This window comes from Jaculus jaculus, chromosome 9 (genome assembly GCF_020740685.1).
Source record: "Jaculus jaculus isolate mJacJac1 chromosome 9, mJacJac1.mat.Y.cur, whole genome shotgun sequence".
Classification (NCBI taxonomy): domain Eukaryota; kingdom Metazoa; phylum Chordata; class Mammalia; order Rodentia; family Dipodidae; genus Jaculus; species Jaculus jaculus.
Genome location: NC_059110.1, coordinates 76,991,917 through 77,064,005, shown reverse-complemented (window position 1 = coordinate 77,064,005; position 72,089 = coordinate 76,991,917). Strand labels below are relative to the sequence as shown.

The following is a 72,089-nucleotide window of genomic DNA, read 5'->3' as shown; positions in this document are numbered from 1 at the left end:
AAAATTAAAACAAAGTATATTTGGTAAGTTGATGGTATCCCTTCCTACATCAAACCCTCACTTTTCCACTCTTCTCCTTCCTGTAAGTTACCATTGGTTCTGTGAACAGTTTCTCTCCATCTTTTTATGAAGCATGCGTATATAACTTTCTGTGTCTATGTAAATTCTAGCACCTACATAGGAGTGAAGACTTGTTATCTTTCCTTCTGAGACAGACATCATATGATTGTATCTGTTTGCTTCCTTTTTTGAAAACAATACAACTCTGTCTTTGTGATTGGACACATTTCTACTGCACATATGTACAACATGTCCTTACACACTCCTCTGTTATTGACCACTATGCTGGCACCCCAATTTTCAATTGTAAATGGCATCTGTGTGATATGTTTACATGGAGATCTTTAGGTAAATATGGGCTGGATATATAGCTCAGATATTATTCTACTTAACTAGTAAGCCACAATCTGAAGGTTCAGGCTGGAGAGATAACTTAGTGTTTAAGGTGCTTGCTTACAAATCCAAAAGAACCAGGTTTTGTTGGGCAGGACCCATACAAGGAAGATGCTCAAGGTGGCATATGAATCTGCATTTGGAGTTCATTGGCAGCATCTGGAGGCCCTGGAGTGCCCATCCTCTCCTCCCCCCCTCACTCAAATAATGAAAAATAGGCATCCCAAGTTTCAATCCATATATTTGCAGAAACCATGTATATGTACAAACTCAACACTCAGCAGCTGATGCAGGAGGATCAGAAGTTGTATGTCATCCTAGGCTATGTAGCATGTTTGAGGCCATCCTCAGTCATAGGATATTTTTTCTCAAAGCACACATAGACAGACAGAGCAACTATATGGCCAAGCCATAACACCCCTACACATATATCCTAAGGCAGCATATTTCAGAGATAAGTGAACATCTTTCCATCTTTACTGAAACAACATTCACAATAGCCAAAATATGAAACTGACTTATATGTCCATCAATAATAAGATATTATACACAAGGCACACAATGAAGTTTCATTTAGCCATAATGAAGAATGAAGTCATATTTTCAGAAAAATTATACAATTGTAAATCATTAAAATAAAAATATGATGGGCTGGAGAGATGGCTTAGCGGTTAAGTGCTTGCCTGTGAAGCCTAAGGACCCCGGTTCAAGGCTCGGTTCCCCAGGTCCCACGTTAGCCAGATGCACAAGGGGGCGCACGCGTCTGGAGTTCGTTTGCAGAGGCTGGAAGCCCTGGCGCACCCATTCTCTCTCTCTCCCTCTATCTGTCTTTCTCTCTGTGTCTGTCGCTCTCAAATAAATAAATAAATAAAAATTTAAAAAAATATGTGAGGCTCAGAAATACAATCTGTTTGCCTCATTTATTGATCCTAGATTTTATGTAGGTATATAAACTCATGTCTATAGGACATAAAAGTAGAAATAAAAATATTAGGGGTAGCTGGGGTATTCCCCAGTGGTTAAAGATACTTGGTTTGCAAAGCCTACTAGCTCAGGATCAATTCCTCAGCACCCATATGAAGCCAGATAAGAAGTGGCACATGCATCTGTGATTGCAGTACAGAACAACAATGGTAGAAGGATCCAGTAGAATCCAAAGCATATGTGTCAGCTAGTCAGACATCTGTTTGCAGTGTGATATTTCATTCCCAATAGAAAGAGACCCTGTGTCAAAGAAAATAGGGCACAGATTATTTGAAGTTCTCTGGCCTCCACAATGCATGTTGTGTCACTGTCTCTCTTTCTCTCTCCCTCTCTCCCCCCCCGTCTCCCTACATTTCTTAGAAGAAGTGAGGTTGCCTGAGGAATTGAAAGAGGACAAAGGTCAAATGTCGAGAAGTGGGTGTCTATGGTCAAACAGAACACACTTGAATGAAAATGTCATTAAAAAACAGATTGCTTGGGAACTGGGGATATAGTTCAGCATGTAAAAATGCTTGCTATTAAAACCTTAGGGCTTGAGTTCAATCCCTGACACTCATATAAAAAGCCTGGCATTTCCACACATGCCTGTAACTTGAGTGTTGAACGGGAGGAGAAAGGAAAATCACTGAGGCTCACTGTTCCACATTATAAACAAAAAATACCAACTCCACATTTTGTCTGGCTCCACCTCAAGAACCATCACAGCAGAGCAACAGAGGATGACACCGAATGTTCTCCCTGGCTTCTGCACACATGTATAGGCATGTGTCATCTGCACACACATACATACCCATCCCTATGCCCCATACACAAATAAATAATGTTGCTAGGTGCAATGAATATATGCTGATAACAGATTTATAAAAAGGATTTGGGACCTACATTGGCTGGTAAAGACCTTGCTTTTCAAGTATAAGGACCTGAATCTGGTCCCCAGAACACATGTTCAATGCCAGTCTGGTTGTGTATGCTCATAATCCCAGGCCTGGGCAGGTTTAGATATGGAAAATGCCTAGGCATCATGGATAGACTGTCTCACCTAACTGATGAGCACTGGCCTAAGAAACATACAATTTTAGAAAAAGTGTTCCAGGCCAGGCATGAGGGTACACACCAAGGAGGGAGGAATGTAGTGAGTCAAGGCTAGCTTGAGACTATGTAGTGAATTGAAGATCAGCCTGGGTTGGAGGCAGATAATACCTCAACAAACCAAGCCAGGAGTCTTCCTGACAAATGACACTCAGGTTAGCCTATGGCATCCACATGCATGTGCACACAAGTACATTTGCACATTTGAAAACATGCATACACACAAAAATGTATAAATAAAAAATAAAAATACCCGAGATGATTAATGATATGAGAGAAAAGTTTTTCTTTAGATGATATTGCACACCATTATCAGGTGGCCCACTGCTTTGGTCCTCTGTTGGGTGTGCTGAATGGAAGCATGTGGCAGAGAAAATAGCTCTTCTCATGGGCTGAAACACCATAACAAAATATGAAGAGGTCAGTCTCCTACAATCCCCTTCCTTCATAGCATAACTTTTCCTCTATGGGGCTCCACAACCTCGCATTAGCACGAATCCCTGTTTACCAGTGTGCTACACAGACACACACACACACAGAGAAAAAGAGAATGTGTGACAGAGATGCACACATCCAGACATGCCACACACACACACACACAGAGGCCTTTAATACATAGGACTTTAGAAGACTTTAGTGATGCAGACCAAAATACTTGTGTAGTTCAAACTTCTCTATGCATCCTGGCCAGCTGACAAGGAACTCAGTACCCACCATCAGATCCTAAGTATTTCTCATGACTCAGGCCTAACTAGGACAAACCCACACAAAATAGCATTATGAATTGTAACAGGTCAGCAGTCAACTGAAAACGCTGCTCCCTTTGCCTTTCAGATTGTTATGACTATATTTCATACCATGGCCATCTTTCCTCTTAAAAGTTTGTTCACCTATTACATGGATTGAGAGGAAAAGGAAAAAGGGGTAGAGACTCCTGTCTTGAGTAGAAGGAGCAGAGTGTTGAGAACTGACTGACATCTCTGTGTCACTTGGGCACAGGAAGCATCAGAGAATTAGTGAGGACATTGGATATAGCATTTACACCTCTGTCTTTAAGGTCCAGTTACAAGGTGCAACATTCCCTTAACCAGGTTGCTAACATGAAATCTCCTGGAACCCCCACGTTGAGGATGTGAATGTCCTGGTTCTCTTAAAGTGAGAAACCACACAATATACCTTCCAATCAGTGTGCAGTGTGAGCACTGATGTACGAAACATTAATATCAATGATCATTAGTAAAGAGTATGGCACAGCTTTTTTTTTTTCCAGATAGGTGTATCAGATCAACCACTGGGAAATGACACTCAAAAACTGGGAAGGACCTCCTTGGCCATCAAGTGAATTCATATGTAGGCCTCATGGACCACTGGGACCACCTGGAGGGAGAGAAGGATCAGTGGTTAAAGGTACTTACTTGCTAAGACTACTGGCCTGACTTAGTAACCACATAAGGCCAGAAACACAAAGTGCCACATGCACCTGCAGTTCTGTCAGGCAGTAAGAGCTATCAGTACACCTATAGATACACAATCGCTCTCTCCTATTCTAACACCCACCTTGGTGCCTGCCCTATCACAAGTAAGTATATACTTTTTCATGAACAAAAAGCCTTCATGCACCATGAGAAATTCGCTTGTGCTCTCAGAGAACAGGAGAAGTGTAGGCATCTGCAGAAGGAAGGGAAATGGAACATATCCCAGATGAAAAGGTTGGGACACACCAAACAGCATGTGCATCTCAGACAGGCCATGCAAATTCACCCATTTCATAGATGTAGCAAGGAATGTGGGCTTTTCTTACCCACCACTCCAGTGGGCTACCCCCCTACCATGGTTTTTTGGGATCTAGTAACAATTACAAGAAATAAGTCACATATCCCTAGTTACCTACAGCTGAGATATGTCAAGCATATATAATGGCTAAACAATAATCTCTAAAGTCAAGCGTAGAATCTTTAGGGTATATGACGAGTAGTGGTGTATGTGAGTTAAATGATAGACCTCGTTTTAGACTGTTGAGGAACTTCTATATTGATTTCCATAGTGTCTGTACAAGGTTAATACTTAGGACAACAGTCCATAAGGGTTCATGTTTCCCCACCCTCAGCAACATTTGTTGCCATTTCATTTTAAATATTTTTATTTATATCTTTACTTATTGATTAGAGGGACAGGTAAGGTAAGAGAGAGAGAGAGAGACAGAGAGAGAGAGAAACAGAGATAATGGACACACCAGGGCCTCTAGCCATTGCAAATAAAGTCCAAATGCTGAACCCTATCATGAGCATCTGGCTCAAAAGGGTTCTGGTGAATCAAACCTGGGTCATTATATTATACAGGCAAGTGCCTTAACAGTTAAGCCATCTTTCCAGGCCTCTTTTGATTTTTTTTTTTTATATGATGGCCATTCTGACCAGAATGAGATGGGATGTCTAATATATATAATATATATATTTATATTCTGTGATGGCTAAACTAGTTGAACATCATTTAAGATATTTATTGGACATTTGTATTTCTTTCTTTGAAATCTCTGTTCAGTTCCCTCCCCCATTTTTTCTAATGATTTCATGAAGGCCATGGTACTTTGTTGTGATATATTCTTTTTCAACCGTTCTGGCATTAATTATGGATTTCCCTTCCTTTGGGCTATTGTGGATAAGGCTTGCTGACCTTCATTATCATTTGAAAGAACAAGATCCTTATTTCATTGTATTCTTATTTTATTTATTTATTTTTCTCAATTTTTATTAACATCTTCCATGAATTATAAAAAATATCCCATGGTAATACCCTACCTATCCCCCCTTCCCCCTTTGAAATTCCATTCTCCATCATATCCCCTCTCCAACTCAATCAATCTCTCTTTTACTTTGAGGTCATGATCTTTTCCTCCTCCTATGACGGTCTTATGTAGGTAGTGTCAGTGAGGTCATGGATAACCATGCCATTTTATGTCTGGAGGGAGCACATTGTAAGGAGTCCTACCCTTCCTTTGGCTCTTACATTTTTTTCTACCACCTCTTCTGCATTAGACCCTCAGTCCTGGAAAGTGTGATCGAGATATTATTCAGTACTCCAGACACTCCTTTCCAGCACCATGATACCTTCTGAGTCGTCCCAAGGTCACTGCCATCAGAAAAGAGAAGATTCTCTACCTAAAGTGAGTATAGCAGTAATATAAGGGTATGAATATTAAGAGAAGTGCTTACTGGGCAGTTTGATAAGCATAGTATACACATTTATCCAGACATCAGCAGACGTTACACCCCCAGGGCTCATTACTACCCCTGTTTTAAGTTTTCATTATCAGGGATGTATGCCCTCCCATGGAGCAGGCCTCCAGTCCAATTAGAGGGCAGTTGGTTTCCACCATGATAGACATGCCACTATTGCACCCACTGGCTCATTTTGCCTGGCTGGACAATTACAAGGCTTGTAGTGTCCACTGCTGAGTATCATCAGTGGTAGTATCTCTTCCACTGAACTGCATGTAGAATGGCTTCTTCCAGCTTTCTGTCAGTTGATCTACATGAGGGAGGTAATCAGCTCAGTTCCAGCAGTATTTCCCAGTGGCCTTGCAGCCCAGTATGTGGAGTCTTCAGCAATAAGGTATTACCATATATTTCTAGTGGGAAACCAAGGTCCTCGGCAATGGCCTATAATGTTTCGGTGCATCAGGGACCTCCCTGGCCAACAACACACTGGAAGGTATCCCATCAGTGGCACTGAAAATTTTCTAGCAACAATCTATGGCTCCTGAGTGTTCCATTGTCCAAAACCAGAGGATTCCATATGATTTATTTATATCCTCATAGATTTTGATTAGCCCTCCCTCCAACTTTCCTTTACTTAATCTCTTCCCCTGACCTCACTTTGAACCTTTTCATCCCCATTAATCTATTCTTCTACTTACATATATACAATGCCATCCTATTAAGTACACTCCTCTCTTCCTTTCTCTTCCCTTTATATCTCTTTTTTAGCTTACTGGCCTCTGCTACTGAGTTTCTCCTTCTCACACAGAAGCCCAATGATATGTAGATAGGATCCACATATGAGAGAACATGTGGTGCTTGGCTTTCTGGGCCTGAGTTACCTCACTTAGTATAATCCTTTCCAGATCCATCCATTTTTCTGAAAATTTATTAATTTCATTTTTCTTTACTGCTGAGTAGAACTCCATTGTATAGATGTGCCAAATCTTCATTATCCACTCACTAGTTGAGGGACATCTAGGCTGGTTTCATTCCCCATCTATTGTGAATTAAGCAACAATAAACATGGTTGAGCACATACTTATAAGGAAATGAGATGAGTTCTTAGGATATATGCCTAGAGTGCTATGGCTGGGTCATGTGGTAGATCAATTTTTATCTGTCTTAGGAACCTCCACACTGATTTCCACAATGGCTAGACCAGATTGCATTCCCACCAACAGTGTAGAAGGGTTCATCTTTTTCCACATGGCCGCCAGCATTTATGGTCATTTGTTTTCATGATCGTAGCCAATCTGACAGGAGTGAGATGGAATCTTAATGTGGTTTTAATCTTTTTTGATGCTTATATGCCATACATATTTCTTCCTTTGAGAGCTTTCTATTTAGCTCCATAGCCCATTTTTAATTGGCTTGTTTGATTTCTTATTAATTTTTTTGAGTTCTTTGTATATCCTAGATATTAATCCTCCTCTATCAGATATATAGCTGGCAAAGACTTTTTCCCATTCTGTAGGTTGTCTCTTTGTTTTATTCAGTGTTGTTTTCAGTACAAAATCTTTATAATTTCATGAGGTCCCAGTGGTTAATCTGTGGTTTTATTGCCTGAGCAACTGGGGTTATATTCAGAAAATCTTTGCCAAGACCTACATATTGATGGATTTCCCCCACCTTTTCCTCCAGCAGTTTCAGAGTTTCAGGTCTGATGTTAAGGTCTTTAATCCATTTGGACTTAATTCTTGTGCATGGGGACAGAGAAGAATCTATTTTCATCCTTCTACAGATACATATCCAGTTTTCTCAGGACCATTTGCTAAAGAGGCTATCTTTTCTCCAATGAGTATTTTAGGCATTTTTATCTAATATCATAGGGCTAAAGCTACCTGGGTTTACATCTGGGTCTTCTATTCAGTTCCATTGATCTACATGTCTACTTTTGGGCCAGCATCATGCTGTTTTTGTTACTATGGCTCTGTAGTATAGGTTAAAATCGGGTATGGTGATAAAACCAGCCTTATTTTTGTTGCTCAATATCATTTTAGATGTTCGAGGTTTCTTTTTATTTCAATGAATTTTTGGATTTTTTTTTCTATTTCTGTGAAGAATGCCATTGGAATTTTGATGGGGATTGCATTAAATGTGTAGATTGCTTTTGGTAAGATTGCCATTTTCACAATATTGATTCTTCTGATCCAGGAACAAGGGAAGGTTTTCCATTTCCTAGTGTCTTCTTCAATTTCTTGCCTGAGTGTATTATAGTTTTCATTGTAGAGAACCTTTGCTTCCTTGGTAAGGTTTATTCCAAGGTACTTTATTTTATTTGTTGCAATTGTGAATGGGAGTGATTCTCTGATTTCATCCTCTGTGTATTTGTTGTTAGCATATAGCAGGGCTACTGATTTCTGTGCATTTATTTTGTATTCTGTTACATGGTGTAGGTATTTATCAGCTCTAACAGTTTTCTGGTACAGTCTTTAGGGTCATTTATATATACAATCATGTCATCTACAAATAATGATAACTTGATCTCTTCCTTTCCAATTTGTATCCCTTTTATGTGTGTCTCTTGTCTTATTGCTATGGCTAAGACTTCCAGAATTATATTAAATAAAAGTGGGGACAGTGGACACCCTTGTCTTGTTCCTGATTTTAGTGGAAAAGCTTCCAGTTTTTCCCCATTTAGTAATATGTTGGCTGTAGGCTTGTCATAAATATCCTTTATTATATTGAGATATGTTCCTTCTATTCCCAGTCTCTGTAGGACTTTTATCATGAAGGGATGTTGGATTTTGTCAAACCTTTCTCAGCATCTAATGAGATGATCATGTGATTTTTGTCCTCCAGTCCTTTTATATAATGTATTACATTCATTAATTTGTGCATGTTGAACCATCCCTGCATCTCTGGGATAATGCCTACTTGGTTGGGGAGAATGATCTTTCTGACATAGTTTTGTATTCTCTTTGCCAATATTTTATTGAGGATTTTTGTATCTATTTTCATGAGGGAGATGGGTCTGTAATTTTCTTTTTTTTGTTCTATCCTCACCTGGTTTTGGTATCAGGGTGATGCTGGCTTCACAGAAGGAGTTTGGTAGGATTCCTTCTTTTTTATATTTTATGGAAAAGCTTAAGAAGCAATCTTCCCTGAAGGTCTGGTAAAATTCAGCAGTGAAGCCATCTGGGCCTGGGCTGTTTTTAGTTGGGAGATTTTTGATAACTGCTTGGATTGCCATACTTGTTAAGTGATTAATCTCATCTTGATTTAATTTAGGTAGGTCATATAAATCAAGGAAATCATCCATTTCTTTCAGATTTTCATACTTAGTGGAGTATATGCTTTTATAGTATGTCCCTATGACTCTTTGAATTTTCTCAGGTACCAGTTGTGATGTTATCTTTTTCATCTCCAATTTTATTAATTTGTGTCTCTTCTCTGTTTTTTTTTTTTTTTTTTTTTTGGTCAAATTTGCTAAGGGTTTATCAATCTTGTTTATCCTTTCAAAGAACCAAGTCTTTGTTTCATAGATTATTTGGATGTTTTTTTTTAAATTTCTGCCCTAATCTTTATTATTTCTTCCAGTCTAATGATTTTCGGTTTGCCTTTTTTTTTTTTCCCAAGGCTTTAACATCAAGCATTAGGTTGTTTACTTGCGACCTTTCTAATTTCTTAGTATAGGCACTTAAAGCTATAAATTTACCTCTTAAAACTGCCTTCATTGTGTCCCAGAGATTTTATGTGTTGTGTTCTCATTATCATTTGACTCTATGGAGTTTTTGATTTCCTTCTTGATTTCTTCATTGACCCATTCATCATTGAGTAGGGTATTGTTTAGTTTCCATCATTTTATGTATGTTCTATAACATTTCTTGCTATTGATTTGTAGTTTGATTCCACTGTGGTCAGATAGAATGTAAGAAGTTATTTCAATTTTCCTGTATTTGTTAAGATTTGCTTTGTGTCCTAACATATGGTCTATTTTAAAGAAAGTTCCATGTGCTGCTGAAAAAAATGTATATTCTGCAGCATCTGGATGAAATATCCTATAGATATCTGTTAGGTACATTTCTCCTATGACCTCATTTAGTCCACATGCCTCTCCATTTATTTTTTCCCAGGATGACCTGTCAATTGATGACAGTGGGGGGTTAAAGTCACCCACCACCACTGTGTTTGGTGTTATCTGTGACCTTAATTCTAATAGCATTTGTTTGATAAATTTAGGGGCCCCCATGTTAGGTGCATATATGTTTAGGATTGTAATGTCCTCCTGTTGGAGTGTGCCCTTAATCAATATAAAGTGACCTTCCTTGTCTTTCTTAGCTAATGTTGGACTGAAGTCTACTTTTTCAGATATTACGATAGAAACCCCTGTTGTTTTCTAGGTCCATTTGCTTGAAATACCAATTTCCAACCTTTCATCCTAAGACAGTGTACATCCTTTGAAGAAAGGTGGGTTTCTTGGAGGCAACAAATTAAAGGATCCTGCTTTTTAGCCCAGTCTGCAAACCTATGTCTTTTGGTTGGGGCATTGAGGCCACTGATATTAAGAGATATTATTGAAAGGTGTGTATTTATGTTTGCCTTTTTTTTTTTTTCTGTAGTTCTGGTTCTACTTGTGCTCTCTTGTGTTAACTAGTATTTGAGTATTGCTTGTTTTGTCCAGGTTCCTTATATGTGTGCTTTTCCTTCTCTTCAGCATGGAGGATTCTTTCAAGTATTTTCTGTAGATCTGGTTTTGTCTTCCAATACTCCTTTAACCTACTTTTGTCATGGAATGTCCTTATTTCTGTATTTGAATGGACAGCTTTGCAGGATAAAGTAACCTTGGTTGACAGTTGTTAACTTTCAGAACTTGGAATACATCACTCCAAGCTGTTCTGGCTTTTAAAGTTTGTGTTGAGTAATCTGCTGTAATCCTGATGGACTTGCCTTTGTAGGTAACTTGATTTTTCTCTCTAACAGCTTTCAATATTTTTTCTTTGGATTGTGTGTTTGGTAGTTTTATTATAATATGGCGAGGAGATGTTCTTTCCAGGTTTGGTCTGGCTGGTGTTCTAAGGGATTCCTGTATCTGCACTGGCACCTCTTTCCTAATTTCGGGGAAGTTTTCTTCTATGATTTTGTTGAAGATGCCTACTATGCCTTTGGAATGAAATTCTTCTCCTTCTACTATGCCCTGAATTCTTACGTCTGATCTTTTCATAGTCTCATGAATATGTTCAAATTCCCATTCATACTTTTCTATTAGTTTGTCTTTCTCTTGGTTGAACTGTATTAGATCTGCCACCTGGTCTTCTAGCTTAGATATTCTTTCCTCTCCTTCATGCATTCTACTGGTGAGATTTCTAAAGAGTTTTTTTTTTTTTTAATTTCATTGACTGTATTCTTTATTGCTAGTATTCGAACTGGTTTTTCTTTATTATTTCTATTTCCTTATTTATGTCTAGTATTGACCTTGTTATTTCATTAAATTGGTGTGCTGTGTCTTCTTTGATTTCTTCTTTTACTTCTTTGAACATATCTACAATCATTCTTTTGAAATATTTCTCAGGCATTTCCTCTAAGTCATTCTTACTAGAGGTCATTTCTGATGCATTAATACTTTTTGGTGGATTTATAGTCTTGATTTTTGGTGTTTCTTGTGTTATAATGTATATACTTTTGCATCCTGGCTTATTTAATGACTGGATTTTCTAATTAGCTGGGTATTATTAGATTTATCAATCAATCTGATGTTATATATCTTCAGGATAGGAGCTTAAGGCACTAGGTGTGGCTCTCAAGACTCTCAGAGTATCTACAAAAGTGACCATAGGTTTTGGCTTGCCTGCTATGACAGTATTCAAGTAGTCTGAGTGGAACCAAATACAGATAGTTTCTAAAATTTAACTAAAGTATGTATACTTTCAATGAAAAACAGCACAGATTATTTATCCAAGAGTAGGTATTATGACAACCAGATCATCTGTCTGCCCCTTAGCCTGTGTGTTGCCCTGCCCACTGTCTTCATCCTTACAATAAGCAGGTTAATATTTCTGGTCTGTTGAGGATTCCAAGTCAGCTTGTGACCAGGTGAGATCCTGCCTAATGTATAGCAGAAGAGGAAACAAAGCAGTGAAAAAGCAACAAATAACAAGCCCAAAATATAGCTTATTTAAGAATGGAAAATCTGACCATCCATCCAATTTAACATATAATTTATCCTGATATGGAAGGTGCAATTAGCACTTCTGGTTCAGGCCTATATGCCAGGTTTATTACATGAGTACTGAGCTGGTGTAATCCCAGTTACCTTTTGAGATGATTTTGGTCTCAGTTATGCTGTGCTCCTGTTTGGGTCCCTCTTTGGTGCATTGTGGGTTCAAGTAAGCATTCCCAGGTCGCTTGACCACTGCTCTATTCCCAGAGCTGGGCCCTGGCAGTGGGGAAGGGGAGGCGGCCAATGCTGGCTCTATTTCTCTCACAGGTCCACGTGTTCTTCTACCTTGTGATCTGCTCATCCGTTGTTCACTGCTGTTCTCCCTTCATGTTTCTTGAGTTTGCAGAGGGCTCTGTTGTGAGTGGAAAATCCCCTCACCTGGCTTTTCCTCAAGCTCAAGCTGAGCACAGACCTGCTGGAGCCACTTCTGCCGGCCTTTGTGGGCTCTGGATCTCTCCTACTTCGCTGCTGTTTCAATTTCCTATACACCTCACTTTTTAGTAACAGTGTATATTTTGCTGTTTTTTTTTTTTTGCTCCCCCGCCCCCAGGCTGCTTTGGTGTGGTACCTATGATGCCATCTTAACTGGAAGTCTCTCATTGTATTTTTATATCTGCATCATTAATGTCTGCATTGATCTTGTTTATGTCTTTCCTTCTGCTGCTATTGGAGTCTTAATTGTTCTTGATTTTCCAAGGAGCTAAAGTGATTATGTTACCTATTTAAACTTCCTCAGATTTCTTAAAGAAAGCATGCATCCCTACAAAGTTTCCCCTTAAGAATGCTATGGTTTTTGTTTTTTTTTTTTTTTACCATGGATTTTGGCATGTCCATTGTCACTCAACTCTAGGAAATGATTTCTGTCATTCTTGAATTCTTTGATGACCCACTCATCATTCAGTAGCATGCTCTTCAAGCTCCATGAGTTTGTATATGTACTTTGGTTTTCTTGATTTTTCATCTCTAGTAAGATACAAGAAATAATTTCAAATATCCTCTTTTTGTGATGGCTCATATTGTGAGCTATTATATCATCTTCTTTACATGAATGTTGTTGACCTCCTGAGAAGAATGTGTATAGTGTGGTATTTGGAAGGAATGGCCTATAAATATTTGTTGGGTTAGCTGCTTGTAAAGTCATCAAACTCAGATATTTCCACGCTTATTTCTATTTATTTACATATCTTCTTGGTCCGGCTCAACTATCCATTGGTGACAGTAGGGTACTCATATCACCTTATCTTATTTTCTGGTGGTTAACCCATGTCATTATGCTAATAGTATACTACCTAATTACTTGAGACAGAGAAGGGGAGAATGGGTATTTCAGGGCCTCTCAATAATGCAAATGAACTCCAAATATATGCACTACTTTGTGCACCTGGTATTATGTGGGTACTCTGGAATTAATCCTTGGCCAGCAGGTTTTCAAGTAAGAGCCTTTAACTGCTGAGCCATCTCCCTAGCACCCGTAATAGCAGGTATTTTTAAAAATAAAATACAATGCTCCTATGTCTGGTGTGTAGATTTTTATAACTATAATGTCTTCTGGATGGGCTGTTTCTTTAATCAGTATAAAGTAACTTTCTTTATATCCTAACAGATATTATCTCAAGTCTATGTTGTCACAGATAAGAACACTTTTTTTTTCTGTTCTGTTTCCTGAGTGTTTCTTTTCCTTTTTATCTTCTGGTTGAATTCCACTTTCATATCTGGTACTACATTTGTTACTTCATAGAGGTATCGGCATGTTTTCTTTTTTCTAAATATATTTTAAAATCTTTATTTACTTATTTGAGAGAGACAGAGAGAAAGAGGCGGAGAGGAAGAGAGAGAATGGGCACTCAAGGGCCTCTAGCCACTGCAAATGAACTCCAGTCACATGAGCCCCCTTGTGCATGTTGCTTCATGGGTCCTGGTTCATGGAGCCAGGGCCCATTGGCTTTGCAGGCAAATGCCTTAACTGCTAGGCCATCTCTCCAGCCCTTGCTTGGTTTAGTTTGGAATTTTTCAGGCATTTACTTGTGCCCTCTTTGATATTTTTTTTTTTTTAAGAGAAAGAGAGAAAGGGGATTGGCATGCCAGGTCTTCAGCCACTACAATGAAATACCAGGAGCTTGTGCAGCATTACACTTGTGTCACCTTTGTGCACTTGGTTTTGGTGGGTTCTACAGACAGATCAAACAACTCCTTAGGATTCACAGGCAAGCGCCTTAGCCACTAAGCCATCTTTCCAGGCCCTTCTTTGATTACGTTGAATATATTATGCTCATCCTTTTAAATGACCATCTAGGATTTCATTTAACACACTCTCACTTCAGTGAAATTAGGAATTATGGAGGACACGTATTGACTTGGTTTTTTAATGTTTTTAATTTTTTATATTTTATAAGTTATGTAAATAGTGTGTAAAAAGCCAGGATTGATACCATCCTTAGGCTTCGCCCTGTCATTCCCCCCATGAGGATTGTGGGTATTGCATTTTGGGGGTGGTCATAAGTTATGGGGGAGAGGCAATGTCTCTGTACATAATGACCTAATTTATGGCTCTGACAATCTTTCTGCTCCCTCTTCTGTGAATTTCCCTGAGCCATGCAATATGGAGACTCCTAAAAAGGATGACTATTGTTGTATCAACAGACACAGTTATTCTCTTACTGGGAATTTACCCTAAAAGCTCAAACCTCAGCTCAGAGATATTTGCTCAACTATGTTTATGGCTACTCATTTCCTAATAGCTAAGAGCTAGAATCAAATCAGATGTCTACCCTTAGACGAATGTATAACAAAGATGTGGCATATACACATGACAGAATTCTATGCAGAAGTAAAGAAAAATGACACAATGACATTTAAAGAAAATAGTCAAACTAAGAGTAGGACATTAAAAGCAAACTCAGCCAATCATAGAGAGATAATCACTGCATGGCCTCACTCACCTGTGGCTCCTAACCTCATTGTGCCCGTGATGCTAACATACCTAATAAACATCTTGAGGTCTGGACCATAGGGATGGTGGGGTAATAGGGGAGGGTAACAGTGTGTGGCCAGCACCAAAACCTGGACCCAAATGCCAGCATATGGGTAACACCCACAATAAGCGGTTGATCAGAGAGACCTACAAGGTTTCTTCAAAGAAGACAGAATTCTGGCACAGTAGTTGAAGAACCAACAACGGTTAATGGTAAGACCCTACTGCAGAATACACCATATAATGTTGGGACAGAACATGGAGGAACCTGGCTAGGAAGCAGAAGAGAGTCAATCACCATGTAGTTGGCTTGTCTAGTGCCAAAAGGTGCTATATGAGCCACTGTGGAAAAATGACCAACATCTATCTGTCTAGGCAATTTGTGGTCTAAGATACTCAGTAGTAATCAACCTGACGCGATGTTCACACAAGAACCATAGTGCCACATAGCCATGGTGGGTTATGAACTCCTCTTAATTTGGCTAATGGATCTGCTCAGTGGAACACAGCCTAAACCTGGAATGGGGAAGCAAGTCAGACCCATAAATAAAAATGAGCCCACTTTCCAATATCAAGCTCCCACCAATAGTGGGTTACAAAGGGGCCTATACTTATTAAATTCTCTCAAAAATAATAATGTATATCCATGTATCTTGCACTGACCCCTGTCTCTACTGGAGATTTTGCTTCTCTTTTTCAGACAGACACAGAACCTGAGGAAAGAATCAGCTCATCGCACCCCACCAGGTCACCAGCTAAAACCATAGAATTAGTGGGACAATGAGCAAGAGCTGCTTTCTTGGTGAACCTGGTATCAGCACAAGGGTAATGGAGATAAACACAGAGAACGCTCAACTCATACCAAATCAGATATCCAGAGGCACAGACACCCCCAAGACCTTGTCACTGAAAGAGGCCTAAAATTAATATTTCCATTGTTTTTGCCATGGGTTCTACAATTTTGGCATTAAATTTATTTTTTTTTATTTTTATTAACATTTTCCATGATTATAAAATACATCCCATGGTAATTCCCTCCCTCCCCACCCCCACACTTTCCCATTTGAAATTCCATTCTCCATCATATTACCTCCCCATTACAATCATTGTGATTATATATATACAATATCAACCTATTAAGTATCCTCCTCCCTTCCTTTCTCTACCCTTTATGTCTCCTTTTTACCTTACTGGCCTCTGTTACTAAGTATTTTCATTCTCACACAGAAGCCCAATCATCTGTAGCTAGGATCCACATATGAGAGAGAACATGTGGCGCTTGGCTTTCTGGGCCTGGGTTACCTCACTTAGTATAATACTTTCCAGGTCCATCCATTTTACTGCCAATTTCATAACTTCATTTTTCTTTACCGCTGAGTAGAACTCCATTGTATAAATGTGCCACATCTTCATTATCCACTCATCTGTTGAGGGACATCTAGGCTGGTTCCATTTCCCAGCTATTATAAATTGAGCAGCAATAAACATGGTTGAGCATGTACTTCTAAGGAAATGAGATGAGTCCTTTGGATATATGCCTAAGAGTGCTATAGCTGGGTCGTATGGTAGATCAATCTTTAGCTGTTTTAGGAACTTCCACACTGTTTTCCACAATGGCTGGACCAGATAGCATTACCACCAGAAGTGTAGAAGGGTTCCTCTTTTTCCACATCCCCGCCAACATTTATGATCATTTGTTTTCATGATGGTGGCCAATCTGACAGGAGTGAGATGGAATCTCAATGTAGTTTTAATCTGCATTTCCCTGATGACTAGTGACGTAGAACATTTTTTTAGATGCTTATATGCCATTCGTATTTCTTCCTTTGAGAACTCTCTATTTAGCTCCATAGCCCATTTTTTGATTGGCTTGTTTGATTCCTTATTATTTAACTTTTTGAGTTCTTTGTATATCCTAGATATTAATCCTCTATCAGATATATAGCTGGCGAAGATTTTTTCCCATTCTGTAGGTTGCCTCTTTGCTTTTTTCACTGTGTCCTTTGCGGTGCAAAATCATTGTAATTTCATTAGGTCCCAGTGGTTAATCTGTGGTTTTATTGCCTGAGCAATTTGTATTCATAAAGTCTTTGCCAAGACCAATATGTTGAAGGGTTTCCCCTACTTTTTCCTCTAGCAGTTGCAGAGTTTCAGGTCTGATGTTAAGGTCTTTAATAAATTTGGACTTAATTCTGGTGCATGGAGAGAGAAAAGAATCTATTTTCATCCTTCTGCAGATATATATCCAGTTTTCAAAGCACCATTTGCTGAAGAGGCTGTCTCTTCTCCAATGAGTATTTTTGGCATTTTTATCGAATATCAGGTGGCTATAGCTACTTGGGCTTACATCTGGGTCCTCTATTCTGTTCCACTGATCTACATGTCTGTTTTTGGGCCAGTACCATGCTGTTTTTGTTACTATGGCTCTGTAGTATAGGTTAAAATCAGGTATGGTGATACCACCAGCCTCATTTGTGTTGCTCAGCATTATTTTAGATATTCGAGGTGTTTTGTGATTCCAAATGAATTTTTGGATTGTTTTTTCTATTTCCATGAAGAAAGCCTTTGGAATTTTGATAGGGATTGCGTTAAATGTGCAGATTGCTTTAGGTAAGATTGCCATTTTCACAATATTGATTCTTCCAATCCAGGAACAAGGGATGTTTCTCCACTTTCTAGTGTCTTCTGCAATTTCTCACTTGAGTGTTTTAAAGTTCTCATTGTAGAGATTCTTTATTTCCTTGGTTAGGTTTATTCCAAGGTACTTTATTATTTTTTTTTTTTGATGCAATTGTGAATGGGAGTGATCCTCTGATTTCATCCTCTGTGTGTTTGTTGTTAGCATATATGAAGGCTACTGATTTCTGTGTATTTATTTTGTATCCTGCTACATTGCTGTAGGTTTTGATCAGCTCTAACAGTTTGCTAGTAGAGTATTTAGGGTCCTTTATGTATAGAATCATGTCATCTGCAAATAATGATAACTTGATCTCTTCCTTTCCAATTTGTATCCCTTTTATGTGTGTCTCTTGCCTTACTGCTATGGCTAAGACTTCCAAAACTATATTAAATAAAAGTGGGGACAGTGGACACCCTTGTCTTGTTCCTGATTTTAGTGGAAAAGCTTCTAGTTTTTCCCCATTTAGTAATATGTTGGCTGTAGGCTTGTCATAAATAGCCTTTATTATATGGAGATATGTTCCTTCTATTCCCAGTCTCTGTAGGACTTTTATCATGAAGGGATGTTGGATTTTGTCAAATGCTATCTCTGCGTCTAAAGAGATGATCATGTGATTTTTGTCCTTCAACCTGTTTATGTAATGCATTACATTTATAGATTTGCATATGTTGAACCATCCCTGCATCTCTGGGATAAAGCCTACTTGGTCAGGGTGAATGATCTTTTTGATATATTCTTGTATTGTTTGCCAATATTTTGTTGAGAATTTTTCATCTATGTTCATGAGGGAGATTGGTCTGTAATTTTCTTTTTTTGTTCTATCTTTGCCTGGTTTTGGTATCAGAGTGATGCTGGCCTCATAGAAGGAGTTTGGTAGAATTCCTTCTTTTCCTATTTCCTGGAAAAGCTTAAGAAGCAATGGTGTTAGCTCTTCCTTAAAAGTCTGGTAAAATTCAGCAGTGAATCCATCTGGGACTGGGGTTTTTCTTAGTTGGGAGATTATTGATAACTGTTTGGATCTCCATGTTTGTATAGGTCTATTAAAGTGATTAATCTCATTTTGATTTAATTTAGGTAGGTCATATAGATCAAGGAAATCATCCATTTCTTTCAGATTTTCATACTTTGTGGAGTATATGCTTTTATAGTATGTCCCTATGATTTTTTGAATTTCTCTGGAATCTGTTGTGATGTTACCTTGTTCATCTCTGATTTTATTAATTTGTGTCTCTTCTCTCTTTCTTTTGGTCAGATTTGCTAAGGGTTTATCAATCTTGTTTATCCTTTCAAAGAACCAACTCTTTGTTTTATTAATTCTTTGGATTGTTCTTTTTGTTTCTATTTCATTAATTTCTGCCCTAATCTTTATTTTTTCTTCCTGTCTACTGATTTTTGGTTTGCCTTGTTCTTCTTTTTCCAAGGCTTTAAGGCGAAGCATTAGGTCATTTACTTGCGACCTTTCTAATTTCATAATATAGGCACTTAAGGCTATAAATTTACCTCTTAGAACTGCCTTCATTGTGTCCCAGAGATTTTGATATGTTGTGTTCTCATTATCATTTGACTCTATAAATTTTCTGATTTCCTTTTTGATTTCTTCATTGACCCATTCATCATTTAGTAGTGTATTGTTTAGTTTCCATGATTTTGTGTATGCTCTATAGCCTTTCTTGCTACTGATTTGTAGTTTAATTCCATTGTGGTCAGAGAGAATGCAAGGAATTATTTCAATTTTCCTGAATTTGTTAAGATTTGCTTTGTGTCCTAATATATGGTCTATTTTAGAGAATGTTCCATGTGCTGCTGAAAAGAATGTATATTCTGCAGCCTTTGGATGAAATGTCCTGTGTATATTTGTTAAGTCCATTCCTTCTATGACCTCATTTAGTCCAGATACCTCTCTGTTTATTTTTTCCTGGGATGACCTGTCAATTGATGAGAATGGGGTGTTAAAGTCACCCACCACCACTGTGTTTGGTGGTATCTGTGATCTTAGTTCTAATAGTGTTTGTTTGATGAATTTGGGAGCCCCCATGTTAGGTTCATGTATGTTTAGGATTGTAATGTCCTCCTGTTGGAGTGTGCCCTTAATCAATATAAAGTGACCTTCCTTATCTTTCTTGACTAATGTTGGACTAAAGTCTACCCTGTCCGATATTAGGATAGCAACCCCTGCTTGTTTTCTAGGCCCATTTGCTTGAAACACCGTCTTCCATCCTTTCACCCTAAGGTAATGTCTATCCTTTGTAGAAAGGTGAGTTTCTTGGAGACAACAAATTGTAGGATCCTGCTTTTTAACCCAGTCTGCAAATCTATGTTTTTTCGTTGGGGCATTGAGGCCATTGATATTAAGAGGTATTATTGAAAGGTGTGTATTTATGTTTGCCAATTTTTTTTTTTTTTTTTTTTTGTGGTTCTGGTGCTACCTGTGCTCTCTTCTGTTAACTAGTATTTGAGTATTGCTTGTTTTTTCTAGGTTCCTTATATGTGTGCTTTTCCTTTTCTTCAGCATGGGGGATTCTATCAAGTATTTTCTGTAGAGCTGGTTTTGTCTTCAAATACTCCTTTAACCTGCTTTTGTCATGGAATGTCCTTATTTCTCCGTCTATTTGAATGGATAACTTTGCAGGATAAAGTAACCTTGGTTGACAGTTGTTATCTTTCAGAACTTGGAATATATCACCCCAAACCCTTCTGGCTTTAAAAGTTTGTGTTGAATAATCTGCTGTAATCCTGATGGGCTTACTTTTGTAGGTAACTTGATTTTTCTCTATAACTGCTTTCAATATTTTTTCTTTGGTGTGTGTGTTAGAAAGTTTGATTATAATATGGCGAGGAGAGGTTCTTTCCAGGTTTTGTCTGGCTGGGGTTCTAAAGCCTTCCTGTATCTGTATTGGCACCTCTTTCCCAATTTGGGGGAAATTTTCTTCTATGATTTTGTTGAAGACACCTACTATGCCTTTTGAGTGAAATTCTTCTCCTTCTACTATGCCCTGAATTCTTATATTGGATCTTTTCATAGTGTCCCGAATATCTTGAAATTCCCACTCATACTTTTCTATAAGTTTGTCTTTCTCTTTGTTGGCCTGTATTAGATCTGCCATCTGGTCTTCTAGCTTAGATATTCTGTCCTCTCCTTCATCCATTCTACTGGTGGGATTTTCTACAGTTTTTTATTTCATTAACTGTGTTCTTCATTGCTAGTAATTCTGACTGGTTTTTCTTTATTATTTCTATTTCCTTATTTATGTCTTGTATTGCCTTCTTTATTTCATGAAATTGGTGTCCTGCATCTTCTTTGATTCCTTTGATTTCCTCTTTAAGTTCCTCTTTGACTCCTTTGATTTGTTCTCTGACTTCTTTGAACATATTTACAATCATTCTTTTGAAATCTTTTTCAGGCATTTCCTCTAACTCGTTCTCACTGGAGGTCATTTCTGATGCATTAATATTTTTAGGTGGATTTATATCGTCTTGATTTTTAGTGTTTCTTGTGTTATAATGTATATATTTTTGCATCTTGGATTAAGTTAATGCTTGGATTTTCTAGCTAGCTGGGTATTCTTCACTGTATCAATTGATTTGATGTTATATATTTTCAGGGTAGGAGCTTTAGGTGTTAGATGTGGCTCTTAAGACTCTGAGAGTATCTACAAAGGTGCTCCTAGGGGTTGAGTTTTCCTGCTATGGGAGTATTTAAGTAGGCTGAGTGAAATAAAACACCGGTAGAATCTAAAAGTTAACTAAACACTGTACCCATTCAGTCCAAAACAGCCCCAAGTATGTATGCCAGAGTAGTTATTATAACAACCAGATCCTCTATCAACACAGAGGTTAAGATTTCTGGTCTGTTGAGGGATCCCAGTCAGCTTGTGACCAAGTGAGACCCTTCCCTGGTGCAAACCCAGTTACCTTGGATGATTTTGCTCTCAGTCAAGTTCCTGCCTGGGTCCTCGGGCTGCTGTTCTGATTTCTGGAGCTGGGCACGGGCTTTTCCTGTGGGGCAAACCAAGCCTGGCAACTGTGGCCCTGCAGAAAAACACCTCCGCTGCTGGAACTGCTGCTGCTTCTGGATCTGCTGTTGTTGCTGCTGGTACCGGTTCCGGAGCTGCTGATGTTGCTGCTGAACTCTGCTCCTGCTTGGGTCCTACTGTCAGCTCAAGTTGGTGTGGCCGGGTCCCAGGGCCCTGCTCTGTTCGCTGGAGCTGGGCTCAGGTGGTGGGGGAGGGGAGGGAGCCGCAGCTGCTCTGGTTCTCTCGCTGCTCCACGAGTTCTTCTACCTTGCGGTCTGCTCCTCCGCTGCTCACTGCCGCTCTCCCTTCATGTTTCCTGAGTTGCGGAGAGCTCGGTGTGAGGGGAAGCTCCCACACCTGGCTTTTCTTGTGGCTGGAGCTGAGTCTGGCAGCTTTCTGGTGCGCCCTGCCACTGCCGTGGTTGGCGGAGCTGCCGGGGCCACTTTTGCCGGCCTGTGCGGGCTCTGGATGCTCTGGGTCTCTCCTACTTCTCCGCTGCCGCTTCAGTTTCCTAAACACCTCACTTTTTAGTAAAAGTGTGTATTTTGCTGAGGTTTTTGGTCTTTTTTCCCCCAGACTGCTTTGGCGTGGTACCTATGCCGCCATCTTAACCAGAAGTGCCACTTTGGCATTAAATTTTTAATCACTTTTATTATGCCAGTGAAGGTATTTGCAGTATTCAACAAGGTTACTTTGCACATTTTTAATATTTATTTGGAAGGATAAAGAAAGATGGGGGAGTGCAGATTGAGAGAGAATGGTCTATCAAGATTTCTACCTGCTGCAAAGAAACTCCAGATACATATGCCATTTTGAACATCTGGTTTTATGTGGGCAGTACAGAAGGAGATCCAAGTTGTTAGGCTTTACATACAAGCACCTTGTCCAGTGACCCATCACTCCAGCCTATTTGTAGTGCATTTTACATGTCATTTTTTCTCTGGCATCAGGCTCAGTCCACAGTAAAACACTGATAGACCCACCAGGAACATACAGTGTGAGCCAAATATCAACCACACTTTAAATTCCAATCAATCTACTATATAGGAACACTGGTAATAGAATATCCATTAAGATATTAGTACAGTGTGAGAAGGGATAGAATTTAAACAAAGACTCATAATTACTTTTGGCTGATAGGGAAAAGAAGAGGTGGGAAAGATAGTGGAACAATAAGGAGATCAGGTAATGAGGCAGTTTTGGCTAAGGGTAGAAAGAAAACAGTGAGGTAAAGAAATTCTATTGGGCACCCTAAAATAATTTCAGGCCTCTGGAGGCTCACACATGAAGAAACCACAATATAGATGATGGTATACTGTTGTAAATAGCCAGAGACACAGAGTCATCAGAATTCAGTATATGTAGGTCACTTGGGAAAGTTTATGAATAGAAAAAAATAAACCCACCAAGCAGAAGAAAAGAGGAGGAGAGAGCTATGCTAATATTTCTAGTCATTCCTAAAGAGATGTGAGCAAATGTCTATTCACCCCAGATACAGCACCATATCAAAGGTTCTACAAAATCCCAACTTGATGTACTAGTGGTTCTATTAGGGTTTCTTACACTGTGACAAGTCACTTACACTATGACAGGTCACATACAAAAGTACAGGCCACTTACACAAAGGAAAGTCACACAGTAACAGGCCACTCTCACAGTCAAAGGTCATTTACTTATACATAGGTCACTTACATAGTCATGGGTCACTTACATAAAAGCAGGCCACTTACATAGTCGCAGGATACTTACACAGTCACAGGTCACTTACACAGTTACAGGTTGCCTACAGAGTGAAGCTACATTTACACTGGGATATTACCTGTGATGAATCAGTGTGGACACTGCCATGATGACTGCTGCTTCTGGAAGATCACCAGAAGAAACACCAAGGCACCTAAGAATGCAAACCCAAGCTTTGGCAAATACCATTTTCACAGTGTACAGCAAAAGGAATTGGGAAGAGATGTGAGTCCAAAGTTACCCAAGGCAGCCCAAGCAAGGGAAAAATCAAGGAGAAGAAATTAAAGAGAAAAGCCTTGGTCATCATCACCCCTGCAAGGCTCACGCAAGACCTTCACCGTATTCTTCAAACCAGGAAGAACTGCTCTGTATCCATCCTCTCTCCTTCTGAGCTGCCATCGCATCTCCAATAAGGTGAACTGAAATGGCTTCAGAACAACCATAAGTATGCCTTTCCTTCCTCCCTGAGGATGCCAGTAGTACCTATAATCATAGATTCTTGTTGAGGATCTACTGGAAAGTGAAATGACCCATACAAAGTACAAATAACTTTTCTCATGAGCGTTTATTAGAAACATGGGGTTGCAGTCCACAAACCAAGGGAAGAACCAAGGGAAACAATGACTATCAGGTCTGTCTTGTAGACATTCACTTGCCAAGGTCTTAGCCACCTGCAGCATTGACAAACCCCATGCCATTCTCTCCACCAAATCTTGTCTTTGAACTGACAAGCTGCCCTTCCTATTCGCTACCATCAGCCTATAACATCATTATCCTCTAGATGAATCACCATCTGGTAGAATCTTGAGGTTTCCATGGAGCTGTCTGTAAACAAATTGGGATCATCACAAGTGACCAATGACCAGTTAACTGTGTTCTTTATACTGGACACATGTGCAGCTGATTCAGGTTACCAGAAAAGTCCAAGGACTATATCCAAACTCCTTGTGACACAGGGGAATGATATAACGTCTCCTCTGACTACGTCAGATAAGAAAAGAAACTGATTAAGTTTGATTTTATTAGATGACACACACGCCTAATGAAGCATAGTCAAATAGTCTGCAATAATGGGGAAAGTACTGAACTATGGATCAGAATTACATTTTGAGTGGTGATGTTCATGAAGTCTGTGACTATAGACATATCATTTACTCTCTTTCAGTATGCGTCTTTTTGCTGCCACACCAGGAAGGGGTATGACTCAGAATGGAAGCTAGTTTGGAAAGAAGCCTATGGTGGTTTGGTTTGGTGCCTACTGACTGTGGACTGTGATCATGATGTTTGGGCTGGGGGCATTATTTAAGAAAGTACACAAGGAGCCTGTTTCCACTGCACCAACAAAGGCCCACTCATCTCCCAATGCAAACACCCAGTATCTCCTGGAAGACTTCATCCACCAGCCAATACCATGGAGGAAAGTCGATTTTCTAGGGCCAGTTGTGCCCACCCCTATCAAAGAGGAGCAGAGGCCAGAGTGTGAGACCATGAAGAGGAGAGCTCAGCGGGAGCGTGAGAACACGGCCCAGTACACTGCTCTGGGGAGAGTTCAGTATTTTGTTCTGAGGGAAAAGGATATGGAAATTTCTGAATATTACATGATATAAGAGCAGCTATACTGTTGTACACATTGGTCACCAAGTTAGTTTCCACACAGTTATAGACAGATGTACCTATGCATGCATAGATATTGATCACAGAATTGTAGAGATATGCAGATAGATAGAGTAACATGCAGGTAGACAGACATATGGATGTACCTACAATTGTTAGAAATGTAGTTGTACTGATTAACACATGAGGAGTCACGTGAGGTATTTTGCTGACCTTTAATAGTATTTATCTTAGTTTTCTAGGTAAACTATCTTCTAAAATGTACATTGTATGAAGTCTTACTTGAATATCTGTTTAATAAACAATAAAATTTGCAAAAAAATAGAACAATCCACATATCTGCACTATAATTATTAACTTTTCTTCAAATTTTTCTTTAATGCATGATAACATGCATAACAGTACATGATAGTTACATCGGGACACTTTCCAACAAGCATATTTTGGCTGGAAAGATGGCTCTGAGGTGAAAGGCACCAGTCTGCAAAGCCTGGACTTGATACCCCAGTACCCACATAGAGCCAGATGCTCCTGGGGGCATATGTACCTGGTGTTCATATGAAGTGGCATGAAGCCCTGGCTTGCCAAAACTCTCTGTCTGTTGTGGTTTGATTCATGTGTTTCCCCCTAAACTTAGGAGTTCTGAATGTTAAGTTCCCAGCTGATGGTGATCTAGGAATTTATACCTCCTGGAGGCAGTGTACTGTTGTTGGAGGGCTTATGGGAATTATAGCCAGTCTCCTCTTGCCAATGTACATTCTCCTGTACCTGTTGTCCATGTGAGTTTGTCCAGGATGCGATGTCCACCCTCTGCTCATGCCATCACTTTTCCTTGCATTCATGGAGCTTCGCTTTGAGTCTATAAGCCAAAATCAACCTTTTCTCCCCACACTCTGGTCTTTGTTGGTGTTTCCTACCAGCAATACAAACCTCACTGCAAAGGGAAACTTGCAACTGAGAAGTGGTATTACTGCTGCTAGACACCTGACTGTGTAGCTTGTGGCCTTTTGAGGCTGATTTTCGAGGAAGGAATGGGGAAGGATATGAAATGTTGGGCTAAGAGACACCTTGCAGCACTGGAAGCACAGATGGATGGGCTATTCCAGTCAGAGCTGAAAGGCCTGAATGCAAGAAGAAATATGGACTGTGAAGTTTGGCTTCCGAGGGTAAGAAAGAACTTTATAGGTTGTGGGCTAGAAGCAGTTTGAGGGAGAGGCCTGCTAGTATGTACATGTCCTGAGATCTTCTGCAGGGCTGTATTGCATACAAATGGGCTGGTTCAAGCAGAGGGATATGGCAAAGAAAAAAGTGAAAACGTTGGGCTGAATACACTGCTTGTTCACCTGCAACTGTATGAGATTACAACCACTGAGATCGGGACAGCTAAACGTGCACGGTCACGCATGTCTTTAATCCTAGCACTTAAATGGTAGAGTTAGGAGTACCATTTTAAGTTCAAGGCCACCCGAAGACTAAATAATGAATTTGGGGTTAGCCTGGGAAAATGTGAGAATTTATCTCAAAAAAGCAAATATTAAAAAAAAAAAAAGAAATCAGAAACTGGGTGTCTGACCTGCATTGGGACAACAGTAGAATGCAGATACCTTCGCGGGCATTAATGCTGCAAGAGGGTCCTGTTCTTTAAAGTCTGCTTTATTCCTCCCTGGATTCACAAACTGGCAGCCTACCTGGTATTAGGGAGTATAACAAATGCAGGAAACAGGTCACTGAATTTGCAACAGGGTTTTATATTTTGGAAATGGCCATGGGTAACATGAAGCAGCTTTGTTCAATTTCCTATCTGAGCCCAAGGGAGCCATGACAATGAATCATCAGTTGCAGTGGACACCTAAATGAGATGCTAGGACTATAAGATGGCTGTCAAGGAGAGCTTCCAGCACTGGATGAAGCTTTTTGGGACTGTGAGTAGCCTAGCTGGAGGGGCAGAAATGGAATTACAGCAACTTGTGACTGGTTAGAATTGTTGGACTTGGAGCTACAGAATTTGGTATATGCCCTGCTTAAATCTTGATTTGGTTGAATATTTCTGCCCTTGCCATCTTTTGGAGTCTGAATATTTATTCTGTGCAACTAATGTCTTTTAATTTTGGGGGGGGTATTTTTACTCAGTAAAAACATATTAGAATTTGGGGATGTTTGAAATTATTGGGATAGATTAAAAACTCTGGGTACTTTGGAAGCTGGATGGATGCATTCCATTTGACATCATGTATAGTTATCAGTTTATGAAGGTCAGGATAGAATGTGCTTGTTTCAATTCAGGTGTTCCCCATAAACTAAGGTTTTCTGAACGCTAGGTTCCAGGCTGATCTCGAGTTGGGAATTAACACAGCTGATCAGATTCATAGCACAATACGGAGGAATCTAGCTGGGCACTCAGCATTGGTGACATTCACACTGTAAAACATAGCATTGGGCAGAGTAAAGAAATATACAACCAACTCAAGATTTAAACAGGGCAAACATCAAACTCTGTAACTCCAAGTCCAACAACACCAACTAGTGGAAAGTCTCTGGAACCCAAATTCTGCCCCTTGAACTAGGCTACTCATGGTCTCAGGAAACATCACCTGGTACTTTTACCTTTTTTTGGATTTAAGTTATATATATGTTGGAGAGAGAGAGTGAAAGAGAGCAAGCACCAGAGAGAGAATATGGATGCATCAGTTTCTCTAGCCAATGGGATTGAACTCCAGATGTGTGTGCCACCCTGTACATCTGTTTTGTGTGGGTACTGCGGAATCAAAACTGGGTCTTTAGGCTTTGCAGGCAAGTGCCTTAACTACTAAACCATCTCTCCATCTCAAGGAGGGTATTTTTTATATGAGGTTAGTGGAGGGGGAACATAGCCCTCACTGTGTGTGGCACTACTTTGTGGGCTGGGGATCAGGACTGAATCACATGGAGGAAGCAGCTGAGCAGCAGCCTCCATCTCTCTCTGCTTCTTGATCTCTCACTGTTCCTGACAGTGCTACAAGAAGACCAGTTGCTTCATGTTCCTGCTTCCATGCCATCCCCATCCTAATGGACTTGTAAGGTGAGTTCATCCTCTCCCATCCTTAACTCACTTCTAGTCAGGTATTTCTTCACAATAACAAGAAACTGACTGAAACACCCCATTTCCTATCATGTAGTGCAGGAAAATGGTGATGATGTAGAAATGTTGTTTGAATTCAGAAACAGATGACATCTGCTGTCTCTGATAATCTAGCCCAATATCTGCCCTTTAACGCACTAGAATTTCAAGAAGACTCAGGATTCCTGTATGGTATGTGTATAGACAACACAAAGAGCCTCTATAGGGATGTTGACACACTGACACACAAACACGCACACACAAGCATAATACCTGATGTTTGTCCTGTTCAAATCTTGAGTTGGTTGTATATTTCCTTACTCTGCCCAATGCTATGATTTTACAGTGTGAATGTTTTTTCTTTGCAATTAGGGTATGTTTTTGGTATTTTTGCTCAAAGTATCTTAGACTTTGCAGATTTTGAAGATCTTTAGGATAGGTTAAAAACTATGGGACTTTTGAAGTTGGATGGATGCATTCCATTCTACATTATGTATGGTTAGCAGTTGATGGGGGCCAGGGCAGAATGTGGTAGTTTGATCAGGTGTCCCCGATAAACTTAGGTATTTTGGATGCTAGGTATCAGGCTGATGGCAATTTTGGAATTAACACCTTCTGGAGCAGTATATTTTTGCAGGCCAGCTTATGGGTGTTATAGCCAGATTCCTCTTGTCCATGTTTTGCAACCTCTCCCATAGCTCTTGTCCATCTGATGTTGGCCAGGAGGTGATGTCCACCCTCTGCTAAGGCCATCAACTTCCCCTGCCTTCATGCAGCTTCCCCTCAAGTCTGTAATCCAAAATAAATCCCTTTTTCCCAGAATTTGCTCTCGATCGTGTGTTTACTGCCAGAAAAGCAAAATTGTGTCTGTCTCTGCCTTTCTCTTTCTCTCAAATAAATAAACATTTTTTTTTTATAAAACCAAGTATAGAGATGTTTCAGTGCTGGACACTCCTCTGCTCCTTCTCCTCAGCACTATATTGCCTTGGTTCTTCCCAGTGGTCATTGCCATTCACAAAGAGAAGCTTCTCTAACCAGAACTGAGAGCAGCATTAATATAAGAATATGAACATTAAGTGTAGTGCTTTCAAGGAAGTTTGGTCAAGATACTATAGACATTTATCCAGACAAGAGCAGGATTTATACCGCTAAGTCTCATGATCTACCCTCCATAGGCTTTAGATAAGGTTTTTAGTACCAGGCATGTATTCCCTCCCATAGAGTGGGCCTCCTGTCCAATTAGAGAGCAGTTGTTTTCCCCCAGACCAGACATGCCACTATTGCCCTCCTTCAGTCATTTGGCCTGTCTGGCCAAACTTGAATCTTCCAGTGTCTGCTACACAAGATCCTCATAATAGGAGAAAAAGATGATAACATCAAATTTAAAAGAGACCAATGGATAGAGGGAGAGGACAGGATGGAGAGCAGAATTGTGAAGGGTAAAGTGGGAGAGGGAATTATCATGGTTTATTTTCTGAAAGATGTAAGTTGTCAATAAAAAAATTAAAATTTTTAAAAGCGTTTATTTGGTAAATTGATTCTATCCCCTCCTACACCAAACCCACCCTTTACTACTCTTATCCTTCCTGTGAATTCCCATTGGTTTTGTAAACAGTTTCTCTATGACTATTTATCAAGTATACATATATAACTTTCTGTGTCTTGGTAAATTCTAGGAACTATAAAGGTGTGAATACTTGGTGTCTTTCCTTCTGAGGCAGACTTGACTTAATTATCTCTGTTTGCTTGCTTTTTGGGCAAACAACATAACTTCATTTGTCTTTATGGTTGAAAACAATTCTATTGCACATATGTACAGCATGTCCTTACACACTCCTCTCTTATTGACAACTATGCTGGAACCCCAACTTTCAATTGTAAATGGTGCTAAAATAAACACTGAAATGAGAGTGTCTGTGTGATATGCTACCATGGAGATCTTTAGGTAAATATGGGCTGGATATATAGCTCAGATATTATAGTACTTAACTAGAAAGCAGCAATCCTAAGGTTAGGGCAAGAGAGATAAGTTAGTGGTTAAAATGCTTGCCTGCAAATCCAAAGGGAACAGGTTCGAATGGCCAGGACTTATATTAGCCAGATGCCCAAGGTGGCATGTGCATCTGCATCCTGAATTCGTTGGTAGAAGCTGGAGGCCCTGCAGTGCCCATTTTCTCTCTCTCTCTGTCTGACTCTACCTCAAGAACTATCACAGGAGAGCAACAGAGGATGACACCCAGTGTTCTTCTTGGTTTTGTACACACATGCACAGGAGTGTGTACTCTGAAGGCACACACACACACATACATCTACTATAAACCATTACACAAATAAATACTGTGGCTAGGTGCTATGCATACCTACTGATAACTGATTTAAAAAGAGGACTGAGGACATACATTGATTGTCAACTTTCTTGCTTTTCAGAAATAAAGACCTGAATTTGGACCCCAGAACACATGTTAAATGCCAGGTCAGGTTGCATATGCTTACAATGCCAGGCATGGGCAGGCATAGATATGGGAAATCCCTGGGGCTTGTGGATAGACAGTCTCAACTCACTGGTGAACTCTGGGCCAAAGAAACATCCAATTTTTCAAATACTGTTCCAGCCCAGGCGTGGTGGTACACATTTTTAATCCCAGCACTCATCACACCAAGGTAGGAGGATTGCTGTGAGTTCAAGGCTAGCCTGAGAATACATCATGAACTGAATGTCAGCCTGGGCTGGAGACAGATAATACCTTGAAACACCATGAACCAGGAGTCTTCCTGAGGAATGACACTCAGGTTAGCCTCTGTTATCCAAGTGCACATGCATACAACTACATTTGCACATTTGTGAATATGCACACACAAAAAATGTATCAATAAAAAATAAAATACCGCGATGATTAATTATATAAGAGAAATGTTTTCTTTAGATCATATTGAAGTCCAAAGTCAGGTGGACCACTGCTTTGGGCCTCTGTTGGGTGTGCTAAATGGAAAAAGGGGGAAGCACATGGCAGAGCAAATTGCTCTCCAAGTGCCAAGAAGCAATAACAAAGTCTGAAGAGACCACCCTCCTACAATCCCTTTCCTTCATAGTTTAACATTTCCTACATGAGGCTAGTAAAATCACATCTCCTGGATACCCACAGGAGTTGAGGATGTGAATGTTCTGGTTCTCCTTAAGTGAGATACCACACAGCAATATACCTTCCAATCAGTGTGCAGTGTGAAAACTGACGTACTAAACATTAATATCATTGATCATTAGCAAAGAGTATGACATAACATTTTTTTTGATAGTTGTTACAGATCAATTACCTGATTTAAAAAGTGGGAAGGACCTCCTTGACCACCAGAGTGGATTCTTCTGCACCTCTGATGGGCCACAGGGACCACCTGTAGAAAGAGAAGGATCAGTGGTTAAAGGTGCTTGCTTGCCAAGCCTCCTGGCCTAGGTTTGATTCCATAGCAACCACATAAGGCCAGATACACAAAGTGCCACATGCATCTGGGGTTTATATCAGGCAGTAAGAGCTATAAGCACACATATACACACAAAATCTTTATCTCCCTCTCTGTCTCCCAACCTCCTCCCTGCCCTATCGAAAATAAATGTTTTTTTTTTTTTTCATGAACAGCCCATTTTTGCACACCATGAGAAATTCACCTGTGCCCTCAGACTTCCAAGAGACTTACAAGAGAACATGGGAAACCAGCTTAATTAAATAAGGAGCTCATAAGAAGACATGAGTAAGGAAATAGAACTACTGAAGAAAATCCCCAGAACTCACATAATGCCAGGCCTTTCCAGGGACAAGTAGCCCTGGCATTCACATATTCATTCTTTCTCTCTGTAATAAAATAAAGAACAATGTTTGGTCAGCACTCAGACACACCTGAAGTCTGGACCAAGCCCTCCTATCACACTTGGATCTTTCCCTAGGCTGTGCTGTCTCTCATACTGACTCAAATACTCTATGGGTCTCAAGAATGCTTTCTGAGACAAGGTATGTGGCAGACGCCCCTAATCCCAGCTCTCCCACGGTACAGACAAGATGGCCACAAGTTCAAGGCCAGCACAGTCTATGGGACTGCCAGACCAGACAGGACTACATGCTGAGCCTTTGTCTCAATAAATGTGCAGAAGAGGGAAAGAAGGAGCTGAGACCCGGGGAGATGGCTGAGTGGGAGAAGAGCTTGCTGTGCAGGCATGAGCACCTGAGCTCAGACCGCAGCACCCACCTAAAGCGCCTGTGAGGTGGAGGCTGCGACCTCAGCGCTGGGTAAGCGCAGACGGCCAATTCCTGGGTGAACCCAGTCCCCCGAATAGGTGACTTCGAGGTTCAGCGAGAGCCCTTGAGCAGAGTCAAGAGGAGAAAGATCGGGGAGGACGCCTGACAGGGGACCCTGGCTTGCACACGCACGCGCACACGAGCACGCACGCGCACACGAGCACGCACGCAAGATGGGGGAGTGTCGCGAAGGCCTCAGCACGCCTTCATCCACAGGGTCTCTGTCCCACTTCGGGCCTCCCCGTCCCAACCGTCCTCATGTCCTCACCTTGCCACGGTCCGTACAGCTGACCCAGAGCGACTGCTCGGCCCTCAGTGAACAGACGGCGGCAGGCTGACGACGAGCGAACACGCGGCCTCAGCCGGCGCCTCAAGAGCCCGGCCTCGTGTCCAAGGGCAGTTGGCACCGAGGCGCATGCGCAGTGCGACTTTGCGGTGTTGATGACGTCACACACGATGACATCATGGGATGGAGTCTACAATGCCTGCTGCCCCTGGGGCTGAGTCACTTTGGTGCTGTCGTTTCTTTGTTTTGTCGGGGAGGGGCAAAAGAAACTTTTCTAACAGGAACTTGGTAGAGAGACTCCTGCTGTTTGAAATCGGCTGAACAAAGTGAAGATCAACTGCTGAGAGTCACCAGAGTCCTTAGTGGTGGACAGGGAACGTCAAAAGAGGTTGGGCAGTGGGATGCGGGAGGGAGGGAGATCTAAAAGTTTCAAGCTTGACAGTTATGGGCAAAGTGAGTCAGGGCTCCCTGTTCCTGCAGAGCCTAGCAGAACTGTTGGGAATTGTTCCACCTTGCGTAATAGCAATCAAAGCCCAGAGTGTGGGTTTACATGATGTCAGGGCCAAATGAAGGTTTTGTGGACCTCACTAGTGCTAGAGGAACCTGCTCCTAGCCCTTGTCACTCCTTAACCTTAAGTTACTTTAGGATGATGCAGTATGCATACAAATATTAGATACTTTGTGCATAAGTGGAAAGGAGAACAGACAAGTGAGAATCATGATTAGTTAGAATCATGACAGAGAAAATGAGGGGGGGAGTGAATAGAAAGCAGGAAGAATGAGTTACATGGAAAGAGAGTTTGGGCTAAGGATAGAGAGAAAAGAGTGGGGCAAAGAAATATGATCAGATAACTCAAAATAAGCACAGGCTTCACAGTGTTATGATAGAGAGACTCCACAAAAAAGACTAACTAATGCAAAACCTGAAAATCCACCTATCCTGTGTTCTCTAGGAAAGTCTATCAAAGTTAAATGAGAAATAAAACAATGGAGATAGAAAGAAAACAGATGAGGAAGAGGGGAAGGGAGAGGGAGTTGTGTTAATTTTTCTTAGGAGACTTTAGTAAATTTCTTACCGCCCTGCATAAGGCACCAACAGATCAAAGTTAGGATTTCACCAAAGTCCAACTTGATGAATGAGTGACTTCATTGGGCTAACTTACACAGCATGGGTGACAGGTCACTTACAAGAATGTGGGTGGTCCCAAAACAAGCCCCACCGCAATCTGCGATGCCCTTATGATGGCAACTTCATGAAAGCTGCATCAGGAGTGCATAGTTATGCATCCTCATGAAAGCTGCATCACAGTTCCACAGTCATGTGACAGGACTCCCTACATAATCCAGCACCTACAAAATTCACATGCATCTTGGGGGGCAGGAAGGAGGAATTCTGGCATCGCAGGTGAAGGTCCATGACAAGCCAGCCATGGACAGTTGTAAATGATGCTGTTTGCCTGAAGAACAGAAGGGAATCTAGCCTTTGTTGGAAGAAAGGAAGGAGAAGAGGAAGGGGAAAAGAGAGGAAGAAAGGAAGAGAGAAGGGAAGGGAAGGACGCAATGGAGGGAGGGAGAGAGGGAGACAGAAGAAAGAATACAATTGCTATTTTTGGCACTTTCATACAGTTATACAATGCACTGTGACCGTATTCCTGCCCACTGATCCTCTCTCTCTTCTCCCACTAACATTCTCCTTTCCACTAGATTTACATCTGATTTAATATATACTATTTGCTTTTTTTATGGATACTGACTTAAATTAGGGTCACTTTTATGATCATGGTTGAGAGGTTACTAACTGGAGAAATGGAAATTCACTACTAAGGAACATAAATAGCCCTCTTTCTGATATCATCAGTTGCCAGAATTTTTATGGGAGATCTAGGAAGCTTCAGACCTCATTCATCCTGTTTTTTGTTTGTTTGTTTGTTTGTTTTTTTCCACCTGAGGCAGGTTCTCACTCTAGCTCAGGCTGACCTGGAATTCACTATATAGTCTCAGGGTGGCCTTGAACTCACCACCATGCCTGGCTCTGTGTTTTTCTTTATTTCTTTTTCCATCCTACAAACAATGCCTGTGTTGTATTCAGCAATGGTGATCTGCTGTCCAGTTTGGGTGGGTATACAAGAACAATGGCAATAGCCCATATAGATGTAAGTAGCCTTGATGGTCTCTCTGACAAGCAGCTCATTAGGAAATATCCTATCCCTTGCACTGGAATTTTCAAATAATACCCTATGATTTGTGGGAGCAAATTTTGCACCCATATAGGGAAACTTCATTATAAACCTTTTTTTAAAAGAAAAAAATTAGAAGTTAGATTACAAGTGGGCAATTTCCAAATGGCCTACTCCCAAGTCTAATTTTCATTTATCTTTTGAATACCCACTCCCTCTTTCATGTCCTACTTCTATCCTTATTAAACTTTCCCTCTCAATATTATTCCCCTCTACATTTGTGACCCATGTGTTCTGCTACCCTCTTGCATAATCACTGCCCAAGTCCTCTTTCTTTCTTCCTTGCTTCTAAAGATACTGGTTCTGACATATATCCACTAATCTAGAAGTTCAAAAGTGGCATATGCTTATAACAGAGAACATTCAGCATTTCTGATACTGAGTTCCTCAGTATGATTCCTTCCAACTCCATCTGTTTTCGTGGAAATTTCACAACTTTATTTTTTATAGCTGCATAAACTCCGTTGTTCATATGTACCAAATTTTCAACATCCATTCATCAGGTGATAGGCACCTAGGCTGATCCCATTTTTATCTATTGTGAATAGAATAACAAAAAACATGGCTGAGAAAGAATCTCTGAAGGACAGCAAAGTCTTTAGGGTCAATGGGTAGAGGTGGTATACTGGGGTCATATGGTAGATCTATTCTTAGGTTTAAGAAAAATCTCCATATTGACTTCCTTAATGACTGCACCAGGCTACATTATACCCACAGTGAATAAGAATTAATCTTTACCCACATCCTTGTCTGTATTTGTGGTCCTTTTTTAAAAAAAAGTAATTTTTAATTTTTTGTCATTTGTTTATTTGAGAGAGAGAAAGATACAAAGATAGATAGATAGAGAGAGAGAGAGAATGGGTGCACCAGGGCCTCCAGCCACTGCAAACAGACTCCAGACACATGCGCCCCCTTGTGCATCTGGCTTAAATGGGTTGTAGAGAATTGAACCGGGATCCTTTGGCTTTGCAGGCAAACGCCTTAATCACTAAGCCATCTCTCCAGCTCTGTTGTCCTTCTTTATATATATATATATATATGTGTGTGTGTGTGTGTGTGTGTGTGTGTGTGTGTGTAATCACATTTTATTTATCCATTCATCATACTGAGCACCTATATTGGTTCCATATTTTAGCTATGTTGAATAATTCTGCAATGAACATAGAAAATCTGCTATCCCTTTGACCTACTGATTTCCAGCCTTGGATATATACCCAGAAGATTGCTGGATCATGTGATAATCCTTTTTTTTAGTTGTCTCAGGAATATTCATACTATTTTCTACAGAATAGCTCTGTTAGTTTGTATTCCCATGAATGGTATGCAAGTATTCTCTGTTTACTTCCCCAACACTTGATAATAGTTAGTCCTTTTGATTATAACCATCTTAGCAGGTGTAAGGTGATTTTAATTTGCATTTCTTTACAATTACCAATAATGAACATTTATAATAGATCGATTGGACATTTATTTGCCTTCTCTTGTGAAGTATCTATGAATGTCTGTGTTAGCCTTCCATTGCTATAACAAAATATCCAACATTTATTTTTCAAATTTTATGGAGATTGTGCATGACTTGTTTTTCCAGTTCTCTATGATATTGCCTCAATACAAATCATTGAATAGTACATTAGTACGTTTTCCATTCATTTAAACTGTGACTTGCATCATGTACTCTGTTCCTATATTGTTTTAGGTTTACCCCAGTATTTGTCTCGTTTTGTTATAGTGTTTTCCATGCAATTACTGAACCAGTATGAAAGGTCTACATTGTAGTGGATGTCTAAATGAAAATCTGGAAGACCTAGTCCATCCTCACTAACTTTTCTAGCTATTCTTGTTTTTCTATATCAATTTTAGAACCAGCTAGATTATATATACATATAAATTCTTAAATGCCCCATTAGCCTTTGTTCTTTTTGGTTGGAAATTGCCAGAAATTGTTAATAATTTAAGAATAAATGAAATATTAGTCGTATTGACTCCATGAAAAAATATGACCTCCTTTTCCATTTTTAAATCTAGTTTTATATCTTACAGTAAAAATTATTTCACATTCCTTCTTACATTTGATTATTGGAAAAATATATCATATTTGTTGTTACAAAAACAATTTTTGTCCATCATATGTTCTCATTTTTAACTTGTTTTTACTGACAACTTCTATAATTATAGAAAATAAACCATTATAATTATCTCCCCTCCCCCACTTACCCCTTCAGAAATCCACTCTCTGTCATATCCCTTCCACCTCTCAATTAGTCTTTCTTTTAATGTGATGTCATTGTCTGGAAGATTATATTGTAAGCAATCTTACCCTTCCTTTGGTTCTTATATTCTTTCTGCCACCTCTTGTGCAATGGACCCTAAACCTTCGAGTGTGGGATAGAACTTCAGTGCTGAACACTGCTCTGTCACATCTTCTCACCCCTATGGTACCTTTTGAGTCATCCCAGAGGCCATCTGAAAAGAGAAGCTTCTTTAACCAAAAGTGAGAATGGAATTAATATATGGGTATTAACAATAAGAGGAATGCTTACTGGGCACTTTGGTGAGCATAATATATACTTTTAGTCAGACATCAGTAGATGTTACACCCCTAGGGTTCATGACCTTTCCTGTTACAGGTTTTCAATACCAGGCTTGTATTCCCTCCCATGGAGCAGGCCTACAGTTCAATGTGTTAGCAGTTGGGTTTCCCCATAACTGACATGTTGTTATTGCATCTGTTGTCTCATTTGGCCTGGCTGGCCAAACTTAAGGCTTGCAGTGTCCATTGTTGTTTATTCCACTGAAGACTTCCCTTTCCCATAGGGCTGCAGTAGCATAGCCTTTTCAATATATTCAATATATTTTATTTTGTTCTAGAGTTCCATCTTTGGCATCAGGGTGGTGCTCGCTTCATAGAAGGATTTTGGTAGGATACCTTCTTTTTCTGTTTTATGGAAAAGTTTAAGAAGCATTGATGTTAGTTCTTAGATGAAGGTCTGGTAAAATTCACCAGTGAATCCATTGGGGCATGGACCTTTTTGATTGGGAGATTTTTGATAACTGATTTCATCTACATACTTCTTATAGGTCTATTTAAGTGGTTAATCTCTTGATTTAATTTATGTATGTTGCTGCAGACTGGCAAAGCTGGGACCACCAGTCCAAGGGAAAACAGGGCCTTGGGAGGTGGGCAAGGAGTTGGCAAAGTGACAAACAGACACACACACAAGATTAATGTATCTGAATGTATTTTACTGAAGTAGAACATCAGGTTATATACAATTCTGGCGGCATAAGCTTAGCCTTTGTTTGGTAAAATTTCTATGAATAGCCTGTTCCAGGAATCAAGGCACAAATACATGAGTAAAGATTACAATCACATGTTTGATAATTAATGTCTCACCAAAATTAGTGTTAGACAGTCAGTGGTTACAAATGACTTTTGGTTTTTATTTTTATTTATTTATTTATTTATTTATTTGTGTTTTCGAGATAGGGTCTTATTCTAGCCCAGGCTGACCTGGAATTCACTATGGAGTCTCAGGGTGGCCTCAAACTCATGGCAGTCCTCCTACCTCTGCCTCCTGAGTGCTGGGATTAAAGGCATGTGCCACCACACCTGGCTTTGACTTTTGGTTTTTAGCCTGATTCAAGCATCAAGTATTTTTAACAAAAGTTCTAACAGGATGACTTTATAACTCTAATCTATTTTCCTCCTTGAATTATACCATAAAAATGTAGGTGTATCAAAGCCTACCTTCTCATAATTGGATCCCAGTTGTTTCCTAATGCTTTCTCTTTGTGCTTTAGTAAGCAAGCACCAAAGTGACCTTGACTTAGCAGTTCTGTCCACAAAAGTTAAAGAATACCTAGAAACATGCTTCCCACCATTGTTTATGAGTGTATCCCCATTCCTATACACTCCTGTATAAGGGAATGGTTCATCAATTAGTTCTGGTCCTCGGAATTCTGACTATGGCTTGAAACAACAGCGGGGTCTTTGGAGGAAGCGTCACACCATCAGGTAACTCAATTTTTGGAAATTGTTCCATATCTAATTTTTACTAAACTGTGAAAGAACATCATGCTGCTGTCATAATCTGGGGACAGAACTGTAGGAATGAAGAAAACAGCTATTAGAGAGCAGCAAAAGGCAGTACAAGCCTGGAGAATGCACATCCTTCCAGGAGGCTTTCTTCCTTGAAGCTTTCGCCTTGGCCTGGTGAACAGGTCACGCAGACTCCACTGGAGTTGGTGTGGCAGTATGTCATATAAACCAAGGAAATCACCCATTTCTTTCAGATTCTCAAACTTAGTGAAGTGTATGTTCTTACAGTATGTCCCTTTGACTTTTTGAATTTCTCTGGTATCTGATGTGATGGTGCCTTTTCATCTCTAATTTTATTAATTTGTGTCTCTTCTTTCTTTCTTTTGGTCAGTTTTGCTAAGAGATTATCAATATTATTTATCCTTTCAAAGAACCAACTCTTTGTTTCATTACTTCTTTGGAATTTTTTTTGGTGTGTATTTCATTATTTTCTGCACTAATCTTTATTATTTATTCTCATCTACTGATTTTCAGTTTTCCTTGTTCTTCTTTTTCCAAGGCTTTCTAGGTGAAGCATTAAGTTTTTTACTTGCAACTTTTCTATTTTCTTAATATAGGTACATAAAGCTATGAATTTCCCCCTTAGAACTTCCTTTTTTTTGTCCCAAAGGTTTTGGTATGTTATGTACTAATTATCATTTAACTCTATGAGTTTTTTCATTTCCTTCATTGACTTCTTCATTGACTCATTCATCACTTAGTAGTGTATTCTTTAGTTTCCTTGATTCTGTGTATGCTGTATAGCATTTCATGTTATTGATTGGTAGTTTGATATCATTGTGATAAGATAGAATTCAAGGAATTATTTCATTTTTCCTGGGTTAGTTAATATTTGCTTTATGTCCTAATATATGGACTATTTTAGAGAATGTCCCATATGCTGCCAAAAAGAATGTACATTATGCAGCATTTGGATGAAATGTCCTGTGTATATCCATTAGGTTCATTTGTTCTGTGACCTTATTTAATACAGACACATCTCTGTTTATTTTTTGCCAGGAGGACCTATCAATTGATGAGAATGGGGTGTTGAAGTCACACACTACAACTGTGTTTGGTGTTATCTGTGACTTTAGTTCTAATAGCATTTTGTTGATGAAGTTGGGAGGCCTCATGTTGGGTGCATATATGTTTAGGATTGTAGTGTCCTCCTGTTGGAGTATGCCTTTAATCAATATAAAGAAGCTTTCCTTATGTTTCCTAATTAATGGACTGAAGTCTTCCTTTTCAGATATTATAATAGCAACCGCTGCTTATTTTCTAGGCCTATTTGCTTGAAACACCATTTTCCACCCTTTCACCCTAAGATAACCCAGTCTGCAAACCAAAATGTCTTTTGGTTGGGGCATTGAAGCCATTGATATTAAGAGGTATTATTGAAAGGTGTGTATTTATTTTTACCATTTTTATTGATTTGTAGTTCTTCCAGGTTTACCTTTGCTCTCTTGTATTAAGTAGTATGTGAGAATGGTTTGTGTTTTCCAGGTTCCTTATATGTATGCTTTTCTTTCTCTTCAGCATGTGGGATCTTGTCAAGTATTTTCTTTAGAGCTGGTTTTGTCTTCAAATATTCCCTTAGCCTGATTTTGTTGTGGAATGTCTTTATTTATTTGTGTATTTGAATGGATATCTTTGCATGATGAAGTAACATTGGTCGACAGTTGTTATCTTTCAGAACTTGGAATGCATCATTCCAAACCATTGTGGCTGTTGAAGTTTGTGTTGAGCATTCTGCTGTGATCCTGATGGTTTGCCTTTGTTTGTGACTTGATTTTTCCCTCTAGCAGCTTTCAATATTTTTTCTTTGGTTTGTATGTTTGGTACTTTAATTATAATATGGTGCGGAGAGGATCTTTCCAGGTTTTGTCTGTTTGGTGTTGTAAAGGCTTCCTGTATTTGCCTTGGCATCTCTTTCCCAGTTTGGGGGAAGTTTTCATCTATGATTTTGTTGAAAACACCTACTATGCCTTGGGGTGAAATTCTTCTCTTTCTACTATGCCCTGAATTCTTATGTTTCATCTTTTCATAGTGTTCTGAATATCTAGAAATTACCATTCATACTTTCCTGTTCATTTGATTTTCTCTTTGTTTGGACTGTATTAGATCTACTGCCTGGTCTTTTAGTTTAGACATTCTGTCCTCTCCTTCATTCATTCTACTGGTGAGATTTTCTACAGATTTTTTTTAATTTCACTAACTGTGTTCTTCTTTGCTACTATTTCTGACTGGTTTTTCTTTATTATTTCTATTTCCTAATTTATGTCTTGTATTGACTGCCTTATTTCATTAAATTAATTTCCTCTGTCTTCTTTGCTTCTTTTGATGACCTCTTTCATTCCTTTGATTCCTCTTTGATATCTTTGAACATATTTATAATCATTCTTTTGAAATCTTTCTCACATTTCCTCTAATTCATTCTCACTAGAGGTCATTTCTGATGCATTAATACTTTTTGGTGGATTTATATTGTCTTGGTTTTTGGTGTTTCTTGTGTTATAATGTAAAGATTTTTTCATCTTGGATGAATTTAATGCTTGGATTTTCTAATAATCTGCAGTATTATTAGATGTATCAATCAATCTGATATTATATATTCTCAGGGTAGGAACTTAAGGTGCTAGGTATGGCTCTTAAGACTCTCATAGGAACCATAAAAATTATCCTAGGTGCTGGGTTTGCCTGCTCTGAGATTATTCAAGTTGGCTGATTTGAACAAACTACAGGGAAATTCTAAAATTTAAATAAACAATATGCATATTCAATAAAATCAGTATGAAAATCAGGTAAGGGGATTCAGCAGAATTTCACCCCAAGGCATAGTAGGTGTTTTCAACAAAATCATAGATAAAAACTTCCCCCAAATTGGGAAAGAGATGCCAAAGCAAATAAATACTTTTATGCAAGAGTAGGTATGATGACAATCAGATCCTCTAGCAAAGTCACAGTCCCTAAGGATATGTGTTGCCCTACACCTTTAATCCTGTCAATTGGGAGGCTAAAGTTTCTGGTGTGTACAAGGTTCCAAGTCAGTTTGGGACCAAGTGAGACCATTCCCCAATGAACAACCAAAGAGGAAACAAAGGTACTATAAATCAGGAGGCAACAAATGACAAGCCTAAAATAATATTTAAAGAATCTTAAATCCAACCACCCAGCAGATTTGACATATCCTGACATGGAAGGTACAATTAGTACTTCTGATTCAAGCTTATATTTGAGGGTTATTTGGTGGGTACTTACCTGGTGTAATTCCAGTTACCTTTTGGTCTATATGCTTTGTGCCTCCTTGGGTTCCTCTTTGCTGCACTGTGGGCTCAGGTAGGCAGGTTGCTGGGTTGCTTTTCTGATCTCCTGTGCCTAGTACTGTGTAGGTGAGCTCCCTTCCCCAGATTTCTGGTGTTTACCCATGCTTGTGCTGGTGGTGGGGGAGGGGATGCTGTGGCTGTTAGCTGAAATTCTTTCACTGGACATCATGATTCTCTTTCTCAGGAGCCACTCTTTTTGGTCCCTGCCTTTCTCCTTTCATTTTTCTTGAATTTGCGAGGAGGCCAGTGTGAGTGGAGAATCCCCTTACCTGATTTTCGTGCAGCACAGGCCTAGCCTTGTGGTATGGCCTTGTGGACCTGGTGCCAGAACTGTTGGAGCCACTTTTGCTTCCTTCTGTGGTCTCTAAGTGCCATGAATCCCTCCTGCTTCTCTGCTGAGGTTGATACGTTTTTATATACCTCACAATGCAGTAGAAGAGGGTTTTTGTTTTTTCTCCCCTAGGCTGCTTTGTCATGGTTCCTATGATGCCATCTTAAGCAGAAGTCACCCAAAATATTTCTTCTATTTCCAAAAATTGATATGTCAGTGTCACTGCATGGTTCGTGTTAAGTAGTCTCCATATACTTTTTTTCTTTTCTTTCCTTTTCTTTTGATGTAGGTGTCACTCCGGCTTAGGCTGACCTGGAATTCATTATGTAGTCTCAGGGTGGACTCAAACTCACACTTATCCTCCTACCTCTGCCTCCTGAGTGCTGGGACTAAAGGTGTGCGCCACCGCGCCCGGCTTCTATGTACTTCTGTTTTTAAACAATTTCTAAAATAAGTAATGGATAAAAGATTATCAAATATCTTTTTAATCCATAAATAGAATTATAGTTTTCTCTTTAATCTACTAACAGTAGTATTCATTTTTATTTTTATATATTCTTGCATATATTTGAATTAAAAAAGGGAACATTTTCTCATTTACCACCCTTTCAACTTTACATTATTCCTATAGGAAGATCATGATATCAGCTTTATTTTTGTCTGCATTTAACTGCCTTTCCTTTACCTTCCACTCTTCTAATAAACATAGGTTAATAACGTCTTAGTGTTGGATTGTTTTAGATTCAGTCTTGTTTTTCTTTTTCCTTAGATGAGCTTAACCCATTCAACTGTATTGTTTTAAGTATGTTGAGTCTGTCTTCTGTATTTTTTCTGTTACACTTTTGCTTTCATTACTTATTAAAAATTCTTGGGCTGGAGAGATGGTTCAAAATTAAGGTGCTTTCCTGTAAAGCCTAAAGACCCACATTTGATTCCTTAATACCCACATAAAGCCAGATTCACAATAGCACATTTGTCTGGAGTTCATTTGCAATGGCTGGAGTCCCTGTTTCATCCCCCCACCCCCCTTGTGTGTGTGTGCTCGGTGTGTATACTGGCAGACACCCTTAATCCCAGCACTCAGTAGCCTAAGATAGGAGGATTGCTGAGAGTTCGAGGCCAGCCTGATACCAATTCCAGGTCAGCCTGGGCTAGTGTAAGACCATACCTAGAAAAAACAAAAAAAAATTCTTTCACTGTAAAGTCTGAAGGACTTTAATTTTTTTTGTTGTTGTTGTTTTTGAAGGTGGAACAACTGAATTTATCTCACCAAGTAGTAGTTTTCAGTCTATAAACACAGAAATTCAGAATGACTCTTCAAGCTTAGGTTGTTGTACCCAACTTACTAAAAACAAACAAATAAGAATAACAACAAAAATCTGAGCCTCTATGTGGCACATACAGATCTAGGCAGAGGGGACATAATGGTTAACAAACCAGATGAAATCCTATTCAAGCATGTCAATCAATAAACACTATAACTTGAGATATACACATAATAGCTCAATAACCATCTCTTGGAACTAACACTAATTTGTACAGAGGCCCCCTTACCCACTTTTTGTGTATGTGTATTCAAATGCACATGGAAGCCAGAGACTGATGTTGGGAAGTCTTTTTCAATCACCCTCCACCTTATTTAATTAGAAAGGGTCTTCCACTTGAACCCAGAGCTCACTCATCCTGCAAGTCGTGTTCCCCAGGAACCCTGTGTCTGCCTCCCCAGTGGCAGCCTGTCTGGCATTTACGTGTGTGCTTGAGGCTTGCACTCAAGTCCTCATACTTGTACCGCAAGATAAAGTTATCTCTCCAGCCCTGAACCCAATACAGGAGTGCTCTTGGTCTGGAATCCTCCCCAGGTTTGCTTATTTAGTGAAATATTAAATCTGCCTCCCAAGGTAGACTTGGGGTCTGGCTCCAAACTACCTGTAGACTTCATATTTTTGAGATGAAATCGGGCGTGTGCAGGGTGGCACAGCTGTAGACTGATTACCTATCTTTCAGATAGCTGGGGTGGTTTGATTCAGGTGTCCCCCATAAACTTAGGTGTTCTGAATGCTAGGTTCCTAGCTGATGGTAATTTGGGAATTAAAGCCTCCTGGAGTCAGTGTATTGTTGTGGGCAGGCTTATGGATGTTATAGCCAGCTTCCTCTTGCCACTGTTGGGCACACTGTCCTATTGCTGCTATCTGATATTGGGCAGGAGATGATGTCCACCCTCTGCTTATGCCATTGTTTCTCTCTATCATCATGGAGCTTCCCCTCAAGTCTATAAGCCAAAATAGTCCCCTTTCCCCCCTAACCCCCAAGCTGCTCTGCTCTTGGTTGGGTGTTTCTCTGCCAGCAATGAGAAGCTGATTGCAACAGTTTCCTTTTCTTTTTCTTTTTTTAAATAAACTCACAGACTAGGATTTATGGGTTGATGGGCCTGTCCACATATTTTTGCTCCCTAATTAAATGAGGCTAAAGACTTCCTTTCTTGGTCCTCAGTGATCTTTTATGATGCTGGTTTTAAATATCACACATTTCAGGGAACTAACTCATCATCTGAACACAAGTTAAGAACTCAGAATTGACTTTTAACTAATTTTTAAGCAAAAAGGACAAAATGGAGGTAAGGTACAGTATTTGGCATAATTAGAAATATTTAAACAGTGCATTTATTTAAAAATGTTTTGGATAAGCCATCACAATATGCACATTGGCTACTTATGTGTATGTGACCCCTCATAATCTGGGAGATCAAGTTAAGGTTACCTTTACAACTGAAACTTCATTTTTTGGTGTAAAACCCCATTATTTTAGGCAATGTTTATTGATCTCTTAGCATAAGCAATGATGAAATTGATATGCTTCTGTTTCTACCATGTAATATTTTTTATTATATTACTTTAATATTTTTCTTCATAAACACTTGCATACTTTACTTACATTGTGCAGTTTGTTGGATTGAAATGATGCTTTGAAGCCCTCAGTTATAAGTTTGGAGGAAAACAACACAATTATTACTCTGCCTCCATTTCCACTTTCCCTTTCTGTTAATTACAACCATTTTAACTTCGTGGGATTTAAAGATATGCACATTTTATTACATAGCTTTAATTTTCACAAATGTTTTAGCCTTTGTCCTATAGTTAAATGAATTTTATCACCAGTGGAGCCACTGTAGAGTTTATATTTGTCTCTGCTAACTGAAGTCTATTTTCAAAGTATCTTTAGAAACACTAATGACTACTTTTCCCACATTAGCAAATACTAAAAGTCACAAATTTTCTGTGGGCTGTGAGTCATAGTTTTATGGGTATTTCAGGCACTTTTTTTCTTGTTTGTTTTTGAGGTAGGGGTTCCCTCTAGCCCAGGCTAACCTAAAATTCACTCTATAGTCTCAGTGTGGCCTCAAACTGAAAGGAGACCCTACCTCTGATTTATGTATAAATGTTTCCTTAACCTTTTCAAGGTGGAGTAAATGTTTGATCACAATTTTCAGCTATTTCATGGAAACTTTCTGTGGCATGAATTTTACTTTTTATTTATTTTTATTGTTCTTTGTGGAATATATTTCTATCCAGGTTCTGAGCTTGCTTTTGAATCCTTGAATATAGTGAGTTTTTGCTAGGTATCTCAGTAACCTAGGTATTTGCAAGGTACTTGTCTCCAAAGAGGCTAAGAGCATGTTTCAGACTAGCAGAAACTTACTTTGAGAATCCAAATTCGAGGTAAATTATTTTTGCTGTCATTTGCCTAAAATCAGTGTGGACAATGTGGACATCTACCTGAAAGACTGCTACTGTATGATTTCATCATGTCTCACCATTATCTCATGTTCAATCTGTAGCCTGCAGGTATAACTGGCCAATGTATTACGCTCTTCATGTAGTCCTTTCTGTTTCCTGAATCCCACTCAGGATCACAGAAGATCATGTTCTTATGTTTTATGCATTACTCTCATAGAAAACAGAAGCTTTTGGTTTTGTTCCTTATTGGTTGTTCCTTTTCTTTGAGAGTTGAAATATTGTAGCTCTTCTACAACCGGGCCTTTTCTCTCTGCACCTCTCCACTCCATATCAGACCTGCACTGTTCTTGTAGTTTTTCCATCTAATGTATGTATGTATTGGAATTGTTGATAGTTATTTCTTTCATTGGAAACATAATCTACATATTCATTCTTCTGCTTGGTTTTGGTTAAGGGATGAAAAGAAGAAGTTCCAGATTTGCTCCACCCCATGCAAAGTACTTTTTTTGCTTATTTTTTTCCAAAGATTTTGTCCCCTTTATAATTTCTATAAATGCATTACCTATCTGGGGCAGAGAGGTAGGGAACTTCAAAGTGCTAACATAACCTGTCCTCCTACCTGAGATTAAAATAAATTTACTGAGGTAAATGAGATCAAACAGTCAACATGTATAATGGGCTTGAGGAGTAGAAAAGTCCTGGTTTAGAGAGAGTAAAGTGAACAAAGTCTGGCATGTGGAAAGAGGTCTGTTTCTTCTTTTTGGACAAATAAAGTAATTAATAGGTCTGATTCTTTTCCTCTTTGGACATTTCCCTTAAGAAACTCATTAGGCCAAAATTGGGGCCCACTGGAACAACCATTACTGAATTCATCCTGATGGCTTTGGTGCAGATGCCAGAACTGTGGCCACTTGTCTTCATACTTTTCCTCCTGGCTTACCTGGTCACAGTTGGGGGCAACCTCAGCATCCTGGCAGTTGTCTTGGTGGGGCCCAAACTGCACACCCCCATGTATTTCATCTGGGAAACCTGTTCCTCAATGTAGGGTCAAATCTTATCCCACAAACACACAGTTCCATATGGAGTCTGCCTTACTCAGCTCTTCTTCCATCTGATGGTGGATGTGGACTGCTTCCTGTTGACAGTCATGGCTTAGGACTGGTTTCTGGCCATTTGCAGGCCCATCATCTACAGCACCTGCATGAGCCAGACCATTCAGAGTCTTAGTGGCTGTATCCTGGGCCTGTTCCTTCAGCAATGCACTGACCCATACTGTGTCCATTTCCACACTCAATTTCTGTGGATCTAATGTGATCAATCATTCCTACTGTGATCTCCCTCAGCTTTGCCAGCTCTCCTGCCCTAGCACCCAACTCAATGAGCTGCTGCTCTCAAATGTGTGTTTCATCATGGCAGGTACCCCCATGGTTCTCATCATCTCCAATAACCACATGGCAGCTACTATTCTGCGGATCCGCTCTGTTGAGGGCAGGAAGAAGACCTGCTCCTTATGCAGCTCCCACCTCGCTGTGATTTCCATATTCCATGGCTCTGGTATCTTTAACTACATTATGACTAGGTTCCACCAAATTTTCAGATAAGGACAAAGCTGTTGGGATTTTCAACACTGTCATCAATCCCATGCTAAGCCCAATTATCTACAGCCTCAGGAACCCTGATGTGCAGGCTGCCCTGTGGAGAGTGCTCACAGGAAGATGGTCATTGGCTTAAGGAAGCCTCAAGTGTCCCTTCACCCTTTCTCTTTTTTAACTAAGGGGAAAAATCATGTAGAGTCAAAGACTAGAACCATAGTGCAGAACTCCTTCCATCTCCCTAAGCTTGACAAGTTTTTATTCAGGATAACAATTATTGTCTCTTCAAAAGGCCTACCCAGGGCTGGAGAGATGGCTTAGCGGTTAAGCGCTTGCCTGTGAAGCCTAAGGACCCCGGTTCGAGGCTCGGTTCCCCAGGTCCCACATTAGCCAGATGCACAAGGGGGCGCACGCGTCTGGAGTTCGTTTGCAGAGGCTGGAAGCCCTGGCGCGCCCATTCTCTCTCTCTCCCTCTATCTGTCTTCCTCTCTGTGTCTGTCGCTCTCAAATAAATAAATAAAAAATTAAAAAAAAAAGGCCTACCCAGTTATAGACAAATGGTGTGTCTATAGGTTCTACCAGAATAGCTCCATTGACAAGTTCAACTCTTAATTACCATGTCTCCCCTATAGCTTGAGAACCCAAATTACCCCAGAAAACTTTCCCCCAAGGGGTCATATTTTTACCCCAAGCTCAAGTATAGTTGGTATGTCTTTGCAACATAGCCTTAGTGGGGAAAACATAACTCTATTCTTTTTTATGGCACAAAAATCTCATAACATACAGAGGGATAGAGGGAAGCCTGCAGGGTCACATATTCCCTAATCATTCTGAAAAGCATGATACTTGGTTTTCAAAGTCAAAACTCCATTCACATGCACACGATGTTGTGTGACACACAGATGAATGTCCCTCAACTATCCTTATTTTCTCCCAATCTTTTGAAAAGATAAGAATTTCTAATCTAAACACTCCTTTTAGATTGAAAAACTCTCAGACTACTCAGTATAAAATTCCCCTCTATAGTCTCACTCTTTGTAACCAAAGCTCCTAGCTGGAACAACCCATAACTAAATGGAAGTCACATGGTGCTGCCCAAAACAGGACCATGTGGCTCCATCAACAATACTCTCTCCTCCTGCTTTCATTTGCCGGACTTTACCAAGCATTGCTTGGATGCATCCCTCTCCCCAGTATTTTTTTTTAGGACTAATTGACCATTCATGGAAGTTCTACTGTGCCACTGATACTTCTGAAACCATTTTCTAAAACATCTTTGACCTGAATCTGTGATTTGATTTCTCTATGATATTTCATGTAAGTGGGCAGATGGGGAGGGTGAGACAAGGTAGAGATGAGGAGAAAAGGTATGAAAATGGACATGAAACAAGATTGGAGGTAGAAAAGTCAGAGGTAGGAGGATCACCATGAGTTCAAGGCCACCCTGAGACTACAGTCAGCCTGAGACGAGCTAGAGTGAGACCCTACCTTGACAAACAAAATAAACAAACAAACAAAAACAAAGGTCTTGAAGCTGCTAAAATATTCCAGGAGGGGGCAGAGATGGAAGACTTGGACTTCCCATTCTATGCAGTCCCTCAATAGCCAGTTCTGACAGCTTTAAAACCACTAATGTATCCATCCTTTTCCCCTAATGAAACAATTCCTTGCACAGGCTTTTTTTTTTTTTTTTTTTTTTTTTAGTTCTCTAAACAGAGATGCCCCTAGAAAGGCAGGTAGAAGGGTTGCCAAGTGAGAAAATGCCAGGGGTGGACACCAGGTATGCCATTCAACTGTAAATCCAAAACATTGTCAATGTTTGTAACTAACACCCACTTTACATTCCATATCTCTTGAGTCATGCCTACTAACAGTGTCAAAAGACAGGGAAATATGGAGCTAGAGAGAGGGCTTACCAGATATACACTTGCCTGTGAAGCCTAAGGACTCAGGTTTGAGGCTTGATTCCCCAGGACCCATGTAAGCCAGATGCACAAGGTGGCATATGCATCTGGAGTTTGTCTGCAGTGGCTAGAGGCCTTTGTGTGCCCATTCTCTCTCTTTCTCTCTCCCCTCTTTCTCTCTCTGTCCATCTCTATTAAATAAATAAATAAAAATAAACAATTTTTTAAAAGACTGGGAAATATGGCTCATTCCTAATTCTCTTGTAGTTATTAAACTTAGAGATGTAAAGTAGTGAACGTCTCTAAGGGTTGGGAAAACCCTGACATAGTTCTCACCTCATCAGCTATGTCATCTACAAAGTTCCTGACCTTGAGCAAGTGTTTTGCCTGCCCTTGGAGTACTTTTGGTAGAAGGCACAAGGCAGTTGTAAATGTTCTCCTTCTGCTCATGTGCTCTGGTTATTTAGTCTCTAATTTGATCTCACACAGATTTGCCTCTGCTCCTTCTGTCAGCAGCACTTAACATTGTATCAGGCACAGTTTGGAGCTTGCCTTGGCCATACCTGAGCCTCTGGCCTTCCCTTTATCTGGCAATGATGAAGACATTGAAGGACCCTGTCACAGAATCATCACTGGAGTGGAAAGGAGCAACTGAACCCAGCATCATAGAGAAGTGCCTAAAACATCTCCAACTCTCTATTCCTGGGCCTTCTTTAATGATTTAGGAGGTTATTTTTCCTTTAAAATGTGTCTTCTATTGATTTTTATTACAAACTAGACATTTATTTACAATATAAAATTTTCATTAGACATAAGATACATCACGTAAAAGTTCAGGCAGGAGCTGGAGAGATGGCTAGGTGGCTAAGGTGCTTGCCTGGGAAGCCTAAGGAGCCTAGTTAGATTTTCCGGTACCCACATAAGTCAGATGCACAAGATGACACATGCATCTGGACTTCATTTGCAGTGGCTGGAGGCCCTGGTATACCCATTCTCTCTGTCTCTTTCCCTCTCTCTCTCCCTCTTTCTATCTGTGTCTGTTGCACTCAAATAAATAAATTTAAATGCAACCCCAACAGGACAGCTCACCAATATCAGCAGATATGGGGACAGCAAAATGGCAGGGCCAGGGTACAGATGCTGGAGAGCTGGGATGGTTGAGGGTCTCCTGGGCCACATGAGAATGAGTTTCTGGTGCCGTTGATACTGAAAGGACAAAGTCAAAGAGAAACTCCAAATGCTGGGAACTGTCCTGTAAGCTGCAGAATAAACCAAATCAGATAATTTTTTTAATGGCACCAGGAGACCCTACAATGCACATGTGCCATGTAATGTACACATGGCCAGTAAGCACACAGAGATGTTCAGCATCTCTAGTCATGGAGAAATTCAAATGCAAGCCACAGGACACTCACACTGAGTCTCTCTGAGTCTCTCTTCCCTTTGACATGTGCTCTGGGAGCTTTCTAGGGAATGTAGCCACGCATTGGTTTCTCTGGTCCCTGATCTCCTGAGCCTTGTGACTCCATTTATAGTATCCCTCTATTGCTGTCTCCACCATCATCCTGCCCAAGCCTCCAGAAATATCTCAGCAGTTTATTAGGACCAACTCTAAGCCTCCGTATCTTGGGGGAAAACATTCCCCCGTGTCATCTCACAGACTGTCTCCATCATCACTTCAGCCTCTTCCTTGGTTCTCAAGCTGAACTCTCACATTTGCCCTGCAGAAATTGGAGGGACTCCTAGGTTCTGACAGGGTGCTTGGATAGAGAAACAGCTCCCTACTATTTTACAACAAATTGTCCTAAGTTGAATGGCTTGAAAACATAAAAATGTATTTTTTTTCATTTTTCTGGAGACCAAAAGTCTGACAAAGCTATTACAAAGGTATTAGCAGGACTAGCTTTGTGTGAAAGTTCTAGGGAAGAATCTATTGTCTCTAGTTCTAATAGCTGCTGGCATTTCTTAAGATTGTGGTCACATCACTCTCATCCTCACTTCAATCAACTTCTATTTCCTTCTCTTCTTGCTGTAGCTGAATACCCACATACTTTTCTCATGAGAAAACTTGGGTTGACATTTAGGTCCTATCTTGTTAACACAGCATGATATCCCCATCTCACTAATTTTAACTAGGAAAAAAATGAGCCCAAGTGACTGACTCCTTCTCTAATCCCTTTTGTCCAAGGCCCCTCTCTTGTATGAAGCTTGTGCTCTGTGGCTTTTAGGAGTGAGTTTGAGGAGATACGCTGAATCTACTTCACTGTTCCAGGGTGCCTGCATCAGACAGCCTAGAAACTTTCCTTGTTGAGCTTTTTGTCCCTGGGGATGTGAAGGGATGCTTTGAGTCCTGAGTGTGAACTATCACTGCTCAGAGAGAGAGTGTTGCGCCCCTCCCGCCAGCAGGAAGAACAACAACAACAGGATTCTTCTCAAGCACACTTTATTGGGAGCTCCAGACTGAAAGAGAGAAGGACCCTGACCCTACAGAGCCCCAAGCTTATATACTAGTGGTCAGATGATTGTGTAGTGTCGTCTGATTGGCTTAAGTCTCATCAGCTGACTATGCATCACCCAATCGGGATAGGTGAGCAGCCATGTTAGGATAACATCATGTGCTCATGCACAGACAATTAGGATACAAAAGCAGTAAACAAGCTGACACAGCAAAGCCTGATAAAGCCAGCATGGCTTCCCACAGTAGCTGACACAGCAAAGCCTGATAAAGCCAGCATGGCTTCCCACAGTTCCCCCTTTAAAAATTGTTTTGAACCTCAGGATACCCGATCCAGGACCAGCCCTCATGATGGCCAGTCCGATCAAGGGTAGAGCCCAAGACCAAAAGCCTGCTTCAGCACCTTCCCGAGTGCAATGGAAAAATCCCTTCAGGGTGCAAAGGCTGCTCATGCAGGAATGTAAGCCTTCCAAGGTGCAATGACAACAAGGTCACTTGGTGTGCAAAGGCCTTACAGTAAGCAGGGTGGAACTAACCATTTTGCAGGCTTGCCAGCCACACTTGTGGAGATGCTCCTTGATCCAAAGCTATAAGTGCCTGAACAATCTTTATGTTATCCTGGTGACGTTGTCGTCTGATTCGACAGATAAGCCAGAGACAGAACACCATACCACACAAAAGGGCTGCTCCAAACATAGCCACCCCCACCCATTCCTTAAAGAAAGAAAATGCAGAAGATAACCAAGAAGTAAAATCTCCCAAAGAGATTGGCTCCAAATGAGTTCCATTCAGCTGTACAATCTGGAACAGTAACTTTCGAGATAGCTGCTCTCCTTCACGCGTCCAGTTTCCTGCCAAAAATTCAGCTAGCTTGCGACTCTGATTAAAAGAAGCAGTAAAATTAAATTGTAAAGGAGTAATACACAAATGTTGATACTGAGACACACATCCAAGTTGTATTATTTTATATAATTCCTCTACTTGATTCTGCATCAAATCTACTCTTTGATTGACTAGATGAATACCAGCAAGAAGGTGTGTATTAATTGCTTCTTGTGTTTCTAAAGCTGTAGAAGTCTTTTCTACTATATTATTAACAACTTCCACAGTTTGGGCCTGAGATGTCATGGCAATAGCAGCAGTAGTTGCTGCTGCAGCTGAAATGACGATGGCGGAAATGATTGCTGCAGTAATACCAAAATCTCTTTTATGACGAATAAGTCCTACTAAAGGAAAGGTATTTGGATCCACCTCTACTGGAATGGGGACAAAAGTAGGTAATTTTACTATTAAAGCTAGATTAACTCTAGCATTCCAGCACTCTGCAAGCCAACATGTGATATTTCTACAATCTATCAAAGAGATGTTAGTGCTAACATTTGCTGTCAGAAAAAAGAATGGAGCTTGTACACAAATTGAGGCTGGATTAAAGCTACTATTAATCCATTGGTGATTTTTATTTATGTCTTTAATATAAATTTTATCATTTATATTAACTCTAACTGCTGAAACATTCCATAATGCATGTTTAGTTCCCAATAATCCTGCTAAAGCTGACACATCTGCCATTGCACCGGCCTCATTGGACAGAAGCCATTTATACCAGGGCCAACCAGCACTATTACTAAGAGTATCATCTCCTTTACTTTTAAATTGGTAACGCCTTAATGGAGGGGTCATTTGAAATCCCTGTAAGATCTGTTTCTGGATTTTATCTGAACTCTGACATGGAGTAAAAATCGGAGGAAATGCATAATTAGGTTCACACCAGGGAGCACCTTTTACATTACTAGCATATATCTTAAGATTGGGCTGTCTAGAAGGGACAGTCACTTCACTCTGTATCAATAATGTGGTAATATTAACATTTGTAACATTACCTCCCTCTCCTGACCCATTTTGTTTTTCCTTAGTAATCTGAGTTAAAGTTGTAAGTATTATACTCATATCAACTTTAGACTTTTCTAATGGGTCCTGCCAAGCACTAAGATTTTGTTTTTGTAATACAATACATGGGGGAGCTAGGTTCTTATTACCCTGGAAAAAACACAAAGTGCCATTCAGATGAAAAGAAGTTTGATTATAAATTGTTGGTGTTTGCATAGGATCCCTGATGCAAGGCATTTCCCCTTGGCAAGATGTGGAAAATAGAGTAGGTAAGACACTAGAATATGAATGAACTGGCATAGGGACAGGCCATGTTCTGGCCACAGCCCAAAACTGCATCTTAATTCCCTTTATCATCATCGGCAGGAACAGGCTCAGGATCATCAGTAGTAATACGGAGGTTGTCATTCCTTGTTGTCTCATGACGCACGATTCGAGTCAACCGCTCTGGCACCCAGATAGGATCAGCTTGGCCCTGTGGAAAAACACAAACAGCTCCCCTGGATCTGGCTATAACTGGATACGGGCCTTTCCAGACATTTTCAAGTACATCCTTATATCCTATAGCTTCATGATATCTATTATTGGTATTAGGATCCTCAAAGACTGGATAAGCACTAGCCAGCTTTTTCCAAGTATCTGGTTTTATCAGACTACATCCGGACGAAGGACGTGCCCCAAACGGAAGTCGGCCATCTTGTTGTTTACATTTTTTACTCATAGAAGCATAAGCTGGAGGAGAAGCAAAGACGCCATCTTGTCTGGGTCTAGAACACTCCCGACCACATTCAGTCTCTACTTCCTCAAAATCCTGTTCTTCCTCTGGAGTTAATTCTTCTCCCTCAGATTCACTAGAACTTTCTATATATAAATTTGCAAGTTCCATTAAATCTGGATATAACTTAGGACCTGAATTTGGCCCTTCCTTTTGTGATTCATTTTTATTCTGCGCACTTTTATTCTGTTCTATTTGAAACCTAGGTTCTCTTTTTATTTTAACCTTTTTTTGTTTTCCCCTTTTACTTTCTTCAGACTCTGACATACTATCTTGATGATGTGCTAATATGCGTTGACCTTCCCTGATCACTTCTTCACAATGTTTGTCCTCCAAACAGGATCGCACCAAACGCCATAAGGGCTGTGTACCTGCACGCAACTTTCGCGTTTCTGACTCACGGTCAATGTCTCTGCCTAATTTATCCCAGCAGGTCAAATTTAAACCTCCAGTCAGCTCAAACCAAGGCGCTATCATGGCCACTTCTTCCAAAAACCCTTTAAGAGTTTTATCTGAAATCTTAAGTCTACGTTGTGTTAGTACTTCCTGAAGTGGCTCCAAAAAGGTGGAGTGGTGTTGTCCCATTTTGCAACCTTATGTATGTTACTTAGAGATCAGTTACAGGCCAAAACTTATCATATAGCACCAGGGGAACTTACCGGTACCGCCGCTCCGTGTGTTGAGTTCTGAATCCTCCCTCGGAAGTATCCTCAGGGGTCCTCTCAATTGGCCGTTTGTTGACAAGTTCCCGGGTTTCGGCACCACTTGTTGCGCCCCTCCCGCCAGCAGGAAGAACAACAACAACAGGATTCTTCTCAAGCACACTTTATTGGGAGCTCCAGACTGAAAGAGAGAAGGACCCTGACCCTACAGAGCCCCAAGCTTATATACTAGTGGTCAGATGATTGTGTAGTGTCGTCTGATTGGCTTAAGTCTCATCAGCTGACTATGCATCACCCAATCGGGATAGGTGAGCAGCCATGTTAGGATAACATCATGTGCTCATGCACAGACAATTAGGATACAAAAGCAGTAAACAAGCTGACACAGCAAAGCCTGATAAAGCCAGCATGGCTTCCCACAGTAGCTGACACAGCAAAGCCTGATAAAGCCAGCATGGCTTCCCACAAGAGAGGGCTTCTTAGTGGGCCTTGGGTAACCCTGTCAGACTCTCTAGACAACTCAAGTTGGACCCATGGAGAAGATTCATTACAGAACATCACTGTGATGTTTCCTTCTGGTGGAAATGTGAGATTCCCTCCAAATCACACTGTAGAAGGTGATTTGTTTTGCTTTTGTAAGAGCATGGTCTCAGAGCCAAGAATGATTTCATTCAAATGACTGCACTTCACCTCCAAGAAGTCATTTCCTTTTGTCAACTGCAGCATAAGTATCTCATGGATGTTTAGAGACATGGGAAGAAGACGGAAAGAGGAAAAGCCCTACTATATAGAAACTACATTAATGTATCAAGATACCTCCTAATGTCGAAAGAGAAATTGTTACATCTTGATTCTCATTTCTTGTTTTCCTATGTAATAAGTTGCTTTCTTCATACATATGATAAAAACTTTGAGAAGCAAGCATTTACACACAAAACAGGATCTAAGAATTCCAGTGTGGGCAAGGTATGTCACAGCAGAGAAAAACAAGGGAAACTGCTCAGTGGTTAAGGCGCTTGCCTGCAAAACCTAAAGACTTTGGTTTGATAGCCCAGTACCCAAAGCCAGATACATAAAGTGGCACATGCATCTAGCATTGATTCGCGACTAAAGGCCCTGGTGCACCCATTCTGTCTCTCTCTCCTGTCTGTCTCTCTCACTCTCATAATAAATAAGTAAATAAATAAACAAACAAAAACATGTGTGGAGTGAAAGAAAAACAAGCAAGGATGGGAGATGGAAATAAATTAATCCTTCAGAATCACAATCAGCATGGAACCATCTACTAGGTAACTTCTACACCTTTAATATCATTGTTGATCCCAACTGTTCTCCCAGAACAAGCAAACAATATTTACAATTTCCTAAAGGCACAACAGTGAAAAGTAGTCTTGATGCTCCTCTGTGCTTACTGTGGCTAGGAGGTGACAATAAACAGACATAAGACTGAAGCAGGGAAAGATAATAGAAGGAGTGTGTGCTGGAGTTCTCCTCCATAGCCAGCAGCCATCAAAAGCCACAACCTCTGACATACAGGTCACAGTATGCCAACTATGGGTACAGAATAGAGAGTAAGTGCATCTCTTTCCTCTACTCTTGGACTTCCATACACTTTTGGGTTAAACACTTTGATGTTAATTGAAGGGTAAAGTTCTCAGGGGCAAAAAACCAGGGCTGTGACCTGTGCTTGCAGAATCCCTTCTCATCTGCTGCTCTGTGACCCTAGAAAGTTCTTGAACATGGGTGGCATATTTCCACCTCTACCACACAGGACATCAATAGGAGGGCCTCTCCAAAGTTCTTCACACTTAGTGGTCTCTCAACACATACCAGAAAATATTTTGAGAGCATTACCACTGTTTGCGCACACCCAGTATACTCCATGAGCATTTTAACACTGCCTACCTAATCTCATCAATGTCCCCCAAAGTCCCTGGATCTGACATTGCTTTTCTGTGTCCTGCTTACCCTCCAGTCAAAAGGATTGCTTTAAGAAGTGTAGAACTTAAGACTTGGGAAGTGGAAAGTATCTCAGTACATAAAGTACTTGCCATGCAAACATAGGGACTAGAGTTCAGATCCCCAGCACCCATATAAATGCCAGGCAGGCTTAGTAATCCACTTGTTATCTCAGGAGAAAGATTCAGGAGATTCCTCAGGACAAACTGACTGGCTAGACTAGCCAAATCAGTGAGCCCTAGTTTCAAGTGAGAGGCTGGCCTCAGTAACAAAGGTGGAGAGTTACAGAGGAAGACACCTGACATCAACCTCTGACCTGCACATATTTGTGTGTGCATACACACACACACACACACACACACGCTCACACACACCCCTCTTTCTTTCCAAAATGACACAATTTATGGATTTAGAAAGGTGTAATAATGTTTGTTTACCCACATCCTTGCCATTAAGAGTCATTATAAATGCATTTAATTTTGTAAACATGAAGTTTGAGAAATTAATGCATTTAAATTGTTAGCAGTTGAATCTATTTACAGAGTACACTGACCTTTGATGAAGATATACATTGTACAATGATTACCATAGTCAAATTAATAACAATCCCCATCACTTTACCTAGTTATTTCCTTATTGGCATGAGAACATTTAAGGTCTCCTCTCAGTAATCTTCAAGTGTATATTATGACTAACTATAATCATAGTTCTGTAATAGAACTCCAAAACTGTCTTTCTATCTAGCTTAAACTTTGTGCCTTCTGGCCAACATCCAACATACTATTCTCATCCTTTACCTCTTCTCTCCTCTCGCTTCTTTCAAGATCATCCCTCCATTTTTTCTCCATTCTCTCTCTCTCTTTGGTTTTTCAAGGTAGGGTTTTACTCTAGCCCAGACTGACCTGGAATTCACTATGTAGTCTCGGGGTGGCCTCGAACTCACAGCGATCCTCCTACCTCTGCCTCCCAAGTGCTGGGATGCTGGGATGCTGGGATGCTGGGACTAAAGGCATGTATCACCATGCCCAAACTTTTTCTCATTATTTAATAGTTCTCTTTGGTATCATCCTGTTCATTGTTCTCTGAGCTTCCTAAGTCTGTGGTTTCATGCCTCTCATTAGTTTGGAAAGATTCTCAGCCATTACTATTTTCTGGGTTTCTTCTTCTTTTTCTCTCTTTCTGTTCCTTCTGGTATTACCATTAGGCTAAGTTAACTTTCCTATTGTTTCAGTTAAGGAAAATGCTACGGATCTTGCCACGGACTGACTCTCGGGGAGATCAGGACCGAGGGAGAACAAGGGCGAAGGCTCAAGGAGAACTCGGGATTCGGCGAGGAAATGACAGACAGACACACTCTAGGTAGAATATGCTGCTGCAATTTACTGAAGGTTTCATGAAGGTTTTATACAGATTGAACAGAGAAACTTAGCAAGCCAACAAGTGATCTCAGAAATCATTAATCTAAACAATCTTAAGTATTGTTCTATTGTAAGCATACATGTAATATTTATCAGGCAGGAATGTACCCATTTTCTGAGAAGCATGTCTCGCACCATTGACCACAACATTATACGAACAGAAACTAGGGTAAAAGGTGTAAGGTGAATAACAGGTTACTTATTTCTTATACCCCAAGGACTGTATAAACACCAAGGCTTACGCTTTCTTGCTAAGTGTTCCCATAAATGGAAGAGAATGCCATAGCCTCCTTTTTTCTTCATAATTCACCCATCTATTACCGAATTTATCATATCCTCCCTCATAGGGGAGTGGATCTAGGTAGTTCCCAGCTCTGGGAGTCTACTATCAGCCCTTGATCAAGTATTGAACATACCCCCCAGGAAGTTTCCTGGTGGGAATGCCTAAGTTTTACAACTCCTTATCTATAGAACTGTCATACTTCTAATGAACATTACCGATTAACATTTCTATTTTCACTTTCTCAGGATCAGTATTGTTCTAAAACATCATAAGCTGTTTCTACTCTACACCATCTAAAAACTGTTTTAGAGTTAATTTTTTATTCCTAGTAGAGTTATACATTTCCTCCATTGCCCTAATCATAGGAGGGGCACATTCAATGCTTAGATTGTTTCTTGTACTCTGATTGCGTGCAAGATTAATAGTAAGTGTAGCGTAGAAACTAGCTGTTCTTTGACAAACAACTAGAAGGGAGCAGGAAAGAAACAGAGCGCAGAACACAGCTCATTGGCACCGGCAATTAGGTCGTCGTGACTTCATGGGCAGCAGGAACCATTACAGTAACCGACTGCCAAGGGGTCACCGGGGGCATCCCTCCAAGGAGTGCTGGCCCTCTGTCCTCAGCTCTCATCCAGTACAGAAGCATCTCTGCTTGCTACACAGGCGAGGTCGCCGTGGACGTAGCAGGATCTCTAATGAAGCTGACGATGTTTTTCCTCATCTATGTCCAATCTAGTTTACCTGCTGCTACAACATAGTACCGTAGCAGGGGAATCCAAGCCCATGATGCCAACAGAGGGCCAAGCATGATAGTATACTCCTGTAATCTCGCCCCCTGGAGGCACATGCAGGAAGATGGTGACAAGTACAAAGCCAGCTTGGTATGAACAGTGAGTTCTGGGACAGCCAGAGCTGCATAGTGAGACCCTGAGTCAAAATCAAAGAAAAATTTTGTTTTAGTTTTATGAGGTGGGGTTTCACTCTAGCCCAGGGTGACCTGGAATTCAATATGTAGTCTCAGGTTAGCCACAAACTCGCAGAGATCCTCCTACCTCTGTCTTCCAAGTACTGGGATTAAAGGCATGTGACCATGGCAAAAAGATTTTCTTCAAAAATATTTTGTTTATAAGAGAGAGAAAGTGTATCAGCATTAATGTGCAAGCCAGGGCATCCTGACACTGCAAGTAAGCTCCAAATGCATGTTCCCCTTTGTGCATCTGTCTTTACATGGGGACTAGAGAATTGAACCCACACCATTAGGCTTTGCAAGAAAATGCCATTAATCACTAAGCCATCATTCCAGCCCCAGCACTTAAGTCTTCTATTATAACCTTGAATGTAATGGCTACTTGTATCTACATAGATATTCAGTAGAAATCTTGAACTTCTCAAGTTGTTTTACTACAAAGTTGTTTCTGTCCATGTATTTCCTATCTTGGTTACTTCTAAAGCCAATTCTGACTACGCAAAGAAGACTATAGAGACACATTGATCAGTGAGTAGTACCAAAAAAAAAAAAAAAAAAAAAAAAAAAAAAAAAAAAAAAGAAGAGTTGAGAGTGACCTTACAGTTTGGTTTCATTAGTATTATAGTAGACATTTTTAAGATATCAGTAGGTTTAGTGACTGAAGACAGCTCAATTCCCATTCACAGATAGCTTCCTCTACTGCATCTTCACATGCCCCGGGGATAAGGAAACACTGGGTGGTCCCTTGTATAAGAGCACCAGTCTCTTCATGAGGGTTCCACTGTGTTGTCAGCATTCTAGATGTGGAAGGCAGAAGTTTATCCATTGCACAGAATGCCTCAGGATGCTAACTTATTCTACCAGGTGCTTGACCAGAGAAGTACCTCTCCAGGCTCCTGTTCTTAGTCAAATGAAGACAAGAGCTTGACCTTGAAAATCAGAGTGGCATCAAAGAGCTACAAAGTGTGACCTGATGGGCCAAAATCTCAGTGAGAAGAGAATCCCAAAGAGACTGATCTGATGACTGATGTCTTCCCCTGATGTGCTTTCCAAAACCATCCCAGAGATGGAGAGCAGAAGATGCCATAGAGAGGGGAGCTGGTGAGACGGGTCTGTGGCAAGAGCACTTGAAGTATCAACATGAGGCCCAGATTTTCCCTGAGTTCAATTCCCTGGCACTCATGTAACCATGTAATCGGCCTGTAACCCCTGTAGGAGCAGAGAGTAAAGAATTTCTGGGCCTCTGACATCAGTCTGACAGAAAATGGCAGCTCTGTTCAATGAGAGACTTGTTTTGAGAAAACATGTTGGAGAGCAACAGAGGACACCACATCACATGTTCTCTGGCCTCCACCCTTGTGCTCATGAGGCATGCACATGCACCAGTCATGTACCACACACAAGTTCATGTGCAAAAAAAAAAAAAAAAACAACAACAACAACAACAAAAAACCAACCATAAAAGGGACTGGGGAAATGGCTTACAGTAATGGCATTTGCCTGTGAAGCCTAAGGACCCAGGTTTGATTCCCCAGGACCCACATAAGCCAGATGCACAAGGAGGCACATGTGTCTGGAGTTTGTATGTAGTGGCTAGATGCCCTGGTGTGTCCGTTCTCTCTTTCTCTCTCATAAATAAATAAAATACTAAAAAAAAAAAATAACTAGGCAGAGCTTTTAGACTCACAAAGCCTAAGTGTAAAGATCCTACCCAACGAGAAACTGCAGCACACACTTTTAACAAGTCCACTGTGAAGCCTGGCTTGAATCAGCACTATCAAAGCCTGAGCAAAAGTATTAGTAATTTCCTTCTAGAGGAAGACTCTGTCATCCAGAGTAGTGTCACCCAGTAGAAATTAAATGTGGACACTGTGCATATGGCACAAAGTTAGAAACAGGGTGGGCTTGTGGGGTGGAGAAATGTAAGAGAGGAAAAGCAGGAGGGATGAGCAGTGGGGGAAGAGGGGGTATAGGAACAAAGTATGTATATATATATATATATTTGGCTCCATTTATTTTGTATGCTAACATGATTCAATAAAAAATAATTTAGTACCTGGAGAGAGAGATGGCTGAGCAGTTAAGGACTTACCTGTGAAGCCTAATGATCTGGGTTCAATTTTCGCAATACCCACACAAAGCCATATGTACAAAGTGGCACATACAGGTGCAGTTTGTTCGCAGAGGCCTGAGGCTCTGACACACCCATTCTCCATCTCTCCTCTCTCTCTCTCTCTCTCTCCTTGCAAATAAGTAAACAAATAATTAAAAAATTAAAGCCATTTTAATAAATGTTCAAAAACAGGTAAAGTAAAAATTTTAAAGTTTTTGTTTGTTTGTTTGTTTATTTGGTACAGAGAGAAAGAAAAGGAGAGAATGGGCATGCCAGATCTCTTGCCACTGTAAAGGAACTCCAGATACATGCACTACTCTGTGCATCTGGCTCTACATGGGAATTGAACCCCAGTCATCATGCTTTCCAAACAAAGCCTTTTGCCACTGAGCCATTGATCCAGCACCAGGCAAAGTAACTTTTAACAATGCCTTTCGGTAAATTCGGCAATTTAAAATATTATTGCTTCAGGGCAATGGATAGAGCTCAGTGGTAGAGCACTTGCCTAGCACATGTGAAGCCCTGGATTCTATCCCCAGCACCACAAATAAAATAAAATACTAAAATCTCAACATGGCATAAATATTAGACCACAAATGAAATAATTTCCATTCATTTCTTCATACTGTTTTGGAAATCTTGTTTTAAATGCATTGCACATATCAATTGGGGTGCTAAGTTCCCATGAAAAATGCTGGGTTTGGGTGGTGTAATCCAGGTGCCAGCCTGGCATGTCCTTAGCTCCAGGCTTGCGGGTTAAGCATCTGTGGCCACACCCACTCACTTGATCACTGCTAGGACTCAGTGCCTGGCACCACCCAGTCATTGGACCAAAAGCCTCACTGTTTCACTGGCTGTGAGCTGGATGCTGCCTCTTGTTCCTTGCTGCTAGGGTCACTTCAGAAGTAATGTCCCATCACTTTTATTATGCTCTGTTATTAGAACCAAGGCCCTAAATTCAGCTCCCACACAAGGGGGGAGATAGTGCCAGGATTGAAATACCAGGAGGCAGGAGTCTTTGAAGGCTGGTTTTGAAGCTTCCTACATAGCAAACCAGATGGCCATCATGGAAATGGATAGTCAGAAACAGAAAGAAACACATCAGTAACATCACAGAAACATGGATACAGTTAAAATGTAGGAGTCAGACACTAGTCATTCCATTCGTCTGGACTTCTAGGAAATGTTAACTGCTCTACAGTGAAAGAAACCAGCCACAGATGCCTTGGATTTATGATGGGGGGAGAGATTGGCCATAAAGAAACTCCTGGAAGGGACAAAAAATATTCTACATTTGCTTATAGTGTAGATTATACTGGTAAATGCATTTTCCAAAACACATTAAATTATATGCTATGTTCTAAGCAAATTTATTATATGTAAATTATCCTTCATTGAACCTATTTTAAATGAACAAGTAAAATATGTTTCATTTCACATTAAATTCCAAAAATTTGCAAATGTAAATGGTTTGCATATTCTACACTCTGTATATCTACAATAAGACTGCAAATGGAAGGAAGATGTTAAACATGGTTCAGCATTATGATGACTGCCAAAGAAAGGTTAATACAGGCGGTCCATGTGTAAAAGTCAACTAGACATGATCTTCTAAGTTTTAAAAGTCTTGTTTGTGGGCTGGAGAGATTGCTCAATGGTTAAGAAGCTTGCCTGCAAAGCCTAAGGACAGGAGTTCAATTACCCAGTACCCATGTAAGCTGGATGCTCAAAGTGGCACAGAGTGTCTGGAAGTTCATTTGCAGTAGCTAGAGGCTGTGGTGTACCCATGTTCTCCCTCTTTCTCTTTCTCTCTCCCTCTTTCTTTCTCTCAAATAAATAAAAAAATGTTGAGAAGTCTTGTTTGTGAATAATATAAAAATCAGGAGAACTATCTGGGACACACAGAGCGAAGCAACATTGGCTCCCTGTGCATCCAAAGAACCAAAGAAGGCTACCTGTATTTATTAGGAAAGGACAAAATTGTACACATTGATCTGGAAGGAAGACAATTGGCATTTGTGTTTTACAGAAGCTGGTGAATTCCAACTGGCAGGCAGCTATAGCCACTAAGTAGACCTAGTCTTAACGTCATAGAACTTACCATTAGCTACCAGGTAAATCTAGTCTAAAAGTCATAGCTGGTCATTCCATTAGGATGGCCTTGTAGGCAGTTCTCTGAATGGGTACTTGGGACCTGAGTGTTTTTGTCCCTGCAGCCATATGGCTCCCTGACAAGGATGACACCATTTGTGAGATGGTTTATCACATTTTTTATTTTAATCTCATAATTTTACGAATGCATCACTGATCTGCCATCCTATAGCTGGATTTAGATTGTCCTTTGAGGAAATGTATCAACACAGTTCCCTCAAAAATAATAAATGAACCATGGTTTACCACAAAGACATTTACTGTCATGTACACAATGAGAAAACTGACATCAATTCAATATTGAAGGATAGAGTAATGTGTTAAATGAATTACATAGATAGTAAAACACAGTGTAGGCATTAAGCAACAATGTAGCTAATTGTCCTACAATGGTGTTATTCTTGTTAAGTAAAAAGCAATCCTGAAACAGTCTGAATTCATTCTGGGATAAAAAGCTGTGTGTTTAACAGAGGCCACAGTCTAGAAGTTATACCCAAATGCAATGGAAAGTCTTTGGATAGCTGAAGTAAAAATAATTATTGTATCTTGTAATTCTAAATGTTCTATAACAAATGCATACCCTGCTTAATAACAACAGTTTTGCTATGGGCTACAGATTCTACTACAGACTTCCACACATCATCTGACTGAATCCTCACAGCTGCTTATTAATGTTCACAGTTTTGATTAACTGATGTCAGTATGTCCTTACTTATTTCTGAGGCTTGCAAGGTACAGACATTATGTTATACAAATTGCTCATCTCATTATCAGGTGGATCTGTGTTCTAATATTCTTATATCCATCCCCTCACGGGTCTTAGGTGTGGTGGAGGATACTCAGAGCCACCCCGTTAATGACTCACATGACATTCATGACAACCTCTTAAAGGACTTCCCTAGGAAGAGCCTTCCCAAAGCCCCATGCCTGTCCTTGTTCCTCTGGCTGTAGATGAAAGTGTTCATCATGGGGGCCACAGCATACATCACCATGGCAACAGAGTCCTTCATGGAGTAGGTGGGCAGGGGCTGCAGATACAACATACAGAGAGTCCCATGAAAGAGGGAGACCATAGCCAAGTGAGAGGCACAGGTAGAAAATGCTTTGTTCTTCCAAGTGACTGAGGGAATTCTGAGGATGGCTCTGACAATGATATAGGACACGTTCATGAACCCAAAGAGAGTGAGGAAGATGAAGCAGCTGGTGGCAATCAGCACTGTGTGATTGATGGGGATGTCAGAACATGCAGGCCTCAGCAAGACATACATCTCTCAGATGTAGTGGATCTTCTGGGAGCCACAGAAGGTGACCATGGTCATGAGGAGGGTGCGGATGAGGCCATAGAGGATAGATAGCACCCAACACAAAGTGAGGACCAGGACACAGACCTTAGGGCTCATGGCTGTGGTGTAGTGGAGGGGGCGGCAGATGGCCACATAGCGGTCATATGCCATCACATCCAGAATGAGGTTGTCTAAGACCACCAAGGAGACCAGGAGAAAGAGCTGTGTCAGACACCCTGTGTAGGATATGGCTTTGTTCTGGGACTGAAGGGTCACCAGCATCTTGGGGATCGCGTTGGTGACAAAGAAGGGGTCAATGAAGGAGAGGTTTGCCAGAAAGAAGTATATGGGTGTGTGCAGGTGGGAGTCAGAGCTGATGGCCAGGATGAGGAGCATGTTTCTCACCACTGTGACTGGGGGCATGGACATGAAGGGCCAACACAGAGTCCACAGCTGCTCAGGAAACTCCGAGAACCTGATGAGTAGGAGCTCAGAGTTCCCACTCTGGTTGCCTCCATCCATTTCCCAATTTTCTGCAACATGGACACCAAAAAATGTTGAAGATACACAAAACCATCTTTACATAGCATTTACAATATGTTATACTAAATAGTGATATTCTTAGATCAGCATCAAAGTATAACAGGCACAAAAGTATAGCATGAAAAATCTTTATGCAACTTAATCATTCCAGAAACTTCTAACTCACCACATTCAGTGTTCTAAGAAAGATGTCTACATCCTATTTGAAATTACAGCATCTTATAATACTCCTGAAATGTTTGAAAATTTATATTTGTTGTAGTTACCTTCTCATTGCTAGGATAAAGTACTTGACCAGAAACTGGTGGGAGGAAAACTTTTAATTAATGTTTACTATCTCAGGGGAATCTCCATGATGGCAGGAGAAGGCATGGCATAAGCACAGGCTGGACATCATCTCCTTGCCAACATCAGGTGGATAACAACAGCAGGAGAGCAAGCCAGATTATAGCAGGGGGGAAGCTAGCTATAACACTTATAAGCACACCCCCAACCACTCATCTGCTCCATCAAGACTCCACCACCCAAATTACCATCAACTGGGAACTATGCATTCAAAACAATGAGTTTATGTGATACACCTAATTCAAACTACCACAGTATTTTATTTGATGATATACTATAGGTTTTGAAATAGAATTTCAAACAAGTGTTTTAAGTAAATATAAAGATGAAATACTGCAAAGGTGTATATTCACTAGGGTTAACCTAAAACTTAACCTAACTGAATTTTTATAATAACAGGCATTTTGGAAAAGAAAACTGTTGTAGATTTTATCTAAATAACAAGAGAACAAACTGGGACAATGTAGACAAAGGAAGTAACCAGAGGACACTTGCTTGGCCAAATATCCAGGACTGCACACCAGTGTGGTCCTGGTTCTGAACTGAGCTATACACCTGTCAGCTTCAGAAGCCAAAGTGAGGACATGAATTTCACAGGCTTTATCCACTGTACTTTAACAAGCAGGTACGGTTGCATTGTTCAGTGAACAGCACTGAGCATGAGAATGCTGACTTAGGACATTATTTCATACTTTACCAAAATAGTCAAGTTATATTAAAAATTAAAATATGTTATCAGGTTCACCTTGAGAGCAGCACTCTTGCTTAATTCCCCAATTCAATGGAATGAGAGCAGGGAGGAGGGGAATGGTACCAACACATGATTTGTCCATACAAAGTTTGTACTTAATTAAGAAAAATATGTTATCATGATGTCTATCCTTTTGGATAGCTAACATAGGTGAAATGAATTGAAATAAAAACAGTAACATATGCAGATTATTTAATTCCACATATAGCAGTAGGTAAGAACTTTTTACATTTTTATACCTCCTTGTTGAAAGGAGAGGAAGATGAGCAGAGCCCCAGGAAGTCCTAAGTAAAGAAACTTGCAGACAGAGAGCCATGCATGCATGCCTTGAGGTGGGAAAGGGCCTGTTCTGCCGAGGAACTAAGCATTGGACTGGAGTGACCAGAGAGGAGTGAGGGACAAGGCAGTGTCACAAGTGGAACCCAGGTCCTGCAGAGTCCTGTCAAGCTTTTAAAAGATATTCTAATTGCAATGCAGAGCTTAAGGGATTTTAAACAGAAGTGTGTGTACATACTTAACAAATGTCCTGTTTGTCCCTTACCAATAGCATTTACAAACACAATGGATGTTGTCTTTCTAAACAGACACTTTTTAATATCTATCACAGTTAGATTTCCTGATATTGAACTACACATGTATTCCTGGCATAAGCCATTGCAATTGGCTATCTCATATTTTGTGACCTCTGTAGCTCTATGTGTAAGCAGGTCAGGTCCACACCTCTCAGTATGTGTGAGCCAACCTTACTTATTGATCACAATGACTGCATTAGCTTCCTTAGTAAATTTGTAGCAGTTCTGTGACTTTCTACTATTTAAAATACCTTAAGCTGTCTTCAATATCCTAATATATACACATTTCCACAGATGTTGCCAAATACATATCACTTTTTACCATATTATCATCTACTGATTATAATAAAAAGGTGTTTTCATTTTGGAAAATTCAAACAAAACAGAAGATATAAAAAAAGTAACAATCACCCATATTTTCTCAATTTTTGGAGGATATTTTCATTTTGTTTTTCGTTAAGTCATTTCCATCTGCTTATTACACATGCTGCAGCACATTTTGTCAGTTTTGTTCATCTTTGTGGCTGTAGGATATTCCATTTTGTGATCTATAATATACATTTTTGGGCTTTGCATGTTAGATTCTTGCTCTATGCCAGGCTGACCTATAATTCACTAAGAAGTCTCAGGGTCCCCTCAAATTCACAGCAATCCTTTTGCCTCTGCCTACTGAGTACTGGGACTAAAAGCATGTGCCACCATGCCTGAATTGTAATTTTTATTGACATTCTAATACACAGTTAGTTTCCTATTCCATATTATAGAGAATATCGATGAACATCTTTGAACATATTTTTCATATCTCTAGAGATAAAATAAATCTACACATTTATTTCCAAATAAATATTACTAGGGTGCTTTCCAGGAAAAGCAGCTTTGACTTGCACTCCTCATTTGACTCATGGAAAATTTCACTCATCCTTGCCACTTTGACCTGTAAAACAGGTCTTAATTTTCACAGCTTTTATTACTAGTGAATTTAAATTAAAATAATAATTTACTTCACCAAAACAACATCATCATGCTATGTATATCCCATTGAATCAAGCTGTAAATGAGCCCCAAAAATTATTTTAAAAATAAATAAACAGGGGCTGAAGCGATGCCTTAGCACTTAAGGAAATTGACTGTAAAGGCAAAGGACACAGTTTCAATTCCCGAATACCCATGTAAAGCCACATGCGTATGGTGACCCATGCATCTGGAGTTCAGTTGCAGTGCCTAGAGGCCCTGGTGTGCCCATTCTCCCTCTATCTGCCCTTCTCTCTCTAATAACTACATGGAAGGAAGTAAAGGAGGGAGGGAGGGAGTGGGAAGAGAAAGGAAGAAAGGAAGGAAGGAAGGAATAAAGAAAGAAAAGAAGGAAGGGAGGAAGAAAGGAACAAAGATTTGAATCACCATTGCAAAAAATACTGCAAGGAAGCCAGGAGTGGTGGTGCATGCCTTTAATCCCAGCACTCGGGAGGCAGACTTAGGAGGATCGCCGTGAGTTAGAACTAGTGTGAGACCCTACCTCAAAAAGCCAAAAAAAAAAAAAAAAAACTGCAAGTAAATAGGAAAGCAGACTTTTGAGAGGTTGAGGAGATCTAAAGAAGTGGGGTGATTGGTTGTTAGTCATTCTAACAGTTTGGCTATGCTAGGTCCACAGGCTTCCAGCTTTTATACAAAATGCCAGGCTTCTTCTACATGGTCGTCTAGATTTTTATTTCTGGAATGTTACAGAAATGTATTTTTAGTTAACTTACACAAACATTCACAGTTATTCTTGAGAAAATATTTTCTCTATCATAAATTACAGTAATTTTCACAAAAATATACAATGAGACTAATGTACACTTAGCAATGTCATTTTGTCACTCTGGAAACAGGCAAAAATGAGGGGCTTGTCTTTGAGTATAGTATGAATAGTATATTATGAATGGTATAGTATACAAATAGGCAGACATGGCAGTGCATTTTGGAAGCTGATCACTTAGGAGGCTGATGCAGCCGGTGAGAATCTCAGAAGGAAGAGAGGCAGACAAGCGGGGGGAGAAGCAAGGGAGGGAAGAACAGAGGGGGAGGGACAGAATGCAATCACAAAAATGTAAAAATGCCTGTATCTGATTATAAGAGCCTTGTGAAAATAGTAAAAAATGAGAAACAACATAAACACAACTTTAGAAGTCTGGTTAAAAAGATTACAAAATAATCAAATTCATGAAGCAGAAGTCAGGTGGGGCCTGTGGGAGCTGTGTGAGAGAGAAATGGAGAGTGACTGTAATGGAGAAAGGGTTCCTTTGTGGAGTGATGTTGAGTGAATGGATTATGACCTCTGAAATGGGCTCTTTGAACTGATGAATTTAATATTTATATCTAGTATTTATATCATAGTAAGGTTGTCTCAAACTTTCACTATTCATTAAACCAATGGAACACTGAAAATATCAGAAGTGATTGCTTTGATTTGCTTATATATTCATAGGAATTGTCCTCATGTAAATCTGGGCAGTCCTTACACCACACAATCATAAGCGCGCTATTTCCTCTGCTTCCGGTACCTCCATCTTGTGTCTCAGTGAGGTGGAAAGCAAGAAATACAATGTGCTGGGCTTGTGCCCCACAGGGAGCTTCCCAAACAACAAATCTACCTCATGTCTGCCCTGAAGGACCAAGCTCTCACTTTCCTCCAGGAAAGCCCAAGCTAGTGGGCAGGATGGCTCCCTCCCTCTTTGCCTGTTGCCCCTAGCCTGGCACTGCCCACCACTGTAATGTCTTGCGTTTTTCTGGAATGCACCAACTGCTTTGCTTGCAGCCTGAGCATCATGTTCTGTGCATTCGCTTGCATTGCCTACAAGGCAAGCCCCACCTCAGCCTCCTCAGATCCACTCTTCTAGTCCAGAGCCACCTCTCCAGCCTTTGCACAATTACTTGTTTATTTCAGATTTCTTGAAGCACATTTTGGTTATTGTTCATCCCTGATGAGCAACGAGTAAGCAGTTGGTATGTCAGGGAAGCACTCTTCAAAGTGCATCTGGGAGCAGAGGCAGGATAAGCAAGGAAGATGTGGGAGCTCTGAGTGACCTTCGCAGCGCAGCTGGAAGAAGGATAGGGGCAGGCCCACATTTCAGCAAAGAGCAGATTTGTTACCTCCAGGTATTGCCTTGAATTCCTAGATACCCACTGTGCACAGAGAAAGAAGAGAGTGAATCAGAAGCCTGGGGCCAAACTCTAGCTTAGCACGTGGAACTGATTTAGTTTGTTTATCTTAAAGGAAATCACTACCCTGAGCTGAGCATTAGCCCACATTGTATTTAATGATATACATATATATGTACACACAAGACATGTAATATATGTGTATATGTATATTATACATTTAATGGGCATAACATCTGCATTATAGCACTATTGAGTTGTACCATCCTGTCTTATAGTTGATGAATGGCAATGTAGAAGTTTGTGAGTTTCCCAAAGTCAGTCAGCTTGTAGGTGATGGGGTCAAGCTCCACTCCCTTCTTCTGTCTGCCAGGATTGGATGGGCAGCTGATAGAGAACAGGGGGAAATGGACCACTGCTTCTTAGCTGGCAAGGCCAGGCCAGGCAGATGTCCCCATCCTTATGTGCATCAGAGTCACTGTGGTGTGTGTCTTATAGAAAATGCTCAGGTTCCCTCCTGGAGATGTGCTCAGCATCTCTCTTCTCAGAACCAGTTCTTTAGACCAAGCACCTGAAACTTCTGAATCTCACCTTGGGAAACTTGCTCTGTCTCTGGAAGAGTCAATGGTGTGAACATCTGGCCACCTCCCCACTACCTCACCTCTTGTCAGAGGGACAGAACTTCAGGCTCACTGGGCCTGTGGTCTGAGAAGTCAGGAGCAGCCATTAACTCTCACTTGTGGCCACCACACCCTCCAGGTAAAGAGATGACTGAGAACAGACATGGCAATGATTTGAGTGTGCAGTGCCTCCCACAGGCTAATGGGTTTGAACACATGTGCCCCTGCTCTTAGCATGGTTCTGAAAGATCATGGAACTTCTGAAGCATAAGACTTAGCTGGCAGAGCAGGTGGGCCACTGAAGGTTACACCTGCATCCTGTCTAAGCTCCC

General features: G+C 40.3%; 2 pseudogenes; one reads left to right on the top strand and one right to left on the bottom strand.

Moving 5' to 3' along the window:
- The first annotated feature begins 45,213 nt into the window (after nt 1-45,213).
- Nucleotides 45,214-48,070, top strand: LOC101606127 (annotated as a pseudogene).
- Nucleotides 48,071-65,377: 17,307 nt separating this feature from the next.
- LOC101598417 lies at nt 65,378-66,310 on the bottom strand (annotated as a pseudogene).
- Between the last annotated feature and the right edge of the window lie 5,779 nt (nt 66,311-72,089).